The sequence below is a fragment of the Cydia splendana genome, chromosome 15, assembly GCF_910591565.1.
Source record: "Cydia splendana chromosome 15, ilCydSple1.2, whole genome shotgun sequence".
In the NCBI taxonomy this organism is placed as follows: Eukaryota; Metazoa; Arthropoda; class Insecta; order Lepidoptera; family Tortricidae; genus Cydia; species Cydia splendana.
In genome coordinates this window covers 6,490,095-6,562,183 of record NC_085974.1, presented here as the reverse complement: position 1 = coordinate 6,562,183, position 72,089 = coordinate 6,490,095, and the positions used below count along the sequence as shown (strand labels likewise).

The 72,089-nt window shown below is 37.9% G+C and overlaps 2 protein-coding genes across 2 annotated transcripts; both read left to right on the top strand.

Moving 5' to 3' along the window:
- The first annotated feature begins 27,369 nt into the window (after positions 1 to 27,369).
- LOC134797248 (uncharacterized) lies at positions 27,370 to 29,084 on the top strand. The gene is made up of 2 exons (XM_063769471.1): positions 27,370 to 27,507; positions 27,969 to 29,084. The coding sequence occupies exons 1-2, from the start codon at positions 27,420 to 27,422 to the stop codon at positions 28,988 to 28,990; spliced, it is 1,110 nt and encodes a 369-aa protein (XP_063625541.1). The 5' UTR covers positions 27,370 to 27,419; the 3' UTR covers positions 28,991 to 29,084.
- A 5,196-nt stretch (positions 29,085 to 34,280) lies between these two features.
- Positions 34,281 to 67,985, top strand: LOC134797543 (neuropeptide CCHamide-2 receptor-like). The gene is made up of 7 exons (XM_063769827.1): positions 34,281 to 34,483; positions 38,848 to 39,067; positions 41,896 to 42,059; positions 48,967 to 49,160; positions 59,798 to 59,918; positions 61,620 to 61,802; positions 66,894 to 67,985. The coding sequence occupies exons 1-7, from the start codon at positions 34,281 to 34,283 to the stop codon at positions 67,048 to 67,050; spliced, it is 1,242 nt and encodes a 413-aa protein (XP_063625897.1). The 3' UTR covers positions 67,051 to 67,985.
- The last annotated feature ends 4,104 nt before the right edge of the window (positions 67,986 to 72,089 follow it).

Here is a 72,089-nt window from a genome sequence, read left to right as displayed (position 1 = left end):
CTAACTCTGTAATCAGTATATAAAAGTTTTGTTCTGGTTCCATATGTTTTACAAAAGTTACCTTCGCACGCAACGTAACTTCAGTCTTCACGTATAAGCAATATTACCAGAAATACGTGCCCTTTTCAGATAATCCACGTAAGCCCTTACGTAGAAATTGCGTTTCGGCCCGATTCGAACTTTAAGATACGTCAGTTGATAGATCTAGAAACGATATGGATTAGAGATGTCAGTGTCAAATGTGACGTTTCTTCAAACAAAAACGTCACTTTTGACACTGACACATCGAATCCATATCGTTTCTAGATCTATAATTATTAATTGACGTAGGTATCTTAAATTTCGAATCGGGCAGTTTAAGTAGAATCTTAATAAAAGTAAATTAAGTATTTGCCCAATTTTGTTATAGGCAAGTAACAATAATTAATAAAAAAAATCTCATTATTGATGTGATCGTCGCATCGCATATCATCACGATCATCAATCATCATCTTCAAAATCTTTAAACCTTTTAACCGCATAGGGCCACTTGCATCATTCACTAACCCGGGGTTAACCGGTTAATCCTGGAGTTACACCATGCTTACTAGTACAATTTGACACTGGGTTAACGGTTTAATCGGTTAACCCCGGTTGAGTTGGATGGTGCAAGTGGCGCTTAGAATTTTTCATCGAGCGTGCTCGCGTCGCTGCCGGTACACGGTTACACGAAGTTTTGTCTTAACTATCAGACTGCGGCAAAATGAGCTGGATATTGTATGTCTTATATATCAGTCTATGGTGGTTAAAAGGATAGCTGTAAAATTTTCCATGCGACCTATTATGATCTGTTGGTTTCTATCCTAATTTTCTTCGTCGGCATTGGATATAAATACATTTTGTTCAAATTTCTTTTCTGTTTTAAGGCTTTAGTGTGTCACTCCTGTCAATGATTATTTCTGAAAGCACCACACGAATTCGCCAAAGTATAATATAACATCTAGAGCTTCCAACCAATCTCTTCTCTATTCTTCCTCCTTCTCTAACTATAAGGCGGTCTTCATATTGGATACGGATTCGCTTAGCGCTCGCGTGCTAATTCGCATCAGTGCCTAAGTTTTTGCAAGACACCCCAAATCTATGAATAGTTATATAACACAACTGAAAATGAATGTAACTAATTTGTTCACCAAAACGTGAACGTAGTAAACGTACCTATAAATTTATAAGGAGGCGTATGGGTATTTTATTGTCGCATGTATGCTTACGACCGCGTCTGTTCTGAATAGACTGACCTGCCAGTGCGATACTTTTTGATGCCCTAAGGGTATGTCCACATGAGTGCGCTTTTATGTTCACATTGCGCCTTTTCCAAATGCATGTCTCAAACCACTCAAATGCTGGTAAGCTGGCCACAACGTATCGCCATTGTATGGACGCAGTATATTTATGAAGCAAGATACATTGAAAGTTAAAATAGACGATTTCATTGATACAATGACAAATTTACCATTAGTTAGACCTATAATTACCAACGAAATGTGTGCAAGTGATGTTAAAATGAGATCAATTTGAGAACTTCGAATGCCGCATTTTTGGTGTTACGTTAACATTTCCTTTTATAGAGTATGAGGCGGATCGGACTAATATGAGGCGGATCAGACAAAGGTAAACTTAATTCCGTATTGTCGGATGTTTTTCCGGAAATATTTCTTTCTGTGGCGATTTCTATTGCCACAGCCGTAATTTTTCCTTCTATCGATAAATCTGTTCGATAGAATAGAAAATATAAAATCTAGAAAATGTTTTTAGAAAGGTATCTAACGGATCATATCATCTATCAGGATTGGATTACCTACTAGCCTGTATTTTATATATTAGCTTTTCAGTGTCCTGTTTTTTCTTCCAGGTTAAGTTTTATTATTAGATAAAATTAAGTCGGCAAATTAAATGTCATTTTATTGTGAATGCCGTTTATCACTAATATATTATAAAGGTTGGGACTGCCCATGCAAAATATCCTAGAAGGACAATTCAAAATTGTGAATAGGCTCAATAAGTAGGTATAACCAAAGTATATAAAGATCACTAGATTAATTTGTGTACCTAAACACTAAAATTGGTAAATAATTTATCACTAGGTAAATATTCTCATAGGGGTCATCCATTAATTACATCACACGTTGGGGGGGGGGGGTCAAGAAAATGTGACATGTTGTGACAAGGGGGAGAGGGGAGTCACAAACTTTGTGACGTCACTTTAACTTCATCAGTAACCAAAATTTTATTTTAATCATTTTATTTACTGTACAGTTCAAAAACAATTTTTTGGAACGATAATCGTTTTTATTAGTTTATTTTTTTTTCATAATCAGTTTTTGGTTATAAATTTACTAATATTTTGACAAAAAATTAATAATACTTAATTCGATTTGCTGATTTCGTTGAAAAAATGTGACGTCACACCAGGGGGGGGAGGGGTTTGCCAAATGTGACCAAGTGTGACAAGGAGGGGCGGAGGGGTCAAAAAACCTTGAAACTCGTGTGACGTAATTAATGGATGACCCCTTAGGTACCCTATCCATAACAAAAATAAAACCGTAAAATTAGCTTGATGTAAGTATGACTCATGACAGTTTAAATTCGGAAATCAATAAAATTGTTATTTCATCCTTTTTTTTGCATAAGTAATAACTTACAGTCAATGCGGTTAAATGGTGGTTCAGTACGTGGAAATATTTAATTGTTATATAATTTTGTACCCATATAAAAAGTACTTACCGACTAATGGTGAACTTAACACATTAAATATTCTCTTCCGTCACCTGTTTAGATAAGATATATATACGATTTAGAAATTTAAAAATGAGTTTGGAATTTTATTTTGTATTGAATTATTTATTTATTTTATTATTCTATATTTATTTAATAGATGAAACCGTGAATGTTTATGGAGTTGGTATCATCATTGACGAGTGGATATAATCATTAGGTACATTTAAAATATCATAGAGCAATTTATAAAAATACAATTGATAAATAAATAGGTACATAATTAACCTCCTGAGACCCAGAAGCAATTGTTTTGTTTTTGAAATTGGAACCCTTAGTTACACAATAAAAGTTCAAAATAGATTTTGGAATATCTACAAAAAATTGTACGCAGGGACTTAGGAGGTTAATAAATGAAAGACAAATTACGCGAAGCGTTTACGAATGAAATTCACAATGAAATAAGTATTGTTAAGGAAAATTAATGCTTTTGTATCCAATCTCAATTCATCAACATGGATGATCCCTTGTTTCTGTCGCTAACGTGTGACGAGTCGTAAAACCTTCTTTTATTTGCCGATCCTTTGCACAGTTTGCATATGTCATTATTTTAGACCTTTCAAACACATCACATCATTTCCTTTCGGCAGTTAACTCTATATTACGTGCAATATCTATACGAGTATAAAAAACGTAACTGGGAACCATAAAACGAATACTGAAATTCATTTTGCATGCATACTTATTGCAAACCAATATTTAGTTGTTGCTTCATTTAGCAAATCACTCGTTTGATCCTAAAAAATTAGTTTCCGCACACAATAATCAGGCTAAGTCTCTTAACCCTGCATTTGTACTGGAAACGTGACAACTCTCTGGGCTTAACCGGTGTGCAAGTTAATTAAAATATATGAAAACAATAAAATCGGGCTAATATGCAATGCAAAATTAAAACCAGGCTAAGCAGGAATATTCCGACCAGTTTTACGATAGATGATAAATCGACGTTGCGTCGCGAGCAGGTTAATTAGTAGGTAGATATGGCGTGATTCTAGCCACACGAAAACGGAAAGATGCATGGTTGGATGGATTCATGGATGGATGGATGGATGGACGGATGTGGATGGATGGATGGATGGATGGATGGATGGACAAATGTGGATGGATGGATGGATGGATGGATGGATAGATGGATGGATGAATGTATGGATGAATGGATGGATGGATTGATGGTTTGAAAACGGAAAGGGTGGCTAAAAAAATTCTGTTAACTCAGAGAACGATTTAGTTTTGAAAATTTGAAAAGGTTTTCATATATTATTATTTTGATACGACGACGAATCAGCCTCTAAGCGCCACTTGCACCATCCCGCTAATCCGGGGTTAAGCGCTTAAACCGGTAACCCAGTGTCAAAGCCGTGTCCGGGTCGGAGCTTCCGGCGTTACTCTATGACATGACAGGCGATCACATGATGCTTTCCATAGAAAACCATGCTCTGGAAACTCCGGCCACGGCCCGGTCTAACGTTAGTCATCCTTAACCCCGGGTTAGTGGAATGGTGCAAGTGGCGCTTAGTGTTAATAACCCGTAATTAATACAGAAGGCGGCTGTAACTGCAATAACATTATGTAAAAAGTTAGTCAACCAAGCGAATGACTTGTCATTTAATTTTCGCAAATGAACTGCGCCCGCTCATTATTATTAATGGCAGATCGTGACTTCGCAAATTGTAAAGTGAAGCTTTAGCCATGATAACCTCCACTTCAACTTCCTATGACGTTGTGCATTTCGAATAATAAAACATGACAGATCGCCTTTAACATCGCCACTGTTCATAAAAGTGGCCTAATTTAAGCCAGGTCACGAAATGTCACAAAAATTCGGTTACTTTCGTTGGATTCGAATACTGCTTCAAGCATTCTAAATAAAATTGAATACATACCGAAGAGTAAAAGCATTCCTCATGGAGTAGACAGAAAATACCAACTTTAATTCTGTATGTATGCATGCGTCGGTCGTGCGTCAATAAGACTAGGTACTAAAGATGTGAGCGTATATTATTTGTAGGGGCGCGCAATTAAAAAAACCGGTCAATTGCGAGTCGGACTCGCGTTCCAAGGGTTGCATACATTACCCATTTTTTAACAATGTATTTTTTTATGTGGAACGTGAATGAAATGTCTTTAAAAACCCCGTAGGGATCGGATCAAAAACTAAGTAATTAAGTCCGACTCACGCTTGACTGCACATTTATAGTAGTTTCGGAGATAAAGGGGGGGGGATGGTCGGACAGACGGACAGACAGACAGACGCACGAGTGATACAATAAGGGTCCGTTTTTTCCTTTTGAGGTACGGAACCCTAAAAATGGCTTAACTCTATTTAAAAATACGCGATTGATAAAATTTGATAAATGTTACTGCATTATTAGGTAATTACGCGTTTCTAACGTCCGGCATATTGGTAGTATATTGAAAAGAAATGGTTATCGTTTTACGATTCCGAATGCGTCCTAAGGTTTTGACTTCTGGTGATCTACCTTTGAGAACGAAATTAATAATATTGTAACCTGGATATAATGCCTAAATCAAACAACTTGAAAGTTATAATTAACTCTTACCTAACTTAATAGTGGATGTGATTACTAATTAAAACAATACAGTAACTTAACCATTTTAATTAATCTCGGGCAATCAAACACCTGTACATTTCAGTACCGTCAACCGGGGTGAATAAGGATGGCTGGGGTGAATAGGGACGAAACCTAAAATGTTATTTACCTGACAATTTCTTAAAAAAATGACCACACAAATTGTATCATTCTATTGAAAATAATAGTAGATTTTGTATAATACAATTCGTGTGGGTAGTTATTAATAAAATGTCAGGTATATTACGTTTTAAGTTTAGTGCCTATTCACCCCAGCCATCCCTATTCACCCCGGTTGACGTTCTGTACGGTAATGAAAGTTTCAAGAATTTGATTGCCCGAGATTAATTAAAATGGTTAAGGTTGACGGTAGCGAAATACCAGTTCACAAAGTTTTAATAGAGGTGAGAATGCAGTTTTTCCAACTAATTGTAATAATTAAGTAGGAAAGAGAATGTGTGAAGTGTTATTTATTTTAAATAATCGAATCCTAATATATATCTCATTTCACTAGAACAATTACCATCAGCCACAGGTGACCCTCGCGCAGGCAGCTTTCTCGCGCAAAGATTGGCCATAGCAATCCAGCGCGGGAACACTGCCGGCGTGATGGGCACCCTACCAAGGCCGCAAAATTTTGATAGGTATTTTTAATATTTAGCTTTAGTTATTTTAATTATAGTTAATATTAGTTTTATAATCCTTAGTATATAATAAATGAGGTTTTGAATTTATATTACCATCTGATACCTAAATGTATCAATTACGTGATTTATTGACTTAAATAGTATCACTATTTGCTAAATGTCATCTCAGAAAGCATTTATTCTGCCCACGCCAGCAATATCATTCCTCCCACGCTTTCAGGGTAAACTCACACCAGTGCGTACTAAAGCCTAACCCGTGCCGGACTTACGTAAATACATTTAAGAGCAATATAAACAGGTCACTTTCGATAGATTCTCCATACGAATTGAAGCAAATCTACTTATTACTTTTTTGTGTTTATATTTGATGTGTTTCAACCAGACGAAAGCGGCAAAATGGATCATACAGAATTATTTATACTAAATTCATTCCCTAAAAGATGGGAGCAGTCTAACGACGTCTCCGTTTTCTGCTCATGGATCTGACGATGCTCTGACGACGTGTAGGTACGCGGCGTGCATGAGGCAGCGTCACGGTAATCACACTGGATGCATTGACAACACTGCACGATTGGCTCGAATTCGTGAGTGTGTCACGTGACAGATGGGCCGAATATGGACTTTGCCGAATACAAATCAGAGTTCAGATCGTACCGAACCGAATATTCGGTTGGGCTAAAACTGCCTAAAATGCTGACAACAAGTTCATACAGGTCCGCGATCTACATACACTTCGCACATGTTTTTGACCCTTGTTCTCTGGACCGGCCAGGAGTGTTTATGAAAAGAAATGGAACCGTCTCATGCATCATAGCGAAGTGCATATGAGCCAGCTAGCGGACGCCCTTAAAAAAGAATTTGTTTATTCGGTAAATATTAGGCAGTTCGAACCGAACTATTCGGCCGAATACGAACATTGAAAAATATGCCGAACACCAAATAATTACCGAATATTCGGCCCATCTCTAATATAGGTATTTCAAAGGACGGGCCTTACGGGCACTAAGAATGGTGCTAGTTCAGCGGTGTCACTCACGAATTAGAGCCAATCGTGCAGTGTATGTATTACGTGGATACTCTTGGGATGATGGCGGTTGCAGTAGAACGTGATTATGAAGCAGGTTTAGTGGTCCCGAGGCGATCGAGCACGTTTGACAAGCACATATGATTGAACATTATGATTAACTGTGTAAGGTGGTGGTACTATAGTGCTCGACATGCTAATGCCCAATAGATGACACCCTGCTGTCACCTCTATTGATACTGACTTAAGTTTTAAGATGACATGTACTGGGACCGCGTCGAGCATACCACCTTACGACCTGTAGGAGTTTTGTTTTGGCATAAAAACTCAAAAACCACCAGCCAATCCAGTGTATTTGAGTTTTTATGCCACCGTACGCGGCATCAATTTTTATCCAAGAAAACAAGGATTGCACGCCGATTTCTTGGTATGGCAACACTGTGCAGCTACACATCCCTTATTTTCTTGGATAAAAAATTATAAAGTGTCAGTTATAGGTTCCTGTCAGTCACTGGTGCCACTACGTTTCCAGTATTCTCCTTCCTACTCGTGTATTTTATTATTATCACTTATTTAGTGAAATGTGTGAAGTGCATACATACAGCGAGCTGCAAAATTGCATGGACACGTTATAAATGACATTCATTCATAAAGTGCCCATACACTTTGCAGCTGGGTGTACATACGGGCATTTCTCAGGAGGGCCATTTTTACGTGTCCGGGGCAATAAATGATTGAATGTACTGTTCAATAAATCTGAATTAATTTAGGCATGATCTTCAGCCTATGTTCTGTCTGGGACACTATCAAATTATTTATTTATTATTTATATAATACAAGAAAAAAAAATTCAAATGCCAAAAATGATGTTCGGTGGGAGTGTCCCGCACCCAGATTTTATGAAACAAAAAATTATTACTCAAGATGGGGCATTAGATCGCAGTTATTATGGGTATTCACGCATAAGGTATTAGTTAACTTATCATATTCTTTATATCACAATAATGTGTTTGCTCAACTCATTGAATAAAACCAAATTTACGATGTGACCCGGGCTAGTGCCTGATTTCGGTGTAATTTGCAAAACATGTCGGTACTCCTTCAAAGTTGTAAACCAGGAACTCAGTGTCTCAAACATAGTATGCTTTAGTTGTGCCTTAACCGTTGAATAGAGTAGAGGTACAGTCACAGTATATATAAGTGATTTTTTAAAGGTTTCACCGTCCTTCGGTGGGTTTGGTTCTATGTTTTTTTGAGATCGGTGGTGCAATTTACTCCGAAAGTTTCAGTGCATTTATCGTTATGCAAGTGCTTAAGAAATCCTCGAAAGTACGTAAATCCATCATTAATACATCTCCTCTGTATCACTCATGCTATTTCTGTAATTGCTAAAAAGCGATTAATTTTGACATCACTGGTGTTGATTTCCTTGGATTCGGTGGATTTTTTGACCACCGATATCAAAAAAGTGATCACTGAATTCAAATCCTGCTTTGTAAACTAGCTTGTTGTACTAATTTATCACACCTAAAAAGTGCAAGATACGTTGTATAAACGTAAAATTATGTTTGTAAGTAAATTAAGTCATAATAGGTACAAAAAATCACTAGTTTACTATGAGTAGTTTTTTAAACCAGACGTGTGTTGAAACTTGTAGACCCAATGTTTCTTTCTCTGTCTTGATGTTCTCTTCAAACCAATGAAGTAAATTATGTTAATTGTCCTCTGTATCACCTGAGGCCCTACACCTCGATAACTTTAAACGTGTCAGCCGTGTTAAATGAATGCAGATCCCACTTCTTTTACAATAACTTGTGTATGTAAGTATTATGCACCCAAGGGACGGGATGTTCAGAACAAGGGATTAAAAATAAAGTGGCCTTCTAATGTCGAGATCGCTTCAAAGGCACTGAGCGTACTTTCCTGATAGATATTTCTATAGGATAGCCATAGACACAAATTGAACATAGCAAACGTTTTAACAATCCTCAATGTCTTACGTCTTTATGTCTAAATATAGGAGTTACAAATTAGCTCAAGTGTTTCAGAATGCTGGAGATCTCCAGCACCCTCAAATAATTAACAGGTTATTAGATCTTCAAGCATTAGTCGACCACTTCAAATAGTTTTAAATTGATGGAGTTCACGCTTTAAAACTCTGTTATTCAAAAATACTTGTTTTCCGTATTGCATCACATTGCTTTATAAGTGCATTAAATATTTTTTGAGCATTGAACACCACTCAAAAGTTTCTTGTTTATCGAGTGTAGGTAACATAAGTTTCTTTTTGATGCGTGTGCGGTCGGATTGTGTGAAACAAACATCTTCTCCTTTATGGCACTAATGTGCGAATTTGTGGTCGACATGTCTGAAACTCGTTCCAGGACCATACATCGCCCACCACCCTATTATATGAGAGGACAGTCAAATAGTGTGGGATATCTTCTAGAGATGTTGTTTTACAAGCCGTAATTAGGTTATTTTAAAATCTTGGGTCTATATCTATTAAATTTATGTAAGCTTTCGAGATCATTAGCCTTATTACATCGCTTATAATCAAATAAGAATGAAAAATATGATTAAAATGTAATATAATTGAAATATAAAATTGAAATGTGATTTTTGTGTATGCATTATTGAATTCGGTGACGCCAATTGATTTCAGTGCCTGCACATGATTTCGGTGTTTTTTCAATCTCAAATATCTTAAAAACTATAAGGTTCTAATGGAGGCCTCCACTACCAATATTTTTTATTCTAAGGCTAGATTTTAGGAAATAAAGTCGCATATCAAATAAGTTAAAAAAAAAATTTGGCACCGAAGTCAGGCACCGAAGGTCATCTCTGAGAAACGCCCATACGCTATACAGGGTTTTTTAAACACTATTTTACCTATTATAAAAGGTGAAACTATATTCATATTCCTGTTTACTAATATCGTAGACACTGTTAACGGGTAAATACAAATTATCAAACCTTACAACCTTACTGCAAGGACTTAAAGACCACTATTGGTTAGTTAAGATGTACTGCAATGGAAAATAACATTTGAATACAAATGTAAAAGAGTAAATAATGATTTCTATCGACTCAATATCTGATAAAAGAAACGTGCCTCACTGTTGCAACAAAACTATTAAAAGAAAATCTTTCAATAGAATGCTCAATACCTGTTGCTTATCAATCTTATCATGCTTGCAATAAAGATGTATTTTGAATAGCAGAACGTCAGTGTTGCAATCGAAGGGAAAACCGTATCATTGATCGGTAAACCCTTTGTTAGCATTTTTCTAACATTGTTTATTACCTACAACAGGTACAATTTCATTGCAAATTCATGTTAAAATAGACAAATCGCGAAATTGACTTATTTATTTTAAACTTTATTGCACATAGAAAAAAGTACAACAGGTGGACTTAATGCCACTATAGGCATTCTCTACCAGTTAACTATAGGGCAAAAGAGAAAAGCGTTAAGGTAGAAAGAAATAAACAAAAAAAAATATCTTACTTTTGAGCGAACTAAAATTTCTACACAAATTAAATAGTTTTGAATCGAAGTTCGAACTTCGCGAACTGTCAAATCTTGCGGTTTAACTCTTAAATTTTATAATAATATGGCTTAGTCAATTTCAAATAGAAATTACATTATTAACTGGCCGTAGTATAGTGGCAATGTTATAAGATGCCATTAAACAAGTCGAATGAATTGTGAATGTCGATCTTTAGCGGATATTTTCGAGATGCTTGTTTTATTAAAGGGGAAGTCAAACGTGACTGGCGTGGCTCGTGGGCGGGGTGATACAATTTGCCAAAACATTGACACATTTGTCTTTTTGTCTTATACTGTATGTACTCGTACCTATACATACATGTATAGGTAGGCATGCATATTGTACTCGTGGCCGTATACCGTGGAAAGTATACACATTAAATATTTTCATTTTTAATCCTCTCGAATATATGTAGTTTTATTTTATCCATCCTCTCTAATGTCCAAACCATCTCAGCATACCCTTTCAATTCTTGTCACTACATTACATCTTCATGTAGTACCTACATTTAAAGGCCCAGATCACCAAAATGCGGGAAAACGTATTTAACCGTTACAAAATGTATGCAATCAAGCAGGCATTCATATGTATTTACTATATTTTAAGTTGTTTAAGTTAATACATACCTGTTTTTGTATGCCTATTGGCTAAATAAAAAAACTCGTGCTAAGAATGACATATTATATCTACATGTTTATACATTTAGCGCTCATAATTCGATCATTATGGAAATGACTATTTATGTGGGTGGAATCTATACATGGCACAACAATTTGCATGTTGTGTCCGTAACATTGCCGCTTACGCTTGATTTGGCAGGTTATGGAGTCAGTGAGCACAGCGACTGAATGCCTAATGAATGGCGACTAATCTATCGGAAGGTAGTAGAATAATAATGTATTTGTATTTGATTGATTTGATTTGTGGAATAATGTCCCTATAATATTTATTTATTTATTTGAACGAGAAATTATATTGTTTAAATGTGAGCGTTTGCGATTGTCATATTTTTTGTCATACAAAGAGTAGATATGAATGTTTTTTTAAATTATAAATAATATATTATAATACATAATATATACATAATACAAATAGGAATTTGTACCCACTCCACACGAGAAAGCGATAACTATGCAACTAACTCCAAATAAAATAACAGATCTTTAGAATATTCTATTATTATATTACTAGCCTATTATGGTGTCTTACTGCTGGGCAAAGGCCCCTCGATCTACATCCGTCTCGATTTTGAGCAATCTCCGGCCAGCCGTTGAGATATGCGTCCAGGTCATCCCGCCATCTCCGCCTGGGCCTGCCAGATCCTCGCCCGTCTTGTGGTACCCACACCGTGGCTATTTTTCCCACCTCTGTGGGTGCATGCGGCAGAAATGGCCGGCCCAGTCCCATTTCAGCTTGGCGGTCTTAGCTCCAACATCAGTAATGCGCGTTTTTGAGCGCAGCGTAGAGTTGCGGACACGGTCAATCCGTTTTACTCTTAGCATGCTGCGCTCCATAGCTTTTTGGCAAACCTTCAATTTGGTCTTCTGCGCCTCAGTAAGTGCACCGTTTGAGCACCATAGGTTAGGACAGGCACAATGCACATGTCGACGAGTGTCTGTTTCATATGTAGCCATAATGTTAATATGATATTAGTGTGCTGTATAACGAGGTACTGTAGGTACTGGAGGTATCATATATATAAAATTGAAAAACCAGAACGGGATAAAAAATGAGGGAAGAAGCGAGATGGCGCCTTACAAATTTCTAAAAAAGTTTTTGACACGTTTCTCGAATACGACGCACGTATGATAAGAAAAAACTGTTCAAATCAATTATCTAAATATGGGAATAGAACTAGAACGTAAAAACTACCGCTTTCGACGCGTATTTAATTTACAAAAAGGAAAAGAAATTTTCATAACAATCTTTATTGTATGAACATCGGCTATTTCTCGGCAACTCTCGGTTCGTTTCGTTTCGGTGTAAAGTAATCTAAATTATGTTGGTCATGTTGGTATACAGTTATTCCTACGTGTTTTTATACGAAGTAATATAAAAAGTGATGTCAACATCAACCTTAGTGTACTCCCATACGAGTGACTTATGCCAAATATGACATCAATCAAATTAATATTATCATATTATTAATAATTTGTATTTTGTTGTTTTAAATTTATTTTGAGTCAATCAAGTCAAAAAGAAATTCGACTTCGGCAAACATTGCCATTCGTCCGGGGAACGGGCTGCCGAGATAGGCCAGAAATACAAAGTGGATACGTTAATATGAAGTCCATCAGTTCAAGGGATGGCTTTAGAGATAGGTACCTATACTCATCCTATACTTAATCAATTTGGAAACTGTTTTCTCGCGAATACGATACGACTCGACCAGGTAAGATTTTTCTTCTTGCTGAAAGTCACCATCAGATATACCGGAGTGGATGAGGTATTCACAAATATCTGAAGTCTGAACAATGTAAATTATAATGTAACTTTAAAGTGCATGTTCAGATATTTTTGAGCGACCTTGGTGGCTACGATATATATCTAATGGCAACTACACATTCATGAAGCCAATGTACAGTCAGTATGAAATAGATCAGGCTAAAGTAGCCAAATATATCGTAATATAACTTTGTTGCCATAGAAATAAGGATGTGTTCCGATATATTTGGGTATTGGAGAGACCAAAGCGGCTTAGCTTCAGTGGCTCGGACACAGAGAGAATGGGAGAGGATCTTGCCGTGAAGAGAGCGTACTTGGGACAACGAAATGGGAGACACCCGATTGGACGTCCTAGGTACCGCAGAAACGACGTCGTTGCTCAAGACCTGCTCAACCTCGGCCATAGCGACTGGCGAGAGCTATCGCAAGACCGAGAAACATGGCGTGATCTGGTATCGGAGCCCAGGACTCTTTTTGGATCGTTGCGTCACCGTAGTAAGTATTGTTATGTCCAGAAAGGAAAATGGGAACTACCTACGTTTGTATGAAAAGGCGATATATGGGCGGTGGTCGTCCGAATTCGTCTTAAGGCGGAAATTAATCTAATGAACATTTTTGCTGACTGGACTGGGCTTATAAAAATAAATAATAATTTTAAAAAATACAATCTTGCCATCATTTTATCTTATCAAATGACATCATTTATTGAGAAATTTGCGAATTAATTTATCCAAATAACGGTTACAAATAAGAAGTCCCTATCACAGAGTTATGAACACTGGCAGGGTTGAATAGGTACATAATAATGTCGGTAATTAACGAAACTGAAGACAAACTCTTTATTTCATTTACGCGAGCGGAGCCGCGGGCCCGCCTAGTATTAAATACGATTTCCTTTGGCACGCTCTACCACTCAAACGGATTGATACATTCTGGTATAATATATGTTATTAATTTTTTACTCAGTTGGGAGATTGACATTCGTTTTTATTGACCGAAGCGTAGCGAAGGTCTACGTTTTGACTCGGGCATTTTGCTTTCGTATGTTCGTCCGGATGTTCTCCTCTACAGGTCATAATTCTCAACCGATTCTTGTGAAATTTTGTGACCAGATTCTATGATTAAATAAAATTTTTATGTCAATCCAGTTTTAGGAAATTTTTAAAAATGGCAGAGTCGTGATACCTCGCGCCTAAACAAATAGTCGTATCGATATCATAAGAGTTTTTTATTTTTGAGATATGTTTATAGATGAAATGGCCAAAAATTCAGAAACTTTATTTCGCTGGTTTCGGAGGTATTGAGATATTTCATTTTAACTTGAGAATGAGTAGCTAAATTTCGTTAGCTTATCTAAGAACTATTTGGCTCAGTTTGTAAACGTTCGCTTTTTTTGTTTGCACAGAGAGTCTGGGTTCGATCCCCAGTATTTGTATGCTGGGATATAACTTTTTTTATTTTTTTACACGTAAATTTCGTATTGTTTTTTTTTTTTACTATATTTCAAGCTCTTAGCACCATGTAATTTAAAGCTCTGCTCGCGAGGTCTACAGCTCACAGAGCCACTAGTTTGCTTTACTTATAGCAGCTGGCTTTCGTCGACCTTAATAGCTAACTCTATAAAACCATGATACCCGAATACTTTGCAATATGAATAAAGTCTAAGAAAATCGTCAGCCCCTTGACTTAATATATCCGAAATTTCACCGAAAGTTATCGAAAAACGTTTACCGAGGTTTTTCGATCCAACTTTTCTATCCATTTTTTGTTAGTCTTCTTTCAATCCATACTTTCAACGATGCCATTAGATATTCTACTTTGTTTGATATGAAATATATTTGTATTAAAGGGTCTCCTTGCGCATAAAATATTCACAAATTCTATTTTTCTTGTTGAATATTTCTTAAGTTATAGTAGGCCCTGTGGACTGTAGGTAATAGATATTTTCTCGTAATAAGGAGAATATTGTAATATTACAAAAACAAGAGGTACTTAATTGCGAAATAGCATTGCCCGTTTTACTATGAAAAATTAATATATTTTTCACCCGATTGCGAAAAATTACGAAAGGGTTACGATTTGTGTGCGTTGGTGTGCGTGTTGGAAGTGCGTTGCCGGCCTTTTAAAAGGGAGTATGCTATTTTCTTGAAGATTTCAATCTGGTATCGGTTGGAAATGATGTCGCGTAGAGCGATGGCGGATAGAAGCGGCAGGAATTCATCCGAACAATTCCTCAGAGCTTTTTTGTTATTATTTTTGGATAACAAGTGTTTTATACCTACCTGTGTTGATACAGAATAAGTAACAAATATAGTTCTAGTATAGGAGCCTTGTGATCTGCTTTTATAGTGCTACAATTACCAAAGCACCAGAACACCCACTGCTACGCCCACGCGACACGGGAAATTAATACGTGCACTACTTCAGCGGCCACTTTCGTGACGCATATCATATAACGTTACCCATTATAAGAGTACGTGGGTAATTGAATATTGATGACCGCGACAGTAGATCACGAAATAAACGTTTTAAAACGGATTATGAATTTATAATACAATTACATCCCCACTCAAACTATACACACTCGAAAAGTACCTACGAGGAGTACGAGGACTAATAAGAGTAATAAGGTAATTATGGGTGATATGTATATTATAAACCGTTTATTACCTACCGTGAGTTCAGCCGGCCTAGCCAAGGTGTCAATCGATATCGCTTCGACAACGAAACGCTTTGTGTCTCTCTATCACTCTTTCATATTAGTGCGACAGTGACAGTTGCGTTTCGATCGCTACGGAGCGTAAGCGATTGGCATGTTGGCTACGCGGCCTGGTCCTTCTCCCGCAGCTCGCTGAGCACTGAGCGACCGCCTTTACGGCTCGGCCACGACATCGAGCGACTTGCGACGGCGGCAGCGATAACCATAGGTTGGAGCGTGACACAACGATCGGACCTTTCGCACCAACCTATGGTTATCGCTACCGCCGTCGCAAGTCGCTCGATGTCGTGGCCGAGTCGTTACGTGCCCGGGATCGCGTATATCATTGTTATATAATTGTTTGCTTATTTTTAACCAAATAATTCTAACTAGAAAGTTAGAAAGAAAATATTTAAATATTTAATTTAATTAATTTTTAGTAATATTAGTACATTTCCTATGTTGAGAATTATGCAGAAATGTTTTACAGGTTTGGTTTTAAGTCCTAGGAGTGGAAAATTACTAAAACACTTTAACCCCTCTTTCGCGGCCGACTCACGTGACAAGATCAATTAAAGAAATGGAATGAATTCATTTGTCATCAGGGCTACAAATGCCTACAGATAAATAAATAGGTACAACCTTACAACCAACACACAATAAATTAATATAAATATCTCAACTTCGAACTTCTTGTAGCACCTACTTAAATACTTTAGCTAATTTGATTATTTCATGACTTAATATAATATATTTTAATTAGAATTAGTCACTTTTTGATATATTATGGTTAGGTTAGATTAGATTTTTCCATGATGTGGCCAACCTATAATTTTATTAAATGATTGCTATCATGAAATGATCGATTCTAGGATCTGGCCACGGCATAAGTATAAGTAATACATACATGAATTATATAGAAATTAAACTTTAAAATCATCGCAACATATGGTCATCGGTAGATCCTGAATTTATATAAAACATTCAAAATGTAATCATCCGTTTGCTTGGCTTTTAGTGTTTTATTAAGTTATAAATTTTTTATTAAAAGACTCATCCTATTGCTTATCATCCGTTTACCAACATTCCAAATTTAATTAGGTACCCGTTTACCACATATAGTTTAGGTACATAATATACAATGTGCTTACTTATGTAGTTATCTTTTACTGCAAATACTCATAAGCATAAATAATGTTGTTTTCTATCAGAAAAGGTTACTCGCAAGGAAATTCAGTAACATCAAAACTTATAGGGTCCATATCGCAGCTATTCAGGTCTCGAAGCCACACTTAACCCACTTTAGAGCTTAGGTACGTCGGAACCTAAATAAACGAATATGACCGTGGATACCGGTTCTATTCAATAGACGAGAAGGCATTTTTTCCAATGTCTATAGATTGCATAGACCTCTATGCGCAAATAAAAATGGCCTAAATACATTATGAATTATAATCATATCACAAAACTACTTATTATATTGTTTGGTTGCGTTACAAATATTACTCGTAGGCGTCGAGCTGAATAATTTATATATACAGTGGAACCTCGATAACACGAAATCGTCGTTAACACGAAATAAAATGACATCCCCTTCCCTTCAAAACCTCCATAACTCAAAATATTTAACCTCATTAAGACGGAGTAACCAACGATTCTCTCCACGTCATTAAAGCGTAACCGTCCGCCATTTATTTACGTACATACTGCGTTGTGTGAGTTCTAGAGTACAAATTTTTCACTTCACCATTTCTAAGATAAATTCGGGCAAACAAATGGACGAACGTTACCAACTAATGAGGTCCACGGGTACCCTTTTGGTACAAAGCCAAACTACTCAAGCTACATACAAGACTATCATTTCTTTGGCTCGCTTTTGGTAATTAGTAGAACAGTACAACAAATTGTTCTGTGGACAATCTTTTTCCAGGAACAAAACATATACACCGATTCGACAAGTCCCAAGCAAACCTGTTTTTAAGCGACTACTCCGCAAGCATCTTCTGTCAGAAGAATTTAAATAATGTTGTCCATCTTGTATGTGATAATATGTATTAGTTTATCTTTTGTATATCATATTAGTATTTAATCATAATTTTGTAGGTTCATTTTATTATGTTTATATATAATATTTGAGTTTTCGGTTCAATTTCTCTGTACAATATATGCATCTCCTGCACCAATATTTATGTATCTGTTTGACCCAATGGTGGACTGGTAGAGAATGCCTTTTGGCATTAAGTCTGCCATTTGTACCTTGTTTGTTTAATAAAGTATAAATAAATAAATAAATAATACATTATAATGATTCCTTTTGACAGATGTCATCAGAAAATACCAGACATCGAACCTTATCCGCACCTTGTCGACAAAACTATTTGAAACCTATTTAATATTGTCTTCGGCTACTACGATAGTTCTTTATCGAATAAAACAATTTAAACGGGTGATATATCTTTTAATTAATTTTAAACACTTGACATTTCAAGCTCTCATTCTTTTTCCTAAGCAGGTATTAAAAATGTGCATGAGATTACATTGACGTCATATTTTATGTAACCGAGGAACGAACTGTTGATATATTTAGTAAGTACCTATAAGAAACATATTTTTGACCACATTCGTCCTCATATTTGTTACGTCCATTAGGCACATAAGTTAATTACTGCAATCGACAGGAAGCAAACAATCTCGTCTATGTCGAAACCAGTGGGCTATGTCGCTGGCATTTACAGTAAGCTAAACACGAACATATTTAATCCTACACAATTACATTACAATCTTAATAGCTGACCGTGTAACGAATCCTTGGTCCAGCTCTTGAGTAAATGTAACAGCCCTCTAAGTTTCCTAACGAGTATAATGTAGTGACTTTTCAAACTTAAACTATGTCGTCACTCACACTACAGTTTACGGTTCAACTCCCGTGTAACTCACGCGACAAGTACGAGCGGAATGCACGCGCGAATGATAACAAAATAACATCTTTTTTTTTAAACGTAACAAATATAAGAGCCTCGGTAGAGAGTACCATTTTGTACCATTTGGAGTTGAAACTCTAGATCCATGGGGTCCCAGCGCGTATAAGTTGTTCGCAGAAATCGCGAAGCGTCTGGTTGACCTAACTGGTGACCGAAGAGCTGGCGGCTACCTCGCACAACGTATCAGCATAGCGATACAGCGAGGAAATGCCGCCAGCATCCTTGGTACAATGCCTCAAGGGCCTATTTTAGATTTAAGCTAGTTATTAATTTCGTTTAGTAGTACATAAATATATTGTATGTAAATAAATGATTTTACATCATTTTGATATCGAAATGTAAGTTCAAATAATAGATCGAATTCGAATTTATTTAATGAGGTAAGGGTTGGTCTTGTGCTGTCCTTGCTGAAGTGCACGGGTGCTTATTATGTATGTTGGCAACGGTTACTAAACTAAAGTTATATCTTAAAATGAATATAATAACGCTATATATTGCCCGTGTTTTGTAAGATTTCTCCCTACACTTCCAACTCAGAAGGGAAGCTAGAATAGAATTATCCTAAATGTAGGGTCATAACATGCTATACACAAACACGTTGAATAAGTAAAAACCGCAGACACTAAACTTACGCTCAAAATTATAGCTTTACTTTTTTTATAAAATAATATGTTTATGACTCAAATAATTATATTAATTCAGAAATATCACGATACCGTGACGCGTGTTCCTGAAGATAACTATTCGGTTTACGTCATTTCATGAGCGATGACGTAATTATAAAGCTGATCATTTTAATTAGTATAAATCATTTAATTAAGTGTTATTTTAATTAATCGTTAGGTAAGTAAACTTTTCATCCCTGCCAGGCCTTAAAATGACATGCAATACCGGTAAACTGGAGTTACTTTGATTCGTCAGGTAACATTGATCCTCGAATTTTAAACTGTAAGAAATTCGTTTCTTAATGCTTTCATAATGTATTTTTGTTAAGGTTGCCAACCACATCATGAAATTCTTAAGCTAGCGTTAAAAAACATAAATCAATAGGTATTCCTCAAAAATGTATGATCAATGTTAGCTAACTCGCGAATCATAGTAACCCCAGTTTACGCTACCTACAATATTTATCCCTATCTCCCTAACAATATTTATGAGCGAGCAACATCGAATCGATCGTGTCGATTTAAAATCAAATTAAAACTTCATTTTTAAAACATAATATTGCGTTGCATAGTGTGTTTATCTAAATCAGCCACAACACAAACCTTATTGAGCTTACCTATTGTCACAGAAGACTCACTCTCTAACAAAACGCATCTGTAACGATCAGGACAGATATGGCCGCTAGGTGGCGACAGCGCCACGCGCGGCTTATGGCTAGCCACCAAAATTGGTGTGGAACGGATGTACTTTTAGCTAAGTACCTGCAGCAAAGCGACGAAATCGCGGAGTGAGCCAAGCCTGCTATTGTAGGACTATGTAGGTCGATTTCTGTGAGATTATCCCATTATATTTATTTATTTTTAATGGGTTAAATATAGTAATATTGGATCTTTCTTTAACGAACCACAATGTTTACAGTATGCAGAGATAATTATGGAGTTTTTGCTACAGGACACGAGGAAAATTTAAACTGTTGGAGGATAATGTACTTTATCCTCGAACAAGTAAAAATTCCAACCAGTTCGTAGCTCATTTGCCAGTCAGTGAGGAATATGATGATAGGCAGGATGTATAAGTTTTTTGTGATATACAGTATTGTAAATCTATCACCGACCGTATCGTCAAGTGATGGAAATGTAACAACAAGTGCCCCTGAATCCTGCGCATCCAGTAATGAAAAAGGTACTTTTTTCTGTCTATTTTAAATTTAAATTAAACACAGAGTATAGAACACTTTAAACTCTCGAGTTTTGTACACATATTTAATTACACAAACGGGTCTACCGCGATATAATTTCATTGTTTTTACCTTTAATTCCGACGTTTCAGCTGAGTTGCACCAGCTGTGGCCACGGAAAGACTGACGTCCCAACAAATGTCAACGGAGATATTAATAAAACACCACTAAACTACCCGAAATTAGTTTATAAAAATGTTCGGGGTGACAAAGACAACACACGACATTTTTATAAACTAATTTCGGGTAGTGTAGTGGTGTTATATTAATATCTCCGTTGACATTTGTTGGGACGTCATGGTATAATAATATACTCCGCCTGGTACTCTATTCCGAGATTCGCGTATGACCTAACTGACACGGGCCTACGTCATCATGCTGTTTACAGGTTCTCAAACTTTAAAATGTGGGAGAATTTTAACCAACGGTGAAAATTATTTTAACGGCATTAATTTTAAGTTATTCATGTAGAAACATAGTAAAATAAAACAAATCTAATGTATTAAATTAAACTTTATTTACCTATACAAGACAAACGTTTGAAAAACTAATTCACAGTTACACATTAATTACCAAGCTTACGACGTGAAAAGTTTGGAAAACACTGCGACTGCTGACACTGAGCGAGAAGGAAATAATAATTAACACGCGTTCGACAAGGATGACGGTCAGGGCATGAAGTTATCTAGATCCGAATTGTCAAATGTGACAGCGCTATCCTGTGTTGCCAGTAATGTAAACAGAATTACCCGAACGTCTGAAATTTCTTTCGTGAATCGGAAGATATTGCTAACGAATAATTAAAAAAACCGGGCAAGTGCGAGTCGGACTCGCGCACGAAGGGTTCCGTACCATAATGCAAAAAAAAAAAAAACAAAAAAAAAAACCGGTCACCCATCCAAGTACTGACCACTCCCGACGTTGCTTAACTTTGGTCAAAAATCACGTTTGTTGTATGGGAGCCCCATTTAAATCTTAATTTTATTCTGTTTTTAGTATTTGTTGTTATAGCGGCAACAGAAATACATCATCTGTGAAAATTTCAACTGTCTAGCTATCACGGTTCGTGAGATACAGCCTGGTGACAGACGGACGGACGGACGGACGGACGGACGGACGGACGGACGGACGTACGGACGGACAGCGAAGTCTTAGTAATAGGGTCCCGTTTTACCCTTTGGGTACGGAACCCTAAAAATGACGTGTTATTGTAAAATATAAGATAAAAAACATATAAATGAAAATTATAAAATTATAAAGAAATATTTTAACTTATTAACCATAGGTATAATGTACCCATGTAACATGTTATGTTGCAATAAAGTGGCAATGTTATTGTGACGTAGGCCCGTGTCACTCTGGGAATAGAAGACCATGTTTTATTAGACCATGTTGGGACGTCAGTCTTTCCGTGACCACAGCTGGTGCAACTCAGCTGAAACGTCGGAATTAAAGGTAAAAACAATGAAATTATATCGCGGTAGACCCGTTTGTGTAATTAAATACAGAGTATAGAAGTTTCATAGGCTAGATTTGCATATCTCCAGAAACTTCACTAAGAATTACGCAAAAAAGAATCGTGTTACGTTATTTATTCTAATTCCTCTATTTCAGGAATCGGCAACATACCCGCTTATCCTTTGTATATATTGGGAACTATATCAATACTCTTACTTATAGTATTGATATCATTAATAGTATACGTCTTTATAAGGCCAAAGTTCCAGAAGTGCAATATTACCACACAGCTGGAGAATGGTGCCCAGTGCTCGACGTGTCAGACAAATTCTGATTCAAAAAGTCAAAATGAAAATAACCAATCACAAAAACGAATAGAGAGTAAATCTATTATAAGAAATGATTTTAACACTCTTCGCAGTCTTAAAAAACGAGAAGCTACAAGTGATAGGTCCCCAAAGTTTACCAAAGGTGTCGCTAAAGATTTATCTTATATTTTACCTAATCAGATGACGTCAATATGTAAAGAAGTATTAAAACGTACCGATGAGAACGATTTATCAAGCAGTCTTCAAAAAATAGATCAATTAGTGAATGAACGAAAGCTTAAGGAAGCGATATCTTCAATATGTGCATCAACTCCGTCTTTAGATATTTATGATACCCTTCCAAAAACCAACTATGGTAGAAAAATCAATAAACAGAGAGGTAGAAATATCAAGACTAGTGGCAAAGCAGGCAAAGGCAAACCAAAACCAAACTGTGAAATATATGACTTTCCTAAAGAACAAAATTCTTTATACGATTTTCCGAAACGGGATGATGGTGTTAAAATTAGTGACAATAATCCGAAATCAAATTTAGAAATATATGACTTTCCTAAAGAACAACATTCTGCTCGCCATTTACCGAAGTCAAATGACGGTGCTATATCAGGTGATCCAAATCCAGGGATATATGACTTTCCTCCACCATCTAAACATTTTAAACCGAAATGTAAAACCCCTGACGATGATCAGACAGAGGATATTTCATTCGAGCAAAGTGCTATTGAACCCGAATGTAAAGATGACAGCACAGATAACATTTACATGAACGCAAATGAGTTAGAAATGTTATAAAAATATTTTGACAACAGTAAGGTGGTGGTAGTGCTCGACATGCTAATGCCCAATAAATGACATCCCGCTGTCACCTCTATTGACAATGACTTTTTCAAGATGACATGTACTGGGACCGCGTCGAGCACCAGTACCACCACCATACGGGTGCAGTTTACGTAGAAGTGCAGCGTGTAAGTGTAGACATAATCTAAAATATTTTTTAATGTTTTAGTAACGTATAGTTCGTTTTTTTTAGCACTAGAAAGAACTTGAAAGAAGGTAAGCGATCTTGACATGTCTTTTAATTGAAAAACGCTTTTAAAAAATCAGTAACTATTACTTATGAAATCAGAAGAATATAAATGATCGTATTAAATATAAATATAAATATAAATATTAGGGGACATCTTACACAGATCAAACCTAGCCCCAAACTAAGCAAAGCTTGTACTATGGGTACTAGGCGACGATATACATACTTGTATAGATAAATACATACTTATATACATAGAAAACAACCATGACTCAGGAACAAATATTAGTGTTCATCACACAAATAAATGCCCTTACTGGGATTCGAACCCAGGACCATCGGCTTAGCAGACAGGGTCACTATCCACTAGACCAGACCGGTCGTATTAGATTCATAATTGTTACATATTTGCTGTAACTTATTTTAAAAATGTGTTTTTCAATTAAAAGACACATCAAGATTGTTTACCTTATTTCTAATGCTAAAAAAAACGAACTCTAGGTAACGTCCAAATTTTAGGGTATAAGAACACGGGTTTAGTTGTGTCTTAAAAGCTCAATGAAAAGAACTAACATTAAATACATATGTCGATCTACGTGTGCTTAATCTTAGTTAGATTTTTTGCATAATAAACAGTTGAAATTTTCTGTGTTTTTTTTTACCGTTTTTATAATGTTATATAATTATTATTATATTTATCTTGGCTTGGGTCTTAGGTTAGGGTTTTACAGTGTGACTATAAAAGTACAATATAAAAACACTTACAAAACATTACAAAATGTATATAAACACATTACAAAAAACCTAACCTAGGTTAGCGGGGCAAGGCCCATATATTATTATTATTATATGTAGAAGGACCTGCGCGTTGGAGGGTCTGCCATCGGTAGTCTTAAATCGAAATGAAAATCTTGATATTCGAAACTCGACGCCAATTACCTAATATTTTGTACACCTTATAAAGCAAAGTCCCCCGCCGCGTCAGTCTGTTTGTGTGTTTGTTTGTTCGCGATAAACTCAAAAACGAATGAACGGATTTTGATGCGGTTTTTATCTATCAATTGAGTGATTCTTGAGGAAGGTTTAGGTGTATAATTTGTTAACCCGTGCGAAGCCGGGGCGGGTCGCTAGTTTAGAATATTTTGATGAAAAAAACCCTTAATACATTAACTTTGCATCGTTGCATTTCTCAACGCAAATCAACTGTCTTCATATTATTTTCCATAAATATTATTTAAAATTAAAGAAAATGGGTGGCAAACTGCTTATTGTACGATCATCCGAGTGTCATGAAAAATAACGAGAGGGTATTAAGTTCAGCCCATACTTAATCAAATTTAGGTAAGTAGGCCAGCTGGCAGCGGCGAGATAACAGGCGATCGAGTATTTTCTCGTACAAGACACATACAGTGAGCTGGGAAAGTACATGGACACAGTATGAATGGAGTTAATTAATAAAGTGGACATGCACTTTATTAGCTAGGTCTACATGTAGATGTACAATTTTGATTTATTTATTTTTTAGTTTTAAATGGTGCTTTATAAAAAAAACAAAGAAAGAAATAAACAAACATTATAAAACTTAAAAATCTACAGTTAAAAATAATGGCCCAGATCAGGTATTGATTTTGATTTAATTTGAAATTGTTTGACGGGATTTAGGTCTATATCCCGTGTTTGCATATACCGGGTGTTGCCTGTAACACGAGCAAATAATTAAAACATATAGTATACTTCTCAAACTATAAAACTTTTATTCAACAACTTTTAAAAATTATGAAACCTTTAGACTTCCTCTTTTTCATACAAAATAAATATTGCCTTCAATTCAATGTATGCTGACACCAGTGTGTTTGACGTTGCTTGTCACGCTTTAAAAAACATAACAAAATTTTCAATACATTGCGTCTTAGAATAAACTTTAAAATGTAATAAAAATCAAAACATAAGTTATTTTTAAAAGTTGCTGAACAAATGTTGGTCAGTTTCAGGAGTACAGCCTGCTTAAACAGCAGCATTTATTGCTCCTGTTACAGGAAACACCCGGTAGATACATAATAATCGATTACCATTATCAATTAATATTAAATAGCGACCCGCTAAAGTGTCATTTTTTCCGACATCATTAATCACCTAAACACAAACAAACAAATTAATCACCTAAACCTACCTCAAGAGTGCCTCGTGTAAACTGCATCATAATCCAGGTAGTAGTAGTTTTTGAGTTTATCGCGAACATACAGACAGACGCGGCGGGGGACTTATTTTATAAGGTGTAGTGATTAATTATTAAGATTAAGAGAAAAAACCCGTACCCGTAAAAGCATAAAACTTTGCCCTTTAACGTAACTTTGCCCACCGCCTCACAGTTCAGTAAAAGCGAAATAACTTAAAAGTAGTTACAGATATACTCTCTAACCCTTCAAGTGGCGGTAAACCCGTTAATGGTCGGATCGAAAAGCAGTAAACTGGCGGCCCACCACTCACGGGTCGATGCGAAAACCAGTAAACTGTTGGCCACCAGTGAGTGGTTAATGAGGTGTTGCCGTATTTAGAGGTGAAATTGAACGCATTTAAGTATAGTTATTACGCTCTTCCAGAGCCTAAAATTTGGTAGCGAGTTAGACTAGGATAGCATACCGTAAGAAACACAAATACACTTGGTATAAAATTTATTGGTGAGGACCATTCATTCGGGAACGACCGCCTAGTCCAAGTTCAGTCTTGATTTTTAAGAGGTTGTTTTGTAGAATAAGTTGTATTTTAGGTCCCTTTTAATGATATAATCTTAAAAATAAAAGTCTTAATTTGATAATTAAATAGCAATCACTTCCAATCATCAATTTGTTTTATGGTGGTATCCATTTTTAACAAGGAAACTGGGAAACTGTCATTCTCCCGGAGTTTGATTAGGTTTAGCCAAATGTATAAGCATTATAATAATTTAATTGCTATATTCAAATAGCGTATTTAACCCTGATTATAACGATATGTGATTTAATATACTTTCAAACATAGAAAAGCTTAAATCGATGATTTTGTAAAATTCTTTTAATCTGCGCCGACCACCCATCGCGATCGGGGCCCCGCCACGTGACTGCTTTTGCGCAAATCCGCGGCGCCACTTGACTACTTTTCGCGTTTTCGCTGGCGCCACTTGAAGGGCTAAAGAAAGTGAAGATACAGTTACACTTTCTGAAGAAATTGAAGAAAAGTTAAAGGGCAAAGTTTTATACAATTACGGTATAGAAGAACTCGCCCACCGCAACTTGCTTTTCGCTAGTCGTCAGTGAATTCGGACTGAATTAGTATGTGATAACCTACGTAACACGTACTATTGTACGTAATGTGTACTTACATGAAATGAGGGACGCATCTTCGTGAGTAAGAAGCAGGTAGGTACTTTAAACATACCTATTTATGCGTTAGTAAACCTTTTATTCGCAATTTATACCTTTAGTCACGCACGAGGCGTCAAAGAGTCGATCACAATACATTTGCGCAAATGTCTCCCTAAAATTCAAACCAATCGGTAAAGTATAAATGTGGGGGAAATTGCTTTCTTTGGAGTACTTAACATGTTTTCGGGAACATAATGGATATGTTTTCTTGGATAAGGAAAAAGTATTGCTTCGGAAATGATACAGACGTTATAATTGGTTTTCAAAAAAGTGGTGTTTGCTTAAAAACTTTTGATGGGTCTACAACACGTACACATATTTGTATCTATTACAACAAAGTATCAATATCGATACTTACCAGCAAACGTTTGTGTATTTATTGTAAAGAGTCATAAGGAAAATGTGAAATGTGTCATCATACTCATAATACAGTTATCCTCTAACACTCTAACTAGTGAACTACAGTAACCATTTATTAATCGGTGTATTCATTGTTCGCTCGTCTACGAGTTATTATAGTGTCTACTTACTTACTAGTTTGGCTTGAAGGATGCATAAGTTATTTGTGATATTCAGTATTATTAATTTATCATTGCCGTTTTGTGTTTCAATATCATGTCCACCTTGTCCTAAAAATGGTAAGTTTTTAGATTTTTCACACCTCAAAATGTATATTAGAAAAGATTAACTAGTATATCTTCATAATGCGGGTTTTATACAGGGCATCTAAACAACATTCTTATTTTTGTAGTAATGGATTCATTTGGATTACGTCTTTGAATAGGTTGCCTTAATAAATAATAAAGTAAAATGTATGTTCTGGGGATAAAATATATTTTCAAAATTTAAAGAAAATTACTTCAACATTGTAAACTTTTTTTGATTCAAGCGAAAAAAATAAAATGTTGTTAAAAATACATAACATCCATAACTCAAGAACAAAATATTCGTGATAAACACACTAATAAATGCCCTTACCAGGATTTGAATCCGGGACCTCCCGCTTCGCAAGCAGAGTCCCTACCGACTAGGCTAAACGATCGTTATAATGTGTACCTACTTAGGCCTAATAAATTACAAGTCATGGATTTTGTTTCAGAATACAATAGAATACCAGCATATATCCTGTGTATATTAGGATTCATGTCGATACTGCTTATTGTAGTGTTGATATTATTAATATACGTGTTATTGAAGACGAACTTCCTGAAACTCAAGCATACTACACAACCAGCTGAAAATTTTGAAGAAAGTGATGCTAAGTGCCCAATGTGTCAGAAAAAAACAGCAGGAGGAATACATTTGGAAAAAAATAGGGGTGATTTAAAAAATGAAAACGATAGTGTTCAATTTCATACTTTAAAAAGACAAGAGAGTGAAGTTATAATAACAAATGATTTCAACACTCTACGAAGTCCTAAGAAATCAGATGGTTCGGGTAATATTTCTCCAAGAATTATCAAAGGTGTTGCTAAAGATTTACCATATATATTACCGGAACAAATGACGCTAATTTGCAAAGAAGTGTTAAAACGTGCTGCTAAAAACGATTCAATAAACAGTCTTCAAAACATAGATCAATTAGTAAATGAAAGCAAACCTAAGGATGAAATAGTTTTGAAATGTGCATCAACCCCAGCTTTAGATTTGTATGACAGTCCTATAACACCCCACATTGATAGAAAAATTCAATTTGATAAGAATTGTTCTACAGACTCGGGTGCTAGAACATCAACGATTAGTAAAACGGATGAAGGTTTAGAAAGTAGAAGTAATTCAGCAGATGACAAACCAGAACCCACTTTGGAAATATACGACTTTTCTAAAGAACCAAATAACATATACGATACGTTTCCACGGGAGAAAAGTGTAAAAGTAGAAAATCTATCAGGCTATGTAACACCATGTTTTGAAAATGAATTGTCATCAGGACATTTTAAGCCTAAAGAGGAAAAGCATAATTATGCCGAGATAAAAGATATTTCGTCCGAACAAAGTACGATTAAAAATAAGTGTATAGATTACAATGAATATGACAATCCAAAGAATGCAAATGAATTAAACAAAATGTACATGAACGCGAATGACGTAAAATGCAATAAAATACATGAAGTAATATGAAAGTTGCATCTTGTATGCATCCCGGAGGAGTCATACTAATAGATTTTAATAGAGAGAAGTAGTGCGTGAGATAGACGCCAATTACCAAGACGATCGTCAAGGTCGTAACAAAACCAGTTCAAATCCATAACAAATCGTTAAATCTCAACCGGGCTCTAATAAGTAATATAGTCGTTGTGTTGTATCTTCTTGCTGTGTAACTTTTTTCTGATTTATTTGTTTACTGTATGTTATTTTTATGTATTTTTCTTCTTGTCTATTACCTTCCGTGATTCTTCTCACTTGATGGTCTTATCGGAAGATCAGCGCTGGAAGCCATACATAATAAATTGCTTACGAATAAATTCTATTCTATTCTATTCTATATAAGCATTGATATGCATGGACACGTGTTTCATATTGTAGCCAGCTATTTAATTTGTTGGATTAAAAACTCGGTGATAACACATTTGAGCACATTTATTTAGGGCCGAAATGTTTGTCGTAAACCTTGTATATATAATCTGTCGATATTTCGGGTAAGTTATACTTAATCTTTATAAATTAAAGTAAAATAATGTAAGATAACTTTATGCACTTATTTACTGGTGAATTATGTAAATAAATTAAACATATATTGTATCCAAAAGCAATATTAATTAAGTATTTTAATTTTGTAATAATACATCTGAATAAAAATTCAATTCTCGAACTCCTTATTCCAGGATACCCAGTCCGCACCCTAGGGCCAAAAGGATCAAGAAGTATAAGTACTATGGGATGTTTTATATTTTTATTTAATAACTATCTATTTTTTTTTAAATCTATTTTGTACGCCATTGTTTTTATGGCGTCCGCTTAAAATATGTACTTTACCTACCGAGGATCTTACAATTTCATTAAATGTTAGCATCTACCAACCCCCTTATTCATAAAACTTTACGGGCCTGATTTAGTTAAATTATGTTTTATCTCTTTCTTACAAATACATAAGTCAAAATAACAGATAAGGATAAACGATTATTAGCTAATTGGGGTTTGTAGTGCGTTTATGAATAAGGGGGGAAGTATATACCCACATAATAGTGCATACCCACTTTATGACTTAATTCCATTCATAAAGTTTTTATGCATTTTTACAGCAGTGTGTGTGTGTGTGTTATAAATTATATTGGTTATCATTTTGAGTTATGCCTTTAAAATGGTTAGTTGAATTTCATCGTAATCATATTATAGACTGTTAATATCTGGGAGACCGAACTTTGCTCGGAAAACATATGTATTAACTCAAAAAGGCGAGTGTTCCCACATATAAGACCTAGCTAGATCGATTTTTTTGCCCCCGAAAACCCCCATATACCAAATTTCATCGAAATCGTTAGAGCCGTTTCCGAGATCCCCGAAATATATATATAAATAATTATAAATACAAGAATTGCTCGTTTAATGGTATAAGATAAGATGAACATAGATTAGGACATTTATTATGGTGAATGGTCTCCATCATTCACTACATTACGCTGTATTGTTTGTGCAGTTCTAGATATTCCGTTTGATGGTCTAAACGTGAACGAGCGTGCAGAGGATTAACCTAATTGCATAATGTGCTTGCGTAAACTAAACCTATTCGGTTAGAAATCTGGATGATATCTTTAGTAAACTAACGTCTACCATTAGTACCATCACTGGTTAACATTTCAATGAAAAATTTGAATAAGATATTTAATTAATGTCTAGGTACCTTATCGGATTTGTTTTATATTATTATATAGCCTTTTATTTCCACAATTTTTTACATTTTTCATTTCAAATTACTTAAATATTATTCTTTTATTTTTTTGTGGTCCCTGTTTGGGTAAAAGCCTCCTCCAAGCTTTGCCATGTTACTCTATTTTGAGCGGTATCCATCCAAGCCCTTCCCGCTGCCTCCATAATGTCGTCAGCCCATCTTTTTCGTGGTTTTCCTACCTTCCTCTTTCCCGTGGGGCCTTGGCCATCTGGTTGCATGGAGAGTCCATCTCTTGTCTCGGTATCTCGCCAAATGTCCTGCCCATTTCCATTTCTGGGATAGTGCATGTTGAAGAGCATCTGTCAGCTTAGTTTTCTTCCTTATTTCTTTATTTCTTGTTTTCTGGATTCTCCTTAACTTCAAGATGCTCCTTTCCATTGCGTGTTGGCAAGCGAGAATTTTGCTCTTTACCCTTTTGGTGTACACCCATGTTTCTATCGGATTTGTTTAAACTGGTAAATACACTCAGCAATAAACGTAGCAGATCAGACTATATACTCGTAAGTATACGCGTCAAAAGTCTTTTCACCACACCAACTGGTAAAGGCTCTGTTGAATGTTCAAAAACCGATACTATAAGTTGCATTTTATTCACATGTGAGGCAAAGTAATCAAATGCAAATATTGAATTGTTTTCTTATATTTGCTGGTTGAATTAACTTTTAAATTATGATTTTGAATGATAAATATTTAATAACGTTAATTTGGATTTGATTTATTGTAATAAGGTCCACCGATGTACACTTAGGAGTGTTGCTGTATGTATGTGTATGTATGTGTATGTATGTGAATGTATGTGTATGTATGTGTATGTATGTGTATGTATGTGTATGTATGTGTATGTATGGCAGGCGAGCGAGGGCTGCTCGCGACGCATCCGCTCGAGCGGAAACTGAGTGACGCTGTCACTAAGTAAATAATACAGAGCAATCATTTCGGTAATGTATTATGTATAGGTACCTATATGTTATGTGTTTTAATTGGTTATGTATTATCACATAAATTATTAGGCATATAAAACAATGGGGATGTTTCCTCTACTTAAAATAAATTATTTCACACCGTGCACGAAATAAAGCACCAGATAATTACCCATTAGAAAAACATAGATAACAGTTATTTTTAAACACAATTTCTATTTAATAAATCGGATTGACATATAAAAAGTGAAGTGAGTTGACCGTGACGTCACTATACTCGTGTTCATATAAATTTCATATTAGAAAATCGTTTCGACAGTTAAATATAAATAAATAAATAAAAATGTATTTATTTCCACCTCACAAAGGATACATTTAACAATATTAAACTATTGACAGAGTAAAGGACAACTTAGATTTATATCCTTTGTGAGAGACTGGAGTCTGAACTAGGCGTAAACCTGTATTACAGATCTCCAGGCCCTCACCCCGGAAGACGAAGAGTAAGATTTACTCTTAAAACATAAGTTGCAATGTAGTAAAATTACATTAATGAGGTACATATCAAAACAACAAAATATTCAATATTAGAGAAGTAGAAGAAAAATTAAGAAAGAAAAATTAGTTAGTTCTAAAAAAGAAGCTGATTTGACTAGTAGGAAAGTTAGTATACTATTCTATTTCATTGAAAGGTACTTTTGAATTATTCGAGGGTAACAGATATCCTTGACGTATTGTTCGATCCACCCGAAGCCGAGCTGAACTGGCACGTAGGTAATCTATATTTTCTATCAAACAAATTACTTAAACCTAACCCTTTTCCTGACAACGTATCTATTTTTGTTTTAAGCGCAAACGAGGTTAGAACTTATAAGTCAGGTTTTTGCTTTAATTTCGCCAGGAATAGTTTGTAACGTTGTTTACAAACAAAACTGCACTATAAACATAATTTAATAAGTCCTAGTTCCGGCGGAACTCCCAGAAGGTGTAGTGGCGATGAGAAATGTTATTTCAGCCCACCTGGTGCCTATTTTTATCCAACGTGACGGGTTATAGCATCTCTAGGGTCTACTGTCGTTGGTTTACAGCAAGGCTAACCCAGGTGTACCTAATGTTTACTGCGTTGAAACATAAAGGTCTAATGTTATTATTGCGACTATACTTGCGTCAGAAGCAGTTTTAAAAATATTTGATATTTAAAATACAAAAACTACTTACGTAGAAAATTAAAAATCAGAATGTAAAATACTAAATAGGCCCTATAGTAGGGGACCCCAAGAGGGGATTTTTTGTGTTTACTCGAGCGCGACAGATTAAGATATGAGTGATATCTTGCCACCCCGTGTAGTCTACCTTTACCCCTTTTAGCCATCTATGTTGTCAGAATGTGGATTTGGTCATATTAAACCAAATTAACGCTATAATTGTGCTATTACTAAATCTGATAATTATTTGCACGCATTTCCTTAATCTGACGGTTACAATAAATAAATAAATATTATTGGGACATTCTTACACAAATTGACTAAGTCCCACGGTAAGCTCAAGAAAGCTTGTGTTGTGGGTACTCAGACAACGATATATATGTCGCAGTAAGATAGATAAAGCCGTTATATAGTTATAACCCTAGGGATATAATTATGTGACGTAACATAGTTATATGAAAGAAATTCATTAGTATCTTACTAGGTATATAACTATAATACGGCTTTAGTTTAGTGATATAGTTATATTACTGGATTAAGTTTAGTGAAATAATTGTAGGTAGGAGTGCAGCGGTGCGGCGGAGGTATAGTAATATCCCCAGGGATATAGTTATATGCCGTATAGTACGGTATTTGACTAAACTAATGTGGTTAAATGGTTATAAATCTGCAAGGGAATCAAAGAAAACAGTAAGTATATTCGTTTTTATTTTTATTACAAAATCAACTTTGTTGGTTGCAATTAGTTGTAAAACTTTTTAGCAATATTACGTAAAAGTACAGGTCGATTCACGAAAGTTGGCGCGAGATTTCTACTGAGTGACAGCTATTTTCATTAAAATTCTGTCAAATTACTATCTTACTAGGAACATGATTATAATACGTACTATACGGCATATAACTATATCCCTAGTATTCCCTAGGGATATAACTATACCTCTGCCGCACCGCTGCACTCCTACCTACAATTATTTCACTAAACTTAATCCAGTAATATAACTATATCACTAAACTAAAGACGTATTATAGTTATATACCTAGTAAGATAGTAATGAATCGCTTTCATATAACTATGTTACGTCATATAATTATATTCCTAGGGTTATAACTATATAACGGCTTTATCTATCTTACTGCGACATATATATAATATATAAATACTTAAATACATAGAAAACAACCATGACTCAGGAACAAATATCTGTATCATCATACAAATAAATGCCCTTACCAGGATTCGAACCCGGGACCATCGGCTTCATAGACAGGGTCACTACCCACTAGGCCAGACCGGTCGTCAAAACAAACACATTCAGACTTTTCTTGATGGTCTAACTCTACTCTATTTCTGGTTTAACCGAATGATCATTAACAGTTTCTTCTTATTGTTACAGACGATGACTTCCTTAGCCCCAAACGGCACACTGCCGTCCTTAGAAGAGAACTCAACAGACAACGAATACACGCCGTACGGCGACCGTTTGGAGACTTACCTGGTGCCCGTGATATTCGCCATCATCTTCGTGGTTGGGGTGCTGGGGAATGGAACACTCGTCATTGTATACGTCAGGCATAGGGGCATGAGGAATGCACCGAATACGTAAGTTTAATTTTTGTAGACGACCATTGGTCTATAGAGTCATCGCGGTCGATGTAGGCTGTAGACTACCTCCTCAAAATACCTTCTTTAGTCGCTGCAACTATCATCTGCAAAGAAGATGTGGCCAGTGATGATACATTTTTGTAGTACATAATTTAAGTGGGGGTTAGGTAGGTGAAAAACTGTGAAATTGTTTCAAATTGTGATAACCATAAAATTTCAATTAAAATAATTTCATGGCTTTGTTTTGGTAATTAAATAAATTCCATGCAATAGTGAATCAGGACAATAGATAGATAAGTAGTTAATTTTTATCAACAGTACAGTTAGTCTTTTTTTTTAATTACTTAAAAAAATATTTATATACCTAATGGAATTTGATCTCACTAGTTATTCCCACTGTTACAATGGCTTTATATATTTGGACTAGTGCTAAATAGATTCATGGTTTTCAAATCGACTCACTCAAATGTTTTTTTTTTTTTTTTTTTTATTGAAAATTTAACAGAAAAAATACAATATTTAGTACCTTAATCTAATGTTTCGCCAAACTGTGAGACAGTTTGTTGGCGGTGCGCTCTAAACTAATCTTAAGCTAAATAGGTACACTAATTATTAAGTGACAAGTTAAGTTCTCATTAAGAACATATAAATTTACCTATATGTATGTATCCTAAATCTATCTTGCGATAATCTAACATAGTACTAATAGTGACATTTCATAACACGAACATAACAGGAAGAATTCTTATAATATTATAGCGGCACAAACGCTTTGTTAACACAAGAAAGTAGGTAGCTAGGTTAAATTTTCATATTTGTGTAGTAAAATCTGTTTAAATTTCGACTTCAATCTACCTATGTTCAATTTAGGTGTTTCAAGTAAAAGAGGGTACTCGTTATAAATTTTGGGGATCAAGTATTCTTTTGTTCTTCGACCATAATAGTTTTTTGCTGACGGTTGTGTCAATCTTATTCTCTTAGCAGACCTAGTGTCACGCTTACTTATTCTTGGTATTTTGCAATCATCAGTGTAGTAACTATGTAACACATTTAAATATACAACCTTACAATGCACAGGAAGTATCTTACAAGTTGAGAAAAGTGTATCATAATTATGTCTGTGCTTTTTCCTAGTTTTATAACCCACCAAATATTTAATTAATCTTATCTGGAGTAGCTTTATTTTATCTAAATAAGTTTTAAAGGTAATGTGTACGTATAGGTACCTAAGGTTTTAAAGTTACTTAAAAACTTAAAAACCTACTTAGTCGTATCAGTATTTTTTTTAAACAAAACTGTATTGTTTAATATATCATAGAATTTAATTTATCATGTAGGTATTATCTTAAGGTTGCGCGGAATGCAAGTTTAAATGTTATTTTAATCTTTAAATGCACATTCTGGAATACGCTTGCTACTCGTATTTGCAATATCCATAAAGTGCAATATGCTTCGAAGCACCCATTTAAGATGGATAATAAAAATACAGACAACTATTAAAAGCATACAGTTTTCTGAACGAGTTTACGACAAACCGCAAGGGAGTAAAAAGGTTAAATAAAACAAAATAGGTATCCTTTTACCGGCGAAACTCAGTTTGTCTTTTGGCTCATAAAATTAAAACATACAATCCGGCTAAAGCGAGAGCGAGTGTGTTTTATTTTAGTTGAAATTGTCTTGTAATTATGGGGAAAGTTAACTGTGGCATTAAAAACTTAATGTGATTTAATCAGAGATAGGTTAGGTCGGTGGTTGCTCTTGTTAAGCGATTTCGCGACTCTTTACTAACAATGGCTTGCCTTGACTTAAAATAATATATATATACTTACTTATATGTACAAAAGTGACCGTAAACTAGCCATATAATAACACGTTTAATAAAAAACCGGACAAGTACGAGTCGGACTCGCCCACCTATGGTTCCGTACTTTTTAGTATTTGTTGTTATAAATGATTTCTATTCTATTCTATTCTATTATAGCGGCAACAGAAATACATCATCTGTGAAAATTTAAACTGTCTAGCTATCACGATTCATGAGATACAGCCTGGTGATAGACAGACGGACGGACGGACTGACGGACAGACGGACTGTAGAGTCTTAATCCCGTTTTTATTCTTTGTGTACCTACGGTACCCTAAAATAGGTAAAACACAGCTTTTGGACAATATTAAATCCTTCCAACGTTTAATAAATAGACTTTTATTTAGAATAAATACAAACGAATTCTCTTCGAAGCAATAAACTAAAGGAATGTCAAGATATTGTTTCCAGAAACTTGGGATCGAGCCCAACTTGATATCGGCTTATTTACTCCTAGGATGCCGGGTTTCCCTTTGCAACAATCATTGAAATGCTTTGGGCGGATTCAACCCTGCCAGAATAGTATTATTAATTCTGATATAAATAATGTGCCAGCGCCTGACAGTAAAGCGAAAGTTACACAATAATTGTGTAAAAATTAATACAAAAGAAACGTACCATTTATAAAAAATATAAAATTATTTATTAAAGATTAGGTAGGTACGTTTAATAACTCCACGGCCGATTCGCCCACGGCGACTGTTATCAACTCCGTTGCTGTCTCTGGTTAAATAGAATACAGTTATTTTATTTATTAAATATTAAAGTTTGCCCAGCGCTTTTTTTACAAAACAGCAAACACATGTGCCTTACACTACCATACTTTTTGCTTGTTAGTAAGCGCTTAAAGGCTATCTTGATCTAAAGCTGTTTCCGCCGTTGTACGAGTAAGTCTCAGAGTACTTAATTTTGCAGTGTTTAATTATGAACATTGTTTAATTCCATAAGAGTTTGGAATTTGTTTTTAAATGGACGTCGAGACTTAGAAGGATATATTCGTGCAAATTCGTAAAGATTAGCACGGATTTCCTTGCAACAATGCATGGGTGACAAAAAGTGGTGTCACCACATTACCTACGTCAATATGGGCCCACTTAGTTTGAATCCTTTGTCCGTACCTACGTGTTATTGTCAATTGCATTTAAGCTATTGTTTGCTATTGTTATGTAGATTTATATGTATTGCTTGCCTTCCGTTTGTTGATGTAAGTAATTAAAATGATTTAATCAATTGGTAAAGTTTAAAATAATTTATTTGGGATCTATTTATCAATTGCTTGCTGACATCTACTTAAGCTGCAGAAGTTTAATTATGTTTGAAGTATGATAAAATACGAGTAGAAGGTGACCACAGCAATTCTGTAACCACAACAATGAATGATACCTGGTTCTGTGATCAATCAAAAAAGGTCATTATCGGGCTTTTGCAACAGGTAAGGTGCAGGGGGACAATTTCGACTGCGGGATAATTTAAACTAATTGAAATATCTTCCATGTTTTACATTAATAACTAGTCACAGATTCAGATTCAGATTCTTTATTTATAAACACAAAGTAAAGTTTACACGTCAATACAGCACACAGTAACAGATTGTAACATGTCGAGGGAAATTCAGCCCAACCGTTGTAAATATACCTATTTAAATATGACAAAAGGCTTCATTGAATCTCTCGATGAATAGATGAATAGACTGCGCCAATCAGCCATCAATATTGGTAATTTAAAACTGTATCATGCTTCGGTTTATCTGTAACATTTATTTGCAGCAGGATGTATTTATTAGAACATATTACCTATATGAAACTGAAATTTACAAAGCCGTCATACTTACGACAATCACGACTTAATGAATCGCATGTTTATCTCAACATTTCAAACGCTACGTTACAAATACGTTTTGTTCTTGGTGGAGAGAAATTGTATTTTCACATCACCTATTCGGAAAGGGGCTTTTTCTTCCCTGCTAGGAGGAATCAAAGTGGCACTTTTCTTCCCTGCTAGGAGGGATCAAAGTGGTACTTTTCTGTTATAGGACACTTTTTTTTTTTCATTTTTACATACAATTTTTTTTAGCTTAAATAGTGTTTTGATACATGATAATTTCCTCCTTTTCCTCATAGTTGATGTAAAAAGCAGTATGTGTGACACGGTATCAAAATTATTTCGTTTTGGGCGTTAGCACTTGAATCCCTCATTACGTTCAGGATTCCACAATAGAATCCCGAACGTAGTGAGTCGCTTCATTCAGGATTCAATGTACGCCCTTGACGGAAATATATCATTTTGATCCCTTGTAACACAAACTACTATTTCTAGCTAACATTTATACCACTGTCGGCCTACAAACAACACTCACGACATTCAATAGTTTGAAAATCAATGTTTTTTACGCTGCTGCCGCACATTTGCTGATTGCAAAACATTGCAGTTGTAAAGTGTGGAAAATAAATACGTTATAAGTAAGTGTTTTTTTTTTGACACCGAATTTTGTCCACAGATACATATTTTCCCTGGCGCTAGCAGACTTGCTAGTGATCCTCATCTGCGTGCCGTTCGTGTCCATCATCTACACACTGGAGTCGTGGCCATGGGGTGCGCTCATCTGCCGAATTTCTGAGGCAGCCAAAGATGTCAGCATCGGAGTGTCGGTGTTCACTCTGACAGCGCTCTCGGCAGAGCGGTACTGCGCTATCGTCAACCCTTTTAGGAAATTACAGGTCCGTTGAACCATATGATTGTAACCTATTAATTCCGAACGGCATATACCTATAGGTTTATTTTGCAAGTTTATATTCCCTGATTTACCCGAGACTTATTTACATTATCTATTAAATATATACTTACCCTTACCCTCGAGTTTACGCAGACGCTAATGTAATGACTATGGCTGCGGTAAACCACGTTAAGGCACTGACAGGATACGTAATACTTGAACTTTCGGTCGTTTTCTGTATTAGAAACTATTTGAAAATAGGCTAAATGGTGTTTTGTTGACGTGTGGGTTTCAAGAATAAAACTGCTTTAACCGAGGAGCTTATATATATTTAATTTTATTATGGGACCTATTATATAGGTCTTACTTTAGTGTCATGTAAATTGCACGTGTTGTATCTAAAATAAAAGGAGTAAAATGGATATTTGCTCTCACAACCAGGCCGAGAAACGTGATCGCATAGTTTCAAGGCAAACGAGGAAAAGGCTATTTTTAGAAGAGGTAAACGTGTTAAATATTGTTATGTAATGATAATACAAGTAATAAATTAAAGAATTTACTTTGTATCATTACATTCTGAATAATATTATATGAGTAGGCACCAAGTAGGTATATTCGGCGTAAGTATAATATATAATCGTGTTTGAGTAAGTAATACATTCAACAACAACATGTTTGATATAAAAGCATAAAACCTACCTATACACTCACAAACTCAAATCGTTATGTTTGCAACAAGTAGGTACCTAAGCCTATTTAAAGATACTTTTATATGTCTACAAGATAAAGTAAACTTTGCTCGTGCAAAGCTTCTGAAAGCTTCTCAAAAGCTTATGTGCAGAATAAATGAAGTTGATTCAGTATCTTGAAAGTTGGGTTTCAGCGAACCTACTTGATACAGTTGATACCATATTAATTGACTAGAGACGCACGTGCCTAGTCAATATGTAGGTAGTACGAGTATGATAAATAATTCCTGTTCATTTTTTTTATATTCCATTAGGGAAAGACCTACTAGAGTCGGACCAGGCTAATTCTGCACAGACCACAAGATCTAGAGTAACGGTGATGTTTAAAATAATTGAAGTTTGCAAAAGGAAATCATCACGTATTAGTCCATGAACATTTCATGAGTGCGAATGAGGCAGATTACAAATTACCCTTTTCTTACTTTCTGACTTCAAAGTCAGGTTCGAGTTAACTTAGACGGATTCTTCGGATACAGTTTCAGATAAAATTAAAGGTAATTACACACACTCCAGCATTCGGCCGTATAATGCTTTACATCTGTAGTTACCATCCGAACCATTCCCGAGCGATGAGAGGAAAATGGACCCATCGATCAAAATAGCATCGGAAACAAAAAAATACGTATATTTTGACATGCACGATCCTGGCTTAGTACGGAGTCAACATAAAAACGGTAAAATACTTATCCCAAGACTATAAAAATGGAGGCATAATATAACCTTCATAAGGCTACCCATAATGGTCCAGAGCACTTAATGACGCGCTCAAAGGTTGCTCGGTCTGATACTCATCTCAAGTGTCACCGTCGTGAAAACTATTCATACGGAAAATAGCGATATTGCATGGCTTTATATCTAACCCAAGAGACTCTAGGCCATCAAAAGCAAAGCGAACTGGAACTGAGTACCTACTTATTCTGATTCTAACGATATTTTCTGCTACAGGCTAACTATTGGTACTTTACTTACCTTTTACGGAATTTTATTAATTGGGTACTTTCCTACTAGTCAAATCAGCTTCTTTTTTAGAACTGTCAAAACGATTTTCCAATATGGAGTTATATGCCTAGTAAACTTGTTCAATTACTCATTCTTTCCTCTAGATTTAGCTATTTCGATTTTTAGATTTTAAATATTTTTAGTCTCCTGGCCGTAGTGGCAGGGAGACGGGATGGTGCATTAGTGAGGCACTGGACCTCCCAACATCTTAGTTTAGGTACTAACATAGTAATTTAAGTCTATTTGTAAGTTTGTTACTAACAACTATGGATTGAATCGTCGGAAATAAATGTTTTTTTTTTTTATTATTTAGATTTATGAGTTTTGACCTTTTAATTGATATAAAATATATAAATAGGCTGTAATTGAAAGTAAAACGTAGTTATTTTCTAGATATAGAACTAACCGAACAAAAACAAGCAAGCTCGGCCTAATTTCAACATCCCATACAAACGGAGTTTCGTTGTCATTTTAAAACTACTTACGTGTTGGATTGTAATGAAAGTTCGCACATACAAGGACATGATGAGATATATCTAGTTCTGTAATTAGTTTATATACCTCCAGTTTATAAAACAAACGAAATAGAGCAAAAACAAGTTTTTTAACTATGGTATCTGAAGCTACATAAGCTATTTACAGATCTAGATATACAAGTAAGTACAAAATTACTGAGCAAAGCTAGTCGTTTTAAAATGAGAGCGTAACTACGTTTGTATGGAGAACCGAGCTTACTGGGGACTCTTAATTTAATATTGATATGACTCGTGTGATAAATTTGACTTGAATTCTCACTTTCTTTGGACATCTTACACGTCGAGATGATACATCTGTGGGACGACTAGTAGTGCAAGGGAAAGTCGAAGGCACAGGGCGCGGTAGGTCACCAATGCGTTGGTCGGACCTAGTCAAAAATGCATTCAATGAACCACTCCATGAATGTACAAGAAGGACAATATGGGAAGAATGGCGACGGATTGTGAAGCTTGCCACCGGCCCTGGTATGAAGACCACTACCACTCTGACAAGAGTGTGACGACAAAGAAGAAGATAAATTTGGATTAGCTCTATCTTATTGTTGCAGCTTCGGAAGCTGCCTCTGGTCTGCGCAACCTTCATATGGGCAGCAGCGCTCATATTCGCCACGCCCGCCGCGGTGTTCTCCAACACGGTCACGGTGCCGATCCACAACAACATGTCCATCGTGTACTGCACACCCTATCCTCCTGGGTGGATGAACTATCACAAGTAAGAACATTTACAGCTTTATTGTCATGGCAACTAATTTTAGTATTTATGTCAAACGATCCTGGATTTTAATCACAAATGCTACATTACTTTTATAACATTATAACGCAACAAATGTTTGCTTTTTACGATGCCAATCGATTAAATTTTATGTGAGGATCATATACCTATACTATATGTATATAATGAGCAAATTCAAAAATTCATTTCAACTCATAGAAATATTTCTAAGGAACTTTGAAAAATTTCTATTTAGGTAATGACGGCAGCAGTAACTACTGAAAGGAAAAGAGTCGGTCAATACAAGCAACATTTCTAACGTCAACAACAGCAAAGTTAATCATCCTGGGTGAATGAGCAACACAACCTTTAGAACTTGACTAACTATTTAATACCTTTAAACGAGCAATTCTTGTTTATTTCTATATTTATACATTTCGGGGATCTCGAAAATGGCTCTAACAATTTCGATGTGCTATATGGGAATTTTCGGGGGCGATAAATCGATCTAGCTAGGTCTTATCTCTGGGAAAACGCGCATTTATGTTTTCCGAGCAAAGCTCGGTCTCCCAGATGTCTGTGTCTCATGGAAGTTTTGTTATTAAAACATGATAATTATTCTTATGTTGTCAATATATCTTATTGTATGATTTAAAATAAAAGTCTATATAGAACCATAGATGTAAGTAAATTGAGGTAGATATGGTACCAGGCGCACGATCGTGAGCCATTAAATATAGGTTCCGGAACCTATATTTAGTTAGTCGTATGGGTGACGCCAACCTGTCAAGTTGTCAAAATCGTTGGATCAAGTTTTAGTTTTGTCAACTATGAACGTCACACGTCTACATAAATAAAAGGTCATTGTATAGAACCAACTCCATTAATCAAACATGAAATGAGAATCAAAGTCTGTCATTTTTAATGCTCCATCCCTATTGCAACTTTATTACACTTGGTTAGGAATGATTTCAGATTAGCCGGGTATTAAATTCGTGACAATGAATGGATGCTGGACAAATTGCGAGTTTATTACAGTTCAGTGAAACTTCATTTTAAATCGACATTATTTCATCCAATTTTGTAACCAAATTTGAAACTGGCGTTATGGATCAAATGCATAATTTTGAATGCACAAGTGCTCATGTGGTTTAGAGTTTGCAAATTTTGTTTAGATGCGCTGTTGAAATTACCTTCATAAAAGTTAGATAACATTTTGTCATAGTGCATTCTACCATACCTCTATTTGTTTGATATTGTTTGCAACAAATAATAGTACGGATAATAAGGGTTGAGTATTTTTTTTATTAGTTTTATTGTAAGTACTAAAATTAATAAAAAAACAACGGGTTGCACTCCGGGAGTTCCAACAGAAGTGTGAAAACTCAATGACTAGTCCAAAATGTCTGCAGCACTATGTATGACCCATCCTCCTTTCTATTGAAAAACTTTAGTTCCGAAATTGCTGGCCAGTGAGCTCAAATTTGTAGCGTTAATTGTTTAAAATTCGAATAGAAATTGTAAAGTTACCTTGCAGACCTCGCATCTAAATATATTTGGTCATGATATTTTGAGATTTATTCACCAGTAGTTCACTATTATTAGCGATTTCATCAAGATGTAGTTTTATTGAATTATATTTGAGTGATTATAAAGTTAGAATGTAACTGTGAGATCCTCGTATTTCAGCCCGTACAAGATTAGAACATTGAGCTTTATTGCTTAATATAAATAGTTTTAAATAATTGACCTGATTATGATACATTATGATTAAAGTTCTTTGGTGAATAACATTGTCCGTCACACATGACGTCAGCGCGTTACGCGTTACGCTGTATCGAGTTTATCATTTTTTCCCCACCTCAAAAAGTGCTCAGCGCAGCTAAAGAAGTTTTCACTTAAAAAAAAATTACTCTGCGTTTCATGCGTTTCATGTAATTCTTTTAGGGTTGACGCACACCGTGTGTGGTAACCATATAGTAGGATCAAAAAATAGATTAATAAAGTTACACAAGTTCAATCTCTCTATCCAATCAGTGGGTATGTTATTATCCTCTTCTTTTGTTTTTGTGGTACGAATATTTCTATTTTTTCTTGGAACGCAATCAATTTTAGAAAGATCAGTACTGACTCATTTGTTGGCAACTTGGCAAACAAATTTTGAATATCACTTAAAAGGAGCGTACCAGAAATCCGATTGCCCGCTAAATATTTTCCGTGCAATATTTATCCCGGTAAGGCCTCGACTTACACATTGAGCATGAGAGTATGAAATTTAATACCACCAGAAGCTTGCCGTCTCCTACCTATGAAATTTTATAGCATCAGAAGCTTTTCGTCTCCTACATATCCTAACAGTGAATATTAAAGACGTTATTTATGCTTCTTTATAGTTCAATTTAACACATATTTTTTTACTTCTCCCCTTAAAGATTGTTAGACGAAACAGGAGCTGAGTTTTAAATATTTTAGGTAAATATACCCGTCTCGCTAACGGAAGCGGCACCTAAAAGTAGTGCGATAAGGACAAGGCGAAAAATCCTGCGTAAAAATCTCAAAAATCGAGGTTTCGTACTCCTCTGTTTCCTCCTCCAAAACTTAACCAATCGTAACCAAATTTGGAAATCTAAATGATTATGAAATTATCTGTGTCGGACCGTTTTGCTTTTTTGGCTAATTGATATCAGTTTTGAATGCCTCTCATTGCGGCATAGTCAATTAGGCCATTTTGGCCATTTTTGAAGGGCTCTAGCGCCTTAAAAAACAAAAATATCAAAAAAAGCAAAACGGTCCGACACAGATATTGACAATATTAATCTGTGTTGAAAAAATCATTGCTCTAGCTTCAAAAACCACGGAGGAAAACGAGGAGTACGTTTGTATGGAGAAATGACCACTCCCGTTGGCTCTTAATACACGAACCAGGGTATACTGTAGATTGATTTTTTCCGAAACTTAATGTTCATAAATTTAAAAGCGCTAATAAACATGAACCTCGATAAAATAGTTGCATACCTACCGTTTCAGTTACATATATTTTTAAGGCGCTACATAATACATAACTATATATACATATCCCATAGGTACAGTCACCTGCAATAATATATTACTCTTCGAAGGCCGCAAAAATATCTGACACGATCTCATTTGTAGAGCCATAAGAACGTGCCATCTCACCATAACCTATGTTATTAGTTATTAATAACAAACGGTGGTCAAAAGGTACAAAATACATGACGACGTTCGCTGCAACAAAGAAAGAAATATATATTGTCAATCCTTATTTTTTACCTATCTTTTTCTATCACTTTGAAAGGTTCAGTGATAAATAAATGTGCTCTCCTGGCTTAATGCGCAAATATGATGGAATTCAAGCAATCTGTCATTGATCCCTCGGCTTTTTGTGTCATATTTTATTTTTAGGGTTCCGCACCCAAAGGATAAAAACGGGACCCTATTACTAAGACTCCGCTGTCCGTCCGTCCGTCCGTCTGTCAACAGGCTGTATCTCATGAACCGTGATAGCTAGGCAGTTGAAATTTTCACAGATGATGTATTTCTGTTGCCGCTATAACAACAAATACCAAAAACAGAATAAAATAAAGATTTAATTGGGGCTCCCATACAACAAACGTGATTTTTGACCGAAGTTAAGCAACGTCGGGCGGGGTCAGTACTTGGATGGACTTTTTTTTTTGCCGTTTTTTGCATTATGGTACGGAACCCTTCGTGCGCGAGTCCGACTCGCACTTGCCCGGTTTTTTATATTGACGTTCTCTTTTCGTGATATACTTTCGTCAGGCTTACCTATAAATCAAATCACGGAACCGAATAAGTCACTCGTGCAAAATTCTTTAAATACATTACGTACATGAATAGACTGCTCAAAAACTTCAGTCCTAGGTGGATAAGTAAAAGGCTCAATTTAACTTTTATATCCTGTAATTCCTGGCCCAATCATTACCGCAAATAAAAAGGACGGAAAATTTTGAAAAATGTAAGCGTGAAGGTTAGTGGCCCATAGAATGAATTTCGCGCCTTTCATAAAAATGGAAATGGTTAATCAGACCAGGGATTGGATACCGGTATTTCTTGTAGGGTAATTCGCCAGTAAATGGCCACTTTTAGTAACTGGCCGCCCTAAACTAAAAATGAATTCTATTCACCTATAAACATAATTCATTTTAGTATAAGGTTTCAATAACTGGCCAGCTTTTAATAACTGGCCGCCTTATACTAAAATGAATTCTAATTAAAGGTGAATACAATTCATTTTTGGGGTGGCCAGTTACTAAATGTGATCAGTTAGTGGCGAATTACCCTATGTAGTTTAAAATCATTTGAAATATACGGTATAATACGGTTATTTCGATGTTTTTGCAAAAAACCGGTTCCGACCCCTAATCCTGAATCAGACCTTTCGCCCTGTGGGACACATTACTTATTTGACAGCTGTCAAATAGTAGGTATGAAGATTTTTCACATGTACCGTAAAGTTTTCTACTCACGTATAATATATTCAATATATTCCAAATCTGATGATTCCTGAAACAAAATTCACTTTTTTTATTAATTTTCTGAGAATTTTATGTTATTTTAACCAGGGTCACGAGCGCTTTCTATCACCACAGAAAAAAAAGTGTGTCAAAAATGTATACATATAGGTACAGTCGCCATCAGATATATCGGAGCGGCCAAGGTGTTCACAATATCTGAACACGCGCTCTAACGCCCTAACAATAGAGGCGTGTTCCGATATTTGTGAGCACCTTGGCCGCTCCGATATATCTGATGGCGACTGTACATATTATTATTTCAACCTTTTTCTTATGTTACCGCCATAGAAAGTTTACAGACCTATGGAAAAAACTTTTCATAATTTTCCTTTCTTTTGCCTTTTAGGATTGAAAGAGAATGATCCTGATTAGGAAAAACACGAAATTTACAGAAAATGAAAAAAATTACATAAAAATAGTCATCTATGCATATTCCAACACTATGCGTGGTCGTCGCTTTTATCCCACGCACTTCGCACATAGCCAATATAAGTGCACCCACTTAACGTGGAAACACTGCAGTGGCATTATAGGTACACGAGCGTGAATGTATCTAGCTAATCCTCCACTTGTCCGTATCCGAGAGCCTGAGATTGATTCACCGCCATTGTACTAGGATCAGTCAATTTCACGCTGTTAACCCGCGAATGCCGTGAGGATCAGCGTTATAGTGGCCTACAGGCTTGATTAAATTGCAGTTTTGATGCTTAGAAAGAGATTAAATCCTAGATTTTAATATCACAATTCATTTCATTTCATTTATTCACAAGCAATATTTACATCGCATTGGAAATTATACATAATAAAAATTGGCTAACACAAAAGAAATACACAATAACATACAAGGAATAGGTACACGTTAATTTGCCCAACTATAACAAAAATAATTTAATTAATTTACTAATTAAAAAAATGACGCGGATCTGCGTCAGCTTCAAGCCGATAATTGGCAGGAAACGGCGCAGAATCGGGAAAAGTGGCATGCTCTCGTTTCGGAGGCCAAGATCCTCTTTGGATCGCTGAGCCATATTAGTTAGTTTAATTAAAAAAATACAATAAAATATAAACAAGGATTACACGTTAATTTGCCAACTATAACAAAAATAATTTACTAATTAAAAAAACAATTACAATAAAATAAAAAATGTCACATTAAGTTAAGATAGGCTATTAAACTAATAAAAAATGGGATATCTATGGCAATCAACTTTTATAGGGTTCCGTACTTCACAAGGACAAAACTGGACCCTTAAAGGATCACTCGTGTGTCTGTCTGTTTGTCCGTCTGTCGCAGACAATTTGCTCAGAAACTACTGAACTGATTGAGCTGAAAAGTACCTAAACATATGTAGGTTGGCGATCCAACGACAGGTGAGTAAATAAATACGAGAATAATTTAAATAAATGAATTCTAAAGGGCCTGAAGAACTCCCTTTTGTTAGGAAAAGGCGGTTATATAAAGAGGGTAATTTGACTTGTCACAATGACTGGTCAGAATAACTGGACTAAGTAATTGGGTCGCATGTTAATTAGGTTCACGTCTCTTCTGTGGTAATTTTCTGATTATACCCTTGTCCGCATTAGTCACTTTCCATTAAACTCGAGTGATAAATCCTCACTTTATCAACTTATATGCACACAAAGCTGTTAACTATTATCTCGAGGTGTGACAACTTTTTTTTAAACATATGTATAGACAAATTATTATTAATCAATTACGAGAAATGAGTAATTATATCGTAAGACGTTTATAATTTTAGTTTATATAAACGGTTAACTACCAAGACGTCTAAGGATTTAATATGAAAGCAAGCAGCTTATAGAAATGCAAAACTTTTGGTAAGTACGACTCTTTTATTACCCGGCTACGGCAACGCAAAAGGAGGGTTATGATTTTAAAGGATTTTAACTCGTTTGAGGTTCAGCATTAAGCACGAGTGGCAAACTAATTCTCTAGAATTCTCTAGGACTCTTTATCCGCTAGGACTCTATCGTGTGATAAAGTTTAGCATAAGAGCATAGGTTGACGTAAAGTGTAGTCAAAGGCGTACTTTTAGTAGGTATGACTTAAATACTTGGTAAATACCTACTTTGACCTTTATGAGTGTTAAAATTAAGCGTTTTTACAGTCCGCAACAAAAGTAGTGGATCAGACTACGCGTATAAAGTATTAACCATTTTCTAATTACCAAAAATGGGTTTGGTCTTTATTGTCTCTTTGTGTAAAACAATCAGACGGAAATAGACACTTTAGAGCGTGTTCTAAAGTGTCTATTTCTAGGTCTATTTAATTGTAAAAGTATTCCAGGGCGACAGATATTCTAATTTTACAGTTTTACACTTTCTTACAGATGGATGACACTAGCAAAAGCCATCATCTACTACGGTCTCCCCCTGCTGGTGATTTCCTTCTTCTACTCCCTAATGGCGCAGCGGTTGCTGGCCAGCACGCGAGAGATGCCGGGAGCTCTGCACGGCGGGCAGGGGGAAGCCCAGGCGAAGGCTAGGAAATCGGTTGCTTGTATGGTCCTCATTTTTGTTATAGGTAAGTTTACAGAGTTCATTGGGATTTGAACTTCTAAATAAATAACGTAATAGGCACAACTACGGTCTCCCCCTGCTGGTGATTTCCTTCTTCTACTCCCTAATGGCGCAGCGGTTGCTGGCTAGCACGCGAGAGATGCCGGGAGCTCTGCACGGCGGGCAGGGGGAAGCCCAGGCGAAGGCTAGGAAATCGGTTGCTTGTATGGTCCCCATTTTTGTTATAGGTAAGTTTACAGAATGCATTGGGATTTGAACTTCTAAATAAATATCGTAATAGGCACAACTACGGTCTCCCCCTGCTGGTGATTTCCTTCTTCTACTCCCTAATGGCGCAGCGGTTGTTAGCCAGCACGCGAGAGATGCCCGGAGCTCTACACGGCGGGCGTAGACCTCCTCGTGGTGCACCCTGGGAGGGGAAGGATAGCCGCTCAATTGCGCGTTCGCTGTTCTCCCCCTGCCAACTACCAGTCACAGTGTGGGCATGGCAGTCGAGTCTTCTCCTGCGTTGGCTTTAGTGCCGTGTTTGTTGTGGTTGGCTGCTCCCGATATGCCTCAGCTCAGCTATTCTGAGGTGTCTGGCGATGCAGCCGTCTTGGAGGTGGTGCATTTGCACGGCGCGGCGGGTCTGGCGGTCACGGTAATGTGGCCGCTGTGGGTTTCGACCACCCGTCGGGCAACCCGTGACCCGCACTGAGCGGGCTGGGGGCGCTTCTCACTGAGAGTAGCGCTGCGTGGAGACAACCACTATAATAAATCCCCAATCCCAAGGTGAGCGGACCGTGCCGATGGGATGCGTGGCTGGAGGGAGTCCAGTGCCTAGCGTGCGGGGGAGCTCACCCCCGAAAAAAAGAGACGACGATGTGGAGTCATCGCATTAGGAAACATGAAGGTCGATTGCGAAAATAATCCCCTGGCGGGTCTCCGAAGGGAGGAAGCCCGTCCGCTCACTTCGGTGGGCGGCTGCCCTCCGTATGCAGGGGTGGGCAACAATCGCCTCGTAGGCCGGCAGGGTGCCGGTCTTCGTGAACACAACCTTGGCTCAATGAAAACGGACTCTGATGCGATATGGAATCAGGACTGTGTCGAATGGAAGGTGAAGGACTGCAACCCGATGTCGCACTCCAACACCAATGACCTTTGCGTGAACGCGGCAGAGTGCTCAAATGATAATTTGGGCACTTTGAGACTGAGGGGTGGTGGTTCGCCGCCGCGAAATTCTGGGGAACGGTTCACTCGTGGATCGGCTCTTAAGAAATCTAAAGAGGCAACAACGGGGTCGACGGCGCCTCCATCAGACGCCGAGGTGTCAGAAACCTCAACAAATACAAGGACCCGGAGTCGACCTAGAAGCAGGAAAAATAGGGAGATAAAAGATATAAAGGACAATAAAGGGGAAGGGACTGGTATAGGACAAAAAAATATGGATGATAGTGGGGGGAAATCTCGCTCAAGTGAGGAAAACGATAAGAAAAATTGCGGTGATGGGTCAGAAAAGGAGCGGGAAAAGAGATACATGGAGGAAAGAGGGAAGGATTCACGCTCACCCTCCCCAAGAGTATCCTCAGGGACCAGACAACAGGTGGTGGCCAAAAGGGTCCACCCTGATAAAGGGGAACCGAAACCCTATAAGGAGCCGCAAAAAATTAACACGGCTCGGAGGAGGAGGAAGGATGGCGGTGTAGGGTCCGGCGCGCCTCGCCTTAAATTAAAGATTCCGGCCCGATGCAAAAAGGCCGCTAAGACCTACGCGGGGTTGTCGGCCACCTGCGACAAGCTACGGAACAGCGTGGGCTGGGACCCCGAGGAGGAAGACGAGGAGCCAATGGACGGTGAAGGTGATCAGGCGTCCTCGTCGGGGGATAAGGACCCCATTGAGGCGGCACGCCGGGCTGCCCAGACGGTATTGGAGCAGACGGCGAAGTCCGCCGATATCAGTGGGTCCGTGAGGGGCGCCATCAACGACGCTTGCAGCGCTATTAAGGCCGCCATGGAGCAGCTACAGGCACGGCATGAGAGCGAGGAGATCCGCTCCCTCAGAGCGGATAATAAAAGGATGCGGGAAGAACTCGCTCTCATGCGATCGGAGACAAAAGCGCTCCGAAAAGCTTTCTCCGAAAGAGGAATGGCGGCCCCTCAGGTAGCCCCTGCGATAGACCCTAATGGGTCAGTGGACCGCCTAAGGGTCGAGATGGAGACGCTTCTTGACTCCTTTAGGGAGAAGCTAGAGAGGGAGAACACCAGGCTGCAGGAGGGACAGAGGCGCCTCCCCCCGGAGGAAATCCTCCGCCCGTCGCTAGCGGCAGACAGAAGAAGGGCAGAGGTCCCGCAGCCTGCCGCCCGGGAGCAACCCAGCCCACAACTGAGGGCGAGCAGGCAGTTGGGAGGCAGTGGCAGACAAGCTGCTGCGACGGGGGCGACACTCATGCCCCCTGCGAGACCTGCGCCTACTCCGCAGACCAAGAAGACGGCGGCTGGGCCCAAGCCGGTGCCCGCAGCCACCACACAGACACCCCCCACGCAAGGGGAATGGACGCAAGTGGTGAAACGGGGAAGAAAAAAGAAAAAGAAGGCCACCCCTCCTGCCGCTTCGGCGACACAAACGGCTAAGCCGCCGTCGACCCCGGCACCCAAAAGACTGGCGGTGCCGAAAACCGCGGCGGTAGTAGTGGCTCTTAAGCCTGAGGCAAAGGAGTCGTACGCCTCCGTAATGATGAGAGCCACTCAAGCCTTTCGGCTCGAGGAGATTGGCCTCGAGCATATTAATGTGCGGAAGACGGCGAACGGGGCCCGCATTTTGGAGGTGGCGGGAGCAGACAATGGCCGCACCGCCGACGCTCTGAAGGTGCGCCTGGAGGCAGCCATAGGAGACGTGGCTCGGGTCTACAGACCCGTCAAGATGGCGCGTCTCCGAGTCTCCGGGCTCGACGAAACTGCCACCCCGGAAGCAGTAGCGAAGGCGATTGCGGCCAAAGGGGGTTGCTCGCATGCGAATATCCGAGTCGGGGACATCCGCATCGGCTACAGCGGCGCTGGCTCGGCCCTTGTACAGTGCCCTATAGAAGCGGCGAGCGCCGCTGCGTCGGCGGGTAGGGCGACAATAGGGTGGTCGTCTGCCCGAATCGAAGCACTCGAACCTGAGGTGCTCAGGTGCTTTAAGTGCCTGGGCATCGGACACACTAGGGGCACTTGCCCCTCCTCGGTAGAGCGAGGCGATCTGTGCTTCCACTGCAGCAAGCCGGGGCACCTAGGGGCGGCATGCCAAGCAGAGGCCTTTTGTGCAGTCTGCCACCAGGCGAAATTGCCAGCAGGGCACAGGATGGGCGGTTTCTCCTGCAACCCCCCTAAGGTAAGGGGTATGGAAGCCCGCAGTGAGAATCGGGCTCCGGGAATGGCCAGACCGGCCGTTGACCCAAGACCCCCCCGGACGGAACAGGTTATTGAGGGACAACCCATGGACCATTAATGCCAGCACACCCGCAACAAGGTCCATGGGAAGTGTTACAGTGCAACATCAACCACTCCGTTCCCGCCCAGGACCTGCTCATGCAGAACCTGGCGGAGTGGGGTGTCGCGCTGGCTGCGGTGGCGGAGCCCTACACTGTCCCTCCCCGGCCTAACTGGGTAGGATCTAGGGACGGCCGGGTGGCGCTGGTGGCTCCGGCGTTGGGGGATGTCCTCGTGAGTATGGAGAGAGGGGACGGATTCGTGGCGGCTAAATGGGGTGGAATTATAGTAGTCGGGGTGTACTTCTCCCCCAACCTGCCACTGAATGCCTTCCAACGCTTCCTGGAGGATCTGGAGGGGGTAGTGAGAAGGGCCGGCCAGGCGCCGATCCTGGTCTTGGGGGATTTCAACGCCAAGAGCCGAGCATGGGGGTCCCCAAACACTGAACCTAGAGGGGCTGAGGTTGAGGTTTGGTCGGCAGCGGCGGGCTTGGTCCTCCTCAACCGCGGCAACGCGCAGACGTGCGTCCGCTGGAATGGGGGGTCTATAGTTGACTTATCCTTCGCGACCCCCGACCTGGCAGCGCGTATTACCGAGTGGCGCGTTTTGGAGGACGAAGAGACTCTTTCGGATCATTTATATATCCGCATGAGGGCTTCGCCGCTGCAGAGGGCCGCGGCGCCCAGGCCTAATGGCCGACAGGCCGGGAAGGGGGGGTTCCCAAGATGGTCGTTGGCCCGCCTCGACAGAGAAATGGCGGAAGAGGCCGCCATCATCGAGGCGTGGAACGCTCCCCAGGTAGCCCCAAGAGGTATCGACGAGAGGGCCGTTTGCTTCAGAAGGTCCCTGGAGGCGGTTTGTGACGCTTCCATGCCCCGGGCCCGGCCTGCCCGTGGCAAGAAACAAGTTTACTGGTGGACCCCGGAGATCGCCGCCCTCCGCACAGCCTCAAATAACGCCCGGCGGGCCTATACGCGATGCAGGAGAAGGAGGCACACCGCCGAAGAGGAGGAGCTCCTCCGCACCGCGTTGGCAGAAAAGAAAAGGGCCCTTCAGCAAGCCATTAGGAAGGCGAAGAACGAGGGATGGGAGGAGTTCTTGGCAACCCTCAATAGGGACCCATGGGGGCGCCCGTACAGAATGGTGCGCAACAAATTGCAGAGCGCCCTACCCATGGACTCCATGGAGCCAGAACTCCTCCGAAGAGTGGTTGAGGGCCTGTTTCCGGAGGCGCCAGACTTCGTCCCACCGGTGATGGCCCCCCCAGCAGCGGACCCGGCGGAACCGCTCGTCGTCGTTCCCATCACGGATGACGAGATTGAGTGGGCCATGGACCGCGTCAGGGCCACGCGCAAAGCAGCGGGACCGGACGGAGTGCCAGGAAAAGTACTCTTCCTGGCACTTAAGCATCTCGGGAACCGCCTCAAATCCCTCCTAGACGACTGCCTCGAGGAGGGGCGCTTCCCGAGATGCTGGAAGGAGGGGCGACTGTGCCTGCTGCGTAAGGAGGGGCGTCCACCAGACTCCCCCGCTGGCTACCGCCCCATCGTGCTGCTGGATGAGATCGGGAAGCTCTTCGAGCGAATCCTGGTCTCCCGTATCCAGCGGCATCTAGTAGAGACGGGTCCGAACTTACATGACAGCCAGTTCGGGTTCCGAAGGGGGCGGTCTACTATAGACGCAGTGGCCGCGTTGAGGGATTTCGGAGTACTTGCGGCAGGTCAGAAGGAGGGAGTGGTGGCGGTGTCACTGGACATCGCCAACGCGTTCGGGTCTCTCCCCTACACGGTCATTGGGGAGGCACTCCGTTACCATGGAGTGCCTCATTATCTGAGGCGTGTTATAGAGCACTACTTGACGGGGCGGGTAGTGCTCTATGAGCAGAAGGGTGTCCGAAGCGTGAGGGCCATGATGTGCGGGGTTCCACAGGGGTCAGTCTTGGGTCCACTCCTGTGGAACATCGGTTACGACTGGGCGATCCGGGGGGTGCAGTTTCCCCGCATGGTCACCGTGTGTTATGCGGACGACACACTAGTGGCTGTGCGGGGAAAGGAGCTGGAAGAGGTGCTCAGGAGGGCGGCAGTGGCGACAGAGCTCACAATACAGCGCATAGAACTCCTGGGCCTACGGGTCGCCCTGCCAAAGACCGAGGCCATGGTCCTCGGGCGAACGAGGGGTTGGGGGCGGCTGCCGGCGGGCACTGCAGTGAGGGTGGGGGGTGAATCTGTCCAGGTCAAGGCCCACATCAAGTACTTGGGCCTTGTCCTGGACAGAAAGTGGACATTCGAGGAGCACTTTGCACGACTGGCTCCTCGGCTCGTGGGTGCTGCCTCGGCTCTGGGCCGCCTACTGCCAAATTTGGGGGGGCCGAATGCGCCGTGTAGGCGGCTGTATGCGGGGGTCGTCCGGAGCATGGCGCTCTACGGGGCGCCAATTTGGGCCGGACGGCTGACGAGATGCACGAAGGCATTGCTCCGTCGGCCACAGAGGGTGGTGGCCCAGAGGATGGTGAGGGCCTACCGCACGACTTCTCACGCAGCGACATGCCTTCTTGCCGGCACCCCGCCTTGGGAGCTGGACGCGGGGGTACTAGCGGAGAGGTACTGGTGGAGGGCGGAAGCAAGGGGGCGTGGGGAGCCCCCAGACGCGGAAGATGCCGAGAGGGTGTCGCGGGCAGCCGCGGAGCGCCTACGAGAGCGATGGAGGGATGCCTTGGAGGATAGCCACTATGGAACCCGAACCATAGGGGCTATTCTCCTGGTAATGGACGAGTGGGTGGATCGGCGCAAGGGGGCCCTGACATATAGGGTGACGCAGGTGGTGTCCGGACACGGCTGCTTCGGACACTACCTACAAAAGATACAGAGGGAGCCGGGGCCCCAGTGCCACGAATGTGGAGCGGCGGACGACACGGCCCAGCACACTCTAGAAGAGTGCAATCGCTGGGCCGTGGAAAGAGCTGCCCTCAGGGCGACCACGGGGGTAGCGGACCTCTCGCTACGCAGCATAATAGCGGCGATGCTGGGTAGCGAGAGGAAATGGGAAGCGGTGACCTCCTTCTGCGAAGAAATCATGTCACAGAAGGAGGCGGCGGAGAGGGTGCGAGAAGCGGCTGCTGACGCGCTTCCTCTCCGACGTAGACGGCAGGGTCGAGGGCGAAGAGCATATGCTCGCCTCGAGCCCCAGTAGGGCCAGCGGGTACCGAACCCGCATTGCACGGCCCCATACACGTCGTCGGAGGAGGGGGGGATCAAGCGTTTCTGATCCTCCCCCATTGTGAGGGGGTCCTGGCGATAAGCCGGGGCTGCCGGAGGGCGCCGTGGTGGAATGTCATCCTAGTCGATCCCAGTGCGCCCTCACGAACGGCAGAGAGGGTGAAACGCCGGAGTGGGTTTAGTGGGTAGGGCCAAATTCTCCCCCTCTCATGCCAGGAGAGGGGAAAGGAACGGCGAGTCCCACACACCGTGCATAAACGCATTCCCACTCCGTCAAAAAAAAAAAAAAAAAAAAAAAAAAAAGGGAGAAGCCCAGGCGAAGGCTAGAAAGTCGGTCGCTTGTATGGTCCTCATTTTTGTTATAGGTGAGTTTACAGAGTTCATTGGGATTTGAACGTTAAATAACGTAAAAGGCACAATTTAACTTACAACAAATAAATTATAAAAATAGGGTTATAAAAAAATAAGAATTATTAAATTTTTAATTCTTTAAAATGCTTGTTATAAAATGAGTAAATTAAATATATGTTTTTGTGAAAAATAGCTGTTTCATAAATGTTGGCCGATCACGATTAGATATCGATGTTTTCTATGGGAGAGCCTAGCGTTTTTCTTTTTCGTGATTTTGGGGCTGGTCACAGAGTAAAATTTGTTCAGTATAAACTATATATTCACCTCGCAAAATTTAGCTAAAAGAGTTAAAAGAATATCCCGTACAGTCAACCACAAAGACACCTGACAGCCCTGGATGTAAATACTATACAGATAAATAAAGTAAGACACTGTAGCTTCATGTTTACACGTGTTTAGTCTTTCTCAATCTACCCTCTGGGTTGGAAGGTCAGATGGCAGTCGCTTTCGTAAAAACTAGTGCCGACGCCAAATCTTGGGATTAGTTGCCAAGCGGACCCCAGGCTCCCATGAGCCGTGGCAAAATGCCGGGACAACGCGAGGAAGAAGAAGAGTCTTTCTCAATCTTTTACAATACCTATTTCAGTATGTGTATATTGTCTTGTCCGCTGCCTATAAAAAAATTGAGTTTAAGATCAAAATAGAAGCACAATACAGTGAATACTTGAATGCTATTTTGTATTCTGGAATGGAAAACAAACGTGTATCGTTCTTTAATCACACTGCACTTGTATAATACAGTGGGTTGCCTCGTAATGCAATTGTTCGCTAAAGAAACCAGTTGGAAACCTAACAAATGCAATTTGCAAGTGGGTAGTCTTAAGTTTGCGATGCTCGTGCATAGACTCGGTGTTATTTTTCTTGGAAATGAATCCGGTTGTTTGGTACCTACAGTATCGTTTGCAAAAGTTCTTGAGGGATAAGACTGCTCATTATTTTACCTGTAATACTTTTTTCATTTTCATTACTTACTGTTGAATGTGTAATCATTTCTCCATATCAGATATCTGAATATGCAATTAGGTATAACAGCTCGACAATAGAGACTAAGTACCGTAAAATCAGATAACTATAGTCCTGTACTTCAACTATGGTCCATTTTAACGTTGATTATTAACGAGCCTTAATTATCTGTACTCGTTACATTAATTTTGGAGCTTAGATACACTAATGCTTTTTTCTATATTATGTAATCAAATCATTAATCATCACTATTTGAAAAACAGTTATACATATTTTACTGGAACTTGAATTTGGACCATAGTTGTAAGTTGTGGACTAAAGTTACCTGATTTTACGTTATATTAAGCCACAGACCAACCCCTATAGACCGAGCTTATAGGACGGCTCGCGGTCACCGCCCGTATGGTGTATAGGTCAAATATAAGATTGTTCGCGCGCCGCTCCGATCAGTTGCGTCCAAGGTTACGACCTGTTAGCAGTGTGCACGAGTCTAAGAAAATAAATCGTAAACTATTGAATTCATTGGGAAAACATGGGATATTGCAGCGTAAAATGGTGTGGCAAGTCATCTAAGACTTCTACTTACAAAACAGATGGAATAACATCCCACAGGAAAGCGAAATTCATTATTTCATTGAATAATGTTTCTTGTCTGCGGGGTTCATTTTATACTGGTCAGTAAGCAGAGGCGAAGTATGTCCGTCCCTTTTCGTCAACTTGAAAATGCAATGCGCTATCCCTTTCCCTTTCGACTAGTGATGTGACGATGATGGTTTTCAGTTGCGGAAACTTCGTGCTTCGTCATACCGTATTGTACCATTTTAGACCTGATTTTGGACCTGATGATGAACTTCAAAGAAGTGCGAGGGACCTCGGTGTTGGTTTGTGATAGACATATGTTGTATGGGTTTTTTAGAATCCTCTAGGTGAGCAGTTAGGTCTCATGTCACAAGATGGACCTGATGATGAACTTCAAAGAAGTGCGAGAAAACTCGGAGTTGATTTGTAATAGGCATATGTTATTGGTCCATTTGAATATGTTTTCAATACAACCTTCTATGACCTTAATAAAACGGACAAAAGAAAATAAATGTATGAGATTTTGGCGACACTTTTTTCTCGTATCGAAAGAGATTGCGATTCTGAGTGGAAATAATATAAAAATTCTAAACTTTAAAATTCAAGTTCTTGGTACTTTAAACAGAAATGCCCTAATATGTTAAGTAAAAATTTCAGGTACATTGTTAAATTACTTAATGAAATATTAAATTAATCAATAAGTATAATTATTAAGTAAGTTTACTCTAAGTATACTAAATTGGTAACAATAGGGAATATTAGGCAAAGCTCTGCGTAGGTGGCACATACAGTAAACAAACCACATTGACACACGTCAATCACATGGCCTACCGCGAAACAAGAAAATCGAAATTTCGTTATCTAAGGGGTCATCCATTAATTACGTCACACGTTTAGGGGGAGGGAGGGGGTCAAGAAAATGTGACATATTGTGACATGGGGGAGGGGGGAGACACAAACTTTGTGACGTCACTTTAACTTCATCAGTAACTGAAATTTTTTTTTAAATTATTTTATTCGCTGTACATTTAAATAACAAGTTTTTAAAACGATAATCGTTTTTATTCTTTTAATTTTCTTTCCTAAGCAGTTTTGGGTTATAAAATTACTAATATTTATATCGTCAAAAATATTTTGATAAAATATTAATGTACTTAGGTACTTACTTAATTCGATTTGGCGATTTCGTGGAAAAAATGTGACGTCACACTAGGGGGGAGGGGTTTGCCAAATGTGACCAAATGTGACAAGGGGGGGGGGAGAGGTAAAAAAACCTAGAAATTCGTGTGACGTAATTAATGGATGACCCCTAATCTCTCTATCACTCTTGCATATTCGAGCGATAAAGAGGCAGATAACTAAATTTCGATTTTCGCGTTTACCAGTAGGCCCTTGTTAACAAACCGCCTTGATGCATCAATGTCATATTTTATTGTCTGTGAAAACTTGTCAAAAAACAGTTTAAGGCACAGTATGTATAAGTTAGTCTATGAATTTACTGAGTCGGTAGTGCTGCACTCTGGCGGCAGAACATTGCAGTAATATCCCCTATTTTACCACAATAAATTTCGATGTCACTGGTAGCAATACCCACTACCTGTAATGAACATGTCCCATCCCTACATTTACACGTGTCAGCGCGCCATGTTTAAAACGACCAATCACAACGCCGTGAGCACCCCTCCCGCACCTCACAGTTTGGTGATTTGCGTCGGGAACAAAATGGCCAATATTAGGTTTCTAGAGGCGGTGTTCTGTGTATTAAGCTAACTTTACGACTATCATTAATCATCCGCAAATCATATAAGCCGACAATTACCAATAACACGTAGGTAGCGAGTTATACCTACTCAATTTTATTTCCGAAACAAATATTATGCCGTTTCGTGCCAAACAAAACCTTTTCTCCGCCAATTAACCTGCAAAGCCCCACAATAAATCTACCTGTCACAAAATATCCTTAGCACCCGTTTTATGTAACGTTTTCCATTAAAAGGTCTCACTAACTCAATTCGTTTGTTCTCAGTGTTCTTCATTTGTTTTCTGCCATATCACGCCTTCGAGATGTGGTTCTATTTGTCCCCGACCGCTCAGAGTGACTACAACGATTGGACTCACGCTCTAAGGATAATGGGGTTCTGTTTGAGGTAAGTAATTGAGATTGATGTTCGGACTCTCCAAAGTTAAAGTTAGATGAAAGAACGTTACCAAACGTACGTTAATCAACTTAGCTTTAGGGAACGTTGATTTGCATTTTAAAGTAATTTAGTTTCTCGTTCCGTTTTATTATTATTGCTCATGTTTAAGAGGTTTTATGAACATATTTGGCTGTATACGTAGTTAAAGTTTATTATTAATTAAAAAAGTTGCTAAATGCGTAACTACTTTGAAATTAATATTAATCATAATAGAAGAGTGTAATTAGGACCGAACGTTCCAAACAATTACTGCTTGATATTTTCATTGTGTACTAAATAGACGCTTTTGTTTAAAATGCTGCGAAATTGACTTAATTACGCGCTTGATTATTAATTGTTTGTCACAAGAAGCCAATTCAATTCGACGGCTTAAAGGTATTATGTCAACCAAAACCCTTTGATTATTATTTATATCGGGTGGAACAGAACGAAGGACTTTTATGCAAACTGGGAATTGTTTACTTTATTTTTGACTTATTAATCACGTTAATATTTGTAACCGTTTTTGAGATACAGTTTGTTAAACATTAGTGCAAAAATCTGTATGTTTCAACCCTAGCACGTAGATCCTAATCCTAACTATGAATGACAAGACATGTGTCAATTTTAAATGTAAATAACTTTGCAGGGTTGTCACTGATATAAAACTATTTCAATTTAATGATTTTATTTTACAATTGAATCCAGCTTTACGATTATAATAACTTGATTGTAGGTCACTTAGATAACACTATCCTTTCAGCTCAGTCTCTAGAAATGTTTCACCCTGTATAAAAGGAGTATCTAATTAAGTACTTCTATAATTGTTGGCCTGTTCAATCATAGTCGTTAGAAAATATTCAAAATAAATTAAGTACCAATTGGGTACTATTCTTTGATCCATTACAAATAATATCGGAGTAATACTTCAGTCAACCTTCAACTTTCAACAAATAAATAAGTCACATTAATAAAGAGGATCGGAGTCCCATTATTTGTAATAAGGTACAAAGTATTACAATTCTTTCGCGCTTCATTTCCCGAACAATATTTTCTACTACTAATTGATACTCTGAACTATTCTTAAGATGAAAACAACTTATGTAGGGAGAGAGGCATGAAGAAACATGGTTTTGAAAGATCCACGTGCAGTATTTTGGTAGAACTGATCCCGATGGTTGGAGTGAATTTTGTACGAGTTAAATGTTTGTGCCTAGGTGCCGTCACCTAGGCACAAACATTTAACTCTTATTTCATTCCCCGTGGAACTAATTTTCTATAAAATATTAAAACTTCGTACATCGTTCGTTCAGAAATTACCAACATAATGCAAATGGTTATTTCAAAACTTGGCTCCTTTGTGCTATTTTCCCCGTAATCACGTTAGAAATATTTTTTGCTGTCAGAACAAAAGAAAAATTGGCAAGGGTAACTCTACTACATATTTTATTCATTTATTTATAAAAAAAATTAAATCAGGCTACAAGGTCCATATTACAAATACCTTACAAACTAATAAAACATATGTATTTTAAAAACTTAAAACTAAATAAACATTATTTATGCGACAAAACGGCGTGGCTCCGTTGAATCAGTTGCTCGTGTGTCGGATACACAACACATACACACATGCATACTTAAGGATGATTAACCTTATGTATTTTCCTGTAGCTTCCTGAACTCATGCGTGAACCCAGTGGCCCTGTACTGCGTGAGCGGCGTGTTCCGCCAACACTTCAACCGTTACCTCTGCTGCCGGCGAGGCACGCTCCACCCGACCTGCAGCTCCCGGCTATCCAGGACCGCGGTCTGCGAGACCTCGTTCCGAAGCACGCACCGCCATAGGTGCAATAGGTTAGTTATTAAATCGTATGCCGTATAATTTTGTGTGACAATGAAAATTCAGTTCTTTTAAAACCTCAAATGTTAATAGGAGATGTTCAGAGGTTCATAGCCACATCTGCACCTAAATAATTTTAATTAGGTAGCGTCAGAAACGATGGATTAGAGTGCGTTTTTTAAAAAACGCTTTATAAAAATCAGTAACTATTACTTACTTTTAAGCAAAAGAATGGAAATAATCGTATATGATTCAATGTCAATCAAGTGTTTTTCAATAATAAGACACGTCAAGATTGTTTACCTTTTTTCTAATGCTAACAAAACGAAATATAGTAATGCTCGTAAAGGTAAGAGAAAGATTGCAGTAAGTGGAGCAATCTTAGATATATATCAAATACGGTTCCTTCGGGAAATAAACTGCACAATAGCTGCATTCCACAAGTGCACATAAGAGCACTTTAAATTATGGTCGTTCGCATATATTTCAATGAATTGTTTGGTTTGAAGCTGTTCAATTAGCAATAAAAACCAGCGGCAATAGTTCATTTTGATTAATCTTAGCTAATATACACGGTGGCTAAAAAATAACTGCATTCCCGTTGCCAGGGAGGTTTTGGGATTATACTGAGCAACTTTTACTATGGGACTAGAGATGGGTAGTGAGTAAATACTCACGGGTAAATACCGAGTAAATACTCAGTATTTACTCAATATACCCGTATTTACTCGATTATACCCAAATTGGTGGGTATAAACTATTTAGAGTACTGAAAGGGGCATATAAATTTGAAATATATGTGTATTTTGTAAGCCGCTACTGGATTAAGTACTCAAAATTGTAAGAAATGTATTTTTTAGAGGGGCACTCCATACATGTAAGTAATTGTCACAAAAAAAAAATTCGGAAACCACCAACGTGTTGCACATCATTAAATGGGTCTTTAAAAATAACTGGAATGTTTCTAAGAACATTTTTGGATAAATTGAATATTTTTGGACATAAACCGTTTCGAAAGCCCAAAATAATGTTTATCTCTCTATAACTTTAGAACCAAAGTTCAGAAAAAATATGAAAACATATCGGGAGATTAGCCGTATAATAGAGTACAAAAAACAATATTTTGAACGTCATCGGTTGAGCCATTTTTGAGTTTTCTTTAAAAAACCCTTAATAAAAGGTCGTAAGTGCCGCATAAACCCGCACTTTTGCGCGACATGCAGTTATCTAGAACATCGATAGAATTTAAGTACCATATTTTTAAAGTAAATACCTTCTCATTTAAAACAAAATTGTTAACTATGCATTATCACAATTTGCCTCTCACTTAATAATTACCTTTTTTTCCTAAATTAAGCGTCCTAAATGCTTTTTATTTTATAGATATTGTTAATACACGTTAGCACTCTTCAATAAAAGACAATTTTGTTCTTAAATCTCACTTTTTGAATATTTTATAAGCAATCGTTTTTACCCACCTAAATGAGTAAATGCTGGTATTTATCGGGTGCTTTGAGTAAATACCGAGTAAATACTCAGTATTTACTCACCCCTACCTATCTCTATATGGGACCAAACCCAAAAAAAATTTTCCCTCCCATAGAAAATGGACCAGCTAAAATGTATGAAACAGCCGAGTTTTTTTATCGCGACTTTGGGGTTGGCCCATAGTAAAAAGTTGCTCAGTATAATCCCCAAACCTCCATGTCAACGGGAATGCAGTAATTTTTTTGCCATCCTGTATAATTATATTTTACTTGTAATGCCTGACACTAATAGCTATTTCGATTAAAAGTCTTGTGTGCCTTTTAAAGTAAATCGAGTAACCCCTAAAGTTGACTAATATATTTTATGACTCTAATAGAGTCAAAGTTTTGACTAGTTGGTAATGGACTTTCATAAATAATGATGTTGCTATTTTAGGTTACAGTTTATTGCCGAACATTAAAATACAGTAGGTACATCCGGAGTTTCTAAAAATGATCAGGGGATGGGTACTATATATTTAATATACATACCGACAGGTATAATAATAACAATTTAAGTCTCAGGCGTTCTACATGACATTAAAGCTCTCGAAGGAGCCTCTACGTGTTGGATCTATATCCCCACGCAAGCCTATCAAAAGACCGGGATTTATAGGCCCGTGAAATCCAAGGAGATACAATTTAAGTCTGAAATAAATAAATAATACATTTCACTATAAAAAATATCAAGGCCTGTTCCACTTTATCAGTTGTAAACTAAAAATAAACTTACCTTGCATTGCATACTAACAAAAAAGAGTGTAGGTATAGGGATTTATTGTCATACTAAATTTTGTAGTCACAGTAAATTTACTGCCATCTTTCGACAGATGATACAATTTTAGAATGTCATTTGACTTTGATTCTTATTCTTTCACTGACAATACCTACGCCTCTATTTAAATTCTCTTTGATACTAACTTTGTACATTTCTGCCATCTCAGTGACAACGAGATCACAATGTCTCATTACGAGTGAGAAAGAGAGAGAGAAATTTTATAGTCGTAATACGTGACAATTAGTGCAGAAGCGGTTCTAATTTAGGATCCTTGTTTATGTTAATTAAGTTCTAGCGTAGCGAAGAAACAGTTTTCTTTGCATATTTTAATTAGAATAGAGTCTTGGTATGCTAATCAAATGAGATTCGAACAATTAATTTCCAGCAAGCTGGAAATCGTTTTAATACTTTCATTTGGTCCTAAATGCGTGTAATCTAAGTTTGCTAGATCCCTGGAGGTGTGCATAAATTGCTCTTTTTAGTTTTTTGGTTGTAGATAGAAAACAATACGTCCGACGGAAAATTTGTTCCGCTACTTGTGATGAAAATTAAACTCAAAAGTGTTCTTACTTGTAATTACCTATATTTATAAATACATAGTAGTATTTCAGTAAATAAACTGTACCAATTTCAACAAAAATGTCTATAATTCCATAACATATCTAGTCATATCCTAGGTACCATATGTGGGTAGTCCAGCCAGTGCTAACATATTTATCAATAATATACAACATGATTAATTATCTGTACAGCTATACGACGACGCGGGTGTTTAAGTTGGGACATTTACTGTACCTACACCTACACATGTACACATATCAGGCGCTTTGACAGAGAGGAGTATCAGTTTTCTCCTAAAGGTTCTAAAATATTTGAAGCGTTGATATACCTAAGTTTACAATACATATAATACCTAAACGGTTAAAGATGTTTGCGTACCTACTGTAATAATCCCTGAATAGTATGGAGGCGGTTTTATATCCACGGCACACGACACAAAGCACCACCCAGTTTCGCCCCATCCTGTCTCCGTCACGTTAAATTTCCGACCACCTTAAGAAGGAAGTACTGACAAAAGGTACTTTTTTCATACAATTTCCATCTCGGGAGAAAACGTTTTCCACTAAATCTAAACATATCACTTTGATATTGATGTCGATCGCTCCAGCAATATATTCTAGGTTTATATGTTTTATAAAATAACAAAAAAAAAGATTATTTTTGTATTGCAAATTTTGAAAAAAGGAAAACCTATAAACCTAGTGTTTCATTGTGTCATTGACATACTTAAAAATCATGGAGAATGGAAAGTATTTAGAAGTGGAAAAACGTTTTCTCTTTTTGTATGGACGATCTTGTGCTATATATTATACTTCCCTCTTAAATCGCTTTATTTTAATGACTTGCGCCACTTGCACCATCCCTTTAACCCGGGGTTAACCGGTTAAACCAGGAGTTACCATGGTTACCACTACAATTTGACACTGAGTTAACGGTCTAACCGCTAAACTCCGGGTTAGTGGAATCTTGCAAGTGGCGCTTACTGTATTATGTTTACAAACGAAATAAACATACAATATTCGAATGGAAGACTGTGCCCCCCCTAATCGCACATAATTCACGAATGTGAAGTTGGATAACCTGTCTTGTTACGTACTTTTAATAATATTTACCAAGTTATTTTCGTGGATACAAATTTATTTTATTCAAGCGGCATTAAATGTTAAAATTCATTCAATTGATTGCAATAAAGAGATTTGGAGCCGTTGGCAAACGAGACGAATTATGCTCAGATGTTTTTAGCTTTGGTATTCTCACTGAGTACTAGTAACAAAATGCTTTTACCTACATAAAATCCTTGTTTACCATCTTATTCTCATCCAACATAATTTATCTACTAGATTTAAGGCAAAACTATGCAAATAAACGCAGTTTATTCCAGCACAAAGCGGGATCAAAGTAATATTTTACGAGATGAGTATATACTGTCATCTATAAAAATAAACTAAAATAGTTTTAAAAGGATAAAAAGGGATTTTATCCATATATATGGTAATTCTTTAATCAAATCCCTTGAAGATTTACATGAGCATAAGCTTTTGTTAAGAAATAAATTGTTGTAAATTTTCATTTGACTTTAAATAAGGTGAACCGGATTAGTACTACTGATGTTTGTTTTTATAATCCGGTTTTCTGTACCTACTTGGTGACCTAGCCAAGGTGACAATCGCTTGCGCTTCGCCATCGAATCGCTTTGTGTCTCTCTATCACTCTTATATATTAGTGTGACAGTGACAGTTGCGTTTCGTTCGTTACGGAGCGTTAGCATTGGCATGTTGTTTACGGGGCCTGTTGTATCTACCGGTTTTATTTTACTTTTGCTCTTCTTCCAGTGTATGTTGTTCTGTTTGTTTTAGTTGTAGGTTAATTAGTAAGTAAGTAAATACTAAATCTAGTTATTAGGTACTTCTTAAGATAAACTAACAAAATCTATGGATGGTTGTGATCTGAAATAAATGACTATTTAATTTAATTTAAACTCATTGCCATTACCACTTAACTTTTTGACGTGATAACGTCTTATAAATCGATGAACACCGGTAGCATGCACGAAAAAGTGTCACGTTGTGGACGGATCTCCATGGTAACGTTGTGGACAAATCTCCATGGTAACGTTACGTAATGTAATGGTAATGTTTTCTTATGACGTTATCACGCAAATTTATCGTCCGTAAACCGACTTTACAGACAACCATATTTTTTCTTTACATTCCTCAGTAATGCCCTATCAACTTTTGCAGGAATCCAACAGAAAGCGTTGTGATATCCAACTACGACTACGGAAGCACTAAGAAGAAGACCATCATGAGCAGAAACAGCAGCGATGGCGTCACCATCATGAGCATCAGAGACACCAGCGACTTTCTGACCGGCGATGACAAGTGTATCAATAGATAGGTTAGATTCCGGGACGCTTTTGAAGAAGTGTGAAAAAAGGACAAAATATTAAATGTGCAGCTTAGTGTGATGTGAGCTATTTCAGCAGTGTTTTAATGGCATTTTAAAAATGAACCTTGCTTGTTGAGGCTTAAGGTTGAAGTCAGATGTAGAGTTATTGGTATAAGGTGTTACTGGAGTAACATATATACAGTAACCTGCAGTAACGTACATTTTGAGATGTTAATAATGCTATAAAGCGTCTTACAAATATGTGTATGTAGATAACATATTATCTTAGCAAATAAATACGAACATGGCAGTTTGTCAGAATAAATATTTTTTTAAATTATTTCTGTTATGAGTTATGACCATGAGCAGCCGCTGTCGTGATGGCCTAAATTTGTAAAAAAATTTAGAAATTTATAATATATGTAGCTACATAATATTCACCCACGTATCTTGAGATAAAATTTTGAGTTGGGTTTTTGGAACTTCTGGCATTATTTTAGAACTATGGAGATTGAAAGCTTTGAGCTTTGAATATATGTACATATATGTAAGTAGTTCAGCTGTGTCTCAGTTTAATTTATATTTCCAAGTTGGTCTTAGAATCAGAAATGATTTTAATGTTAGTATCCTGCAACAGGAAAAGAAAATACAACAAACTTGAAATAGAAACCAAAGGCCCATTTATACACGGCGCGATAACTTGATCCATCTAAATGGGGCTTAAAGTCAAGGGCAATCAAAACGATGGGGCGATTTGAACTTTATAATCTTATTGTTATTAAACCGGTATGGATATGACATTTGTAACCGTTTCTTAAATTTATTGTAAAGTTTGAATCGTCCTCCTGGTTTTTGTGAAAATTTCAATACTACGTGCAATTTGCTAAACCTGCATTTTGGATTTTGCTCTGGTGCCTGAATACAAAGAGTATTAAATCACTACGTTTTACCTGAATACATGGATTATGTTAGACTAAAAAACGCAGTAACCAATCTTTTGTATGGCTGTGGATAAAAAAATCAAAGATTTTAAATTTAGAACAATGAATTTGAGAATAGCATTTTAATTTAAGATTAGATCAAAAATATGTAATAAATCTATTGTGAATAATATTTTAAAAGACCAAAAATCTAACAGAGAAAGTATGAATGTTGATGATTGTGTACATTTTATAATAAATATTTATTGTGTAAATCCGCTTTCGATTTGTAGTTTTTTGGCAAAGTCGAATAATGTCATAGTGGTTGGTAGCTAGTACCAAAATCAACTTTTATACAGCATGTTTTCAACGTCTGCTCCGGAATCGCCTAAAATATGTAGGTACTTATGTAATAAATAAGCCAAATTTATAAAATATTTTTTTTGCTTAATATTGCGGGGTGGACTCAATCAATGGTAAAATAAAAAGTACCTATATCCTACTTTACTTAAAGATTTCGAAAGTACGAAATTATGAAGTAATATAATATAAAAGTCAATGACTTTACTGAGAAATTTTGGCGCTTAGATATTTGATAGCCTTCTCAAAAGAAGGACAAAACATTATTTATTTTTAAGAAACTTATGTACTATCACGGTTTTATCACTCCCTTTCCTGTGACATACTTTACTTAAATTATTGTCTGTACAGAAATTATCATGTTTATTGTTACGATGTAAAAAGGATGTAAAGAATCTTCAAATTAAATCGACGTCTTTGATATTATTTTTCATTTGTAATAATATTTACGTACCTACCTAAAATATCCCCGTCGTCGCGTAGTGACACTGTGAGTGTAGTGTGCTTGGACAGACCAACGAGTGTGAACGCGACGGTGGTAACGTTGAAAGTGAACGCAGCCGACGTGCACGAATGAGGGTAGACCGAGCACGGTCTACACAACTTTGACACCCACCCGCTATCATCATCAGTTACCCGTGAACAAGATGCATGTAACTGCGTCGAAATATCGGGAGCTCGAAAACTATACAAAAGGTAATCACGGTTCATATCCCGGTCGATATGAGTCTAGTGACGACAGACAAATGTGTAACCGGCTTAAGACTACACTAATATTAATAAAAGCTTTCATTAATGAATCCATTCACATTAAATTATTTACGAACTCCACGGTTTTATCTCATCGTTTAAAAACTTTGCCAGTTACCCCGACCATTGGGAAGAGTAAATTGAATTCTATTTTCATCCACGACACCTACGGCAAGTTTTTTTAACAAGTTTTTGAAACGGAGATGAAATTTAATATTTTTTTAGGACCGAGTGATGACAATAAAATGCTTATTAATTAAATACCTACGTTAGACTGAAGTTTAATGACATGGCTTTAGCGGAGGGACTGATAAACTTAAATACCCTGACCATATATTATTTATATGAAACACGTCAGCTTTATAATTAATACCACCAATTGTATAAAAATTAAGGCCCCCATACATTCTGCTTTCTTTATAAATTTTCTGAGTAATTTCAAGTAAGTAGGTGATGCATAAATTAAAATGTTTAAGCGTAGGTACTTTTGGCGCGTTGTTTCATACGCTACTATTGCTGTACGCTACTATTGTATATACGCTGACTTTACAATGTGACGCATTCAAATTCATATATAATATAATAGGCCTTTTCATCTGTGTCAGATGTTTAAAGCAGCATCCTGGTGAAGACACTTTTTTCGTGGCTGTATAGTCCTATGCGAGAGAAGATTTCGCGTCCACACACGCGGCAGGTGTATGCTCCCCCAGATGAGCGGGGGTTTGAGGCCTGCTCATGGCGCCTTATGAGTTTCTCTTTTAAATAGGTAAGCCAGGCATCGTCGTGCTTGGATTGACCATCATGAATAGCACGACGCCACACTCTTCGGCCATTTTCTGCCATTGGGTGCATGTGATGTTAAAAGCAACCATATCACGCTTGGCGCAATCTTTAAAACGCAGCTTTGGCCACCTGACGGGTCTTTTTGCATCTGCAACCTCTCCTAGCAGGATTTGACGTGGTAAACGAGTCCGTTCCATCCGATACACATGCCCAAGCCACCCCAGTCGTCTCTTCTTTAGTATGGTTGTGATGCTTAGAACGCATTCATATTTAAATCAAAATAGCATCATATTCTATATTGCTGAATAAGCTACGCTACGCGTGTAAATCCACACGAACTGATACCAATTTACATCATGGTCACGCTAAACAAAGGCAAAACCCGACCGCGTATCAAAGTTTATTCAATGCGTTATATTATAATATTATAACAACCCTTGAACTTTGATGCACTGCAAGTATGACTCACACAACTATTTATATAGGTATAAACGCTATATCAAAGGCCATGACGCAAAATGCCATTGTAGCTTTGCAAATTGATCTCATTTTGATCCAATCAAATATGTATAAGTATTTTTTCACCACTCCAGCTTGGAAAGGCTTACTTTGCACTTCAAAAACTGATAGCAAAGTTGCATTTTATTCACATGTGAGGCTAAGTAATCAAATGCAAATTTTGAGTTGTTTTCTTATGTTTGCTGGTAGAATTGACTTTTAAAGGATGATTTTAGATGATAAATATTTAATAACATTCATTTGGATTTGATTTGGTTTGATTTTGTTTGATATTTTACATTTAAAATTTGCTTCGGGTTGGTGTGGTGAAAAATGTTGTGTTTCACTCGGGGGCAAATTTTGTTTTACCCTCGTGCCTTGAAACCCTCGTAACGCTCAAGATTCCACTTCTCGAGATAGATGTATCTGATGACAAGACTGTACTGCTTTCGATGATTATCAAAACGCTTTACCTGAAGTTAGCATGGCTATTTTTCATTCAATATTCGACCATACTTGTATGCTTTAAACGTCTATTTTTCCATATTGTTCAGATATATTTGACACGTTGACCGCTTAGATACCAGTGGTTTTTTGACAGCTAAGGTATCAATGACTTGTTGTAAGTGTAGAAATTAATGAATAACCACTGTTACACTATCTCCACGATTTTGGAATCTTTCGCTTACTCGGGTATCAATGCGGTTAAAAAACAACTTTGCCTCCTTGTAAAACAAATAACTATTACCTTAGTAGGTATGTACCTATACTTATTAAGTAGGTACTTATACGTACTAAAGTAAATACCTATAGAGCGAAATGACGCCAAAATGAGATAAGAAATTGGCGTAGGGTTATCCAATGATAACTTTACGAGTATATCGCGAAACCATTACGTTACCGAACCATCGGCGATTAAATTATATCCCTCTAAACTGCTATTCAAACAGCGCGCTAAACTTAAACATCAAGAAACGAGAATCTGATCCAAACAAAGCCGGTAGATTCGGGGAATAACCAACAAACATAAACAACTAAATAAACATGGATATAAACATGCTAAATGTTACATAGTATCTCGCCAGACAAAGAATGAAGGACTTTGGAGCAGGATACCTGGAACCAAAGGACTTTAAAACGCTACCCATGAGCTCCATCATCCGACACATGGATATGGTGGGAAAAGCTCTTGAGTAGTTGACGGATCTCTTCTAGCTTCTAACTGCACAATAGATCCCTATGGGTCGAAGTGTATCCGCAAGGGCCCCCGAAAACAATAAGATAAGATAAGATACATAGTATCTCGATCAACTCACTGCCACTACTACTACTACTACTGACTGAGCTAACTGGTTAGTTTATTTCTGATCAGTACCTAATAACTTTTCCGTATCTTGATTGAAAATGTTGATAAAAATGTCAAGTAAAAAAAGCCTAAAAATCATAAAAAGTTTCTTGATACCAAAGACAACTTACAAATATGGATTAAAGGAGCAGCCACTAGGAAAAGACCTATAAAAAAAGTAGGAAAGTTCGAAAGCATTACCAGTAAAACCTGCCACTATATGTTTGCGCTGACACGGTAAATTCAACGATACGATGACTAAATGACATTATAATTTATAAGTAATCCTGATATCAGTCGTGTACGTTCGAATTCGACTTCGGGACTCGAACCCATGACCTCCAGCTTTATAGGCAGTCACTCCCAACTAAACAAGGAGGCCTTTAGATATA

What these genes read in the sequence shown, in the direction of transcription:
- LOC134797248 (XM_063769471.1), top strand. Translation starts at nt 27,420, where the DNA reads ATGCATAAGTTATTTGTGATATTCAGTATTATTAATTTATCATTGCCG. An exon ending in TCCACCTTGTCCTAAAAATG is followed by an intron (nt 27,508 to 27,968) that starts GTAAGTTTTTAG and finishes ATTTTGTTTCAG; the next exon opens with AATACAATAGAATACCAGCA.
- LOC134797543 (XM_063769827.1), top strand. Translation starts at nt 34,281, where the DNA reads ATGACTTCCTTAGCCCCAAACGGCACACTGCCGTCCTTAGAAGAGAAC. An exon ending in ATGAGGAATGCACCGAATAC is followed by an intron (nt 34,484 to 38,847) that starts GTAAGTTTAATT and finishes TTTTGTCCACAG; the next exon opens with ATACATATTTTCCCTGGCGC. An exon ending in GGTCCTCATTTTTGTTATAG is followed by an intron (nt 49,161 to 59,797) that starts GTAAGTTTACAG and finishes GTTTGTTCTCAG; the next exon opens with TGTTCTTCATTTGTTTTCTG.